At 36.8% G+C, this 69068-nt stretch overlaps 8 protein-coding genes across 12 annotated transcripts; 5 read left to right on the top strand and 3 right to left on the bottom strand.

Annotated features, from left to right (window-relative positions):
* Positions 1 to 602: 602 nt before the first annotated feature.
* LOC113710551 (uncharacterized) lies at positions 603 to 4669 on the top strand. Its single transcript, XM_027233614.2, has 3 exons — positions 603 to 1434; positions 2109 to 2228; positions 4366 to 4669. Exons 1-3 carry the CDS (start codon positions 877 to 879, stop codon positions 4381 to 4383), a joined length of 696 nt encoding a protein of 231 aa, XP_027089415.1. The 5' UTR covers positions 603 to 876; the 3' UTR covers positions 4384 to 4669.
* Positions 4670 to 6438: 1769 nt separating this feature from the next.
* On the top strand, positions 6439 to 9647 carry LOC113710389 (probable serine/threonine-protein kinase PBL21). The gene is made up of 6 exons (XM_027233361.2): positions 6439 to 6940; positions 7078 to 7187; positions 7293 to 8088; positions 8509 to 8748; positions 8893 to 9042; positions 9266 to 9647. The coding sequence occupies exons 1-6, from the start codon at positions 6695 to 6697 to the stop codon at positions 9422 to 9424; spliced, it is 1701 nt and encodes a 566-aa protein (XP_027089162.1). The 5' UTR covers positions 6439 to 6694; the 3' UTR covers positions 9425 to 9647.
* On the bottom strand, positions 9477 to 12596 carry LOC113710143 (GDSL esterase/lipase At5g55050-like). 2 transcript variants are annotated; one of them, XR_011821238.1, is made up of 6 exons: positions 12248 to 12596; positions 11988 to 12133; positions 11133 to 11354; positions 10755 to 11004; positions 9850 to 10209; positions 9477 to 9599 (listed from the first exon to the last, which is right to left on the bottom strand). XR_011821238.1 is itself a non-coding variant. In XM_027232980.2 (5 exons), exons 1-5 carry the CDS (start codon positions 12525 to 12527, stop codon positions 9989 to 9991), a joined length of 1119 nt encoding a protein of 372 aa, XP_027088781.1. In that variant the 5' UTR covers positions 12528 to 12596; the 3' UTR covers positions 9794 to 9988. The 2 variants fall into 2 exon arrangements, 1 of the variants encoding a protein (XP_027088781.1); XM_027232980.2 differs by lacking the exon at positions 9477 to 9599 and having other exon boundaries at positions 9794 to 10209.
* Positions 12597 to 17727: 5131 nt separating this feature from the next.
* On the top strand, positions 17728 to 23452 carry LOC113709621 (uncharacterized). Its single transcript, XM_027232416.2, has 3 exons — positions 17728 to 18619; positions 18904 to 19089; positions 22918 to 23452. The coding sequence occupies exons 1-3, from the start codon at positions 18089 to 18091 to the stop codon at positions 23209 to 23211; spliced, it is 1011 nt and encodes a 336-aa protein (XP_027088217.1). The 5' UTR covers positions 17728 to 18088; the 3' UTR covers positions 23212 to 23452.
* A 2387-nt stretch (positions 23453 to 25839) lies between these two features.
* LOC113709323 (lysine histidine transporter-like 8) lies at positions 25840 to 29577 on the bottom strand. Its single transcript, XM_027232070.2, has 5 exons — positions 29155 to 29577; positions 27838 to 27983; positions 27052 to 27497; positions 26740 to 26871; positions 25840 to 26566 (listed from the first exon to the last, which is right to left on the bottom strand). Exons 1-5 carry the CDS (start codon positions 29538 to 29540, stop codon positions 26078 to 26080), a joined length of 1599 nt encoding a protein of 532 aa, XP_027087871.1. The 5' UTR covers positions 29541 to 29577; the 3' UTR covers positions 25840 to 26077.
* An 8022-nt stretch (positions 29578 to 37599) lies between these two features.
* Positions 37600 to 42247, bottom strand: LOC113709388 (lysine histidine transporter-like 8). The gene is made up of 5 exons (XM_027232138.2): positions 41482 to 42247; positions 41227 to 41363; positions 40609 to 41030; positions 39615 to 39746; positions 37600 to 38354 (listed from the first exon to the last, which is right to left on the bottom strand). Exons 1-5 carry the CDS (start codon positions 42048 to 42050, stop codon positions 37866 to 37868), a joined length of 1749 nt encoding a protein of 582 aa, XP_027087939.1. The 5' UTR covers positions 42051 to 42247; the 3' UTR covers positions 37600 to 37865.
* A 12224-nt stretch (positions 42248 to 54471) lies between these two features.
* Positions 54472 to 62224, top strand: LOC113710470 (alanine--tRNA ligase, chloroplastic/mitochondrial-like). Of its 3 annotated transcripts, XM_027233498.2 has the most exons (13): positions 54478 to 54986; positions 55547 to 55648; positions 55761 to 55969; positions 56234 to 56412; positions 57488 to 57566; positions 57868 to 58002; positions 58166 to 58315; positions 58536 to 58646; positions 58733 to 59650; positions 59831 to 60103; positions 60740 to 60949; positions 61230 to 61387; positions 61755 to 62224. In XM_027233498.2, the coding sequence occupies exons 1-13, from the start codon at positions 54872 to 54874 to the stop codon at positions 62089 to 62091; spliced, it is 2976 nt and encodes a 991-aa protein (XP_027089299.1). In that variant the 5' UTR covers positions 54478 to 54871; the 3' UTR covers positions 62092 to 62224. The 3 variants fall into 3 exon arrangements, with proteins under 3 accessions (XP_027089301.1, XP_027089299.1, XP_071922031.1); XM_027233500.2 differs by lacking the exon at positions 61755 to 62224 and having other exon boundaries at positions 54472 to 54986; positions 61116 to 61319; XM_072065930.1 differs by lacking the exon at positions 54478 to 54986 and having other exon boundaries at positions 55761 to 55868.
* A 3144-nt stretch (positions 62225 to 65368) lies between these two features.
* On the top strand, positions 65369 to 68114 carry LOC113709386 (expansin-like A2). 2 transcript variants are annotated; one of them, XM_027232135.2, is made up of 6 exons: positions 65369 to 65745; positions 65895 to 66004; positions 66203 to 66384; positions 67280 to 67412; positions 67510 to 67801; positions 67903 to 68114. In XM_027232135.2, the coding sequence occupies exons 1-5, from the start codon at positions 65610 to 65612 to the stop codon at positions 67771 to 67773; spliced, it is 825 nt and encodes a 274-aa protein (XP_027087936.1). In that variant the 5' UTR covers positions 65369 to 65609; the 3' UTR covers positions 67774 to 67801; positions 67903 to 68114. The 2 variants fall into 2 exon arrangements, with proteins under 2 accessions (XP_027087936.1, XP_071922646.1); XM_072066545.1 differs by having other exon boundaries at positions 65388 to 65745; positions 67510 to 68114.
* Positions 68115 to 69068: the final 954 nt, after the last annotated feature.

Genomic DNA, 69068 nt, shown 5'->3' on the forward strand with positions numbered 1-69068 from the left:
AGGAGGAAGGCAGAAAAGAAAAAAAAACACCGCTAAATATAGTGACTTGTAAATATTGATAAAATTCAGACTCACAAGAATCACATACAAACATTGAACCTAGGCTAGTTCCCCTAAAAAGGACTTCACAATAAATTCCACAAGCATCAAAGTTGTAATGCACCAATAGAAATTGCAAAAATGACAATAAATATTCTTTCATTTCATAATTTTGAAGCTTATACCCAGTCAGTAAACACAATCAATTGAGCCTCATAGATGATTAATGATGCAAATGATATAGAGGGGGATGGGAATGATGAGAAAGGAGGCAGTGAAGAAAGTTTAACGATGTACATTTTTGAGCGGTCGAAAGTTATATGTAAGATGAGAGAGAGGCTATGTTGAAAAATAATTCGATTGTATTAAACAGAGGACAAAATTAAAAAGTGACGAGTTATTTTTTCAGATATGATTAAGGGTAGAAGGCAGATGGGAGAGGATGACGTAAAATTTGAGCATCCGTGGACCAAATATAAAGGATTAGTGAATAATTTTGTGGAAAGAATTGTTGCCACATTGTGCATTTTTAGGGGACGGGTTTGACTAAGCAGACGAAATGGAGGAATCAAGATAGTATTGTGGGTCCTGTTGTAATAAACTAAGTTTATGGGGGTCAAAAATGAGAAATGAATAAAATCTTAAAGGGCGGTTGCTGGTGATTTGCGAGAGTTCCAGAAGCATAAAGAGAACTCCGAACAAAAAGATAGATACGCTGCTGCTGCTGTGGAGGCTGGAGACTCAGTGACCAAAATTCGGTGTTCAAGTATCCCTTGAGCTCGAAAAAGAGAGGAAAAGAAAAAATTGGGACAGAGTTAAGGAAGATATTCAGGAAATATGCCGAAAAAAATGGGAGTTAATAGCAAAGCCGAAGCCGCTAGGGCTCGAAAGAGCGCCGTGGAGGCCGATCGCAAAGATCGCGAGGCTCATGAGAAGGAAGAGCAGTACTGGCGAGATGCCGAAGGCGCCAAGTCTCGCGCTGCCAAGAAGCGCGAGGAGGAGGCCGAGAAACGGGCCGAGGTTGCAGCTCGCAAAGCCGAGGCCCGCCGGTTGGCCGAGGAGGAGGAGAAGGATCTCGAGAAGGCTTTGAAGAAGCCAGATAAGAAGGCCAATCGCGTCTCCGTTCCCGTCCCCAAGGTCACCGAGGTCGAGCTACGGCGGCGGAGGGAGGAGGAGCAGGCTGCCATTGAGAAGAGAGCTGAGGAGGAGAAGCGGAAGAATAGCCGTACAGCGGCCGAGGAGGAGTACGAGAGGATGGTTCTTGTGGAGAACACCAATCGTGACGATTCCATCATTGAGGCGAGCACAATTGAGGAAGCCATTGCTCAGATGACCGTTGCCGATAATTTGCCAGTTGATAAGCATCCAGAAAGGAGGCTCAAGGCTTCATTTAAGGTTGGCTTTTCTTTCCCTTCCCCCCAAACCACCACCACCACCACCCCCCTCTCCCCCCCAACACAAAACAAAAACGAAAAAAAAATTATTATGATTTTAACCGTGGAAAATTGAAATACAGGCAATCCCTGGAAAGGAAAAAGTTTATTCTTTCTCGTTAAAAGTACTTGCTTTGCTGCTGTTTGAGTATTGACATGGTAGGATTGTGGAAATATATTGATCCATCGTGAGTATGTTGAGCAAGTGACCCGGAAGATGTGATTACGTAGCTGTAGGACATGAATGAAATTGGCACGCTTTTCAACTATAATGCAAATAGATGCTGTTTTGATGGTAAATTGCTTATCTTTAAGGAAGTGGCAGCCTACACTTCGTTTATCCACTAACTGTGTCTTAAACTTTTAATCCGTATCAAACTTCTGTATTTTTTCCAGCTTTTCGCTCAATTCTACTAGTATTAGTGAATATGTCTGCACAAAGGTGATATCAATGCTCATCATTTTATTCTTTCCTCAGTGGAGAGAAATTTGGTGTTTCTCAATTTCAGAGTTCTCTTTCCTTTATATTCACTTGACTTTGTACTTTGTAGGCCTAATATCTGAATTGGCCCAGTTTACCATTTTAAGCACTATGACATTACTCGTTCTTTTTGGTCCATTTCAATGAATTTGCAGGCTTTTGAAGAAGCTGAGCTTCCTAGGCTGAAGGAAGATAAACCAGGTCTTACACACACGCAGTACAAAGACATGATCTGGAAACTTTGGAAGAAATCTCCTGACAACCCTCTTAACCAGGTAGTTTTTGGGTATTCCTTTTTGTTGAATGTATCATGCGATTAATTTGGTTGGTGTTGTCCAGTCTTCTTCTGCTGATACAGAAGCATTTAGTTTCCTGATTTGTCTGTTTCATACTCATATTGAGTAAGGAAACCGAGAGTAAAATGTTCCAGGACATGGGATGTTTTGCTTTGGTGGGCCCTTTCTTTCTGCTTGTTTATGTGGGGTCAGTAGCTATTTTAATGTGGAGTTGCTTGGCAGTTCTTATGCCTAAGTTTAAATTTTCAAAAAATGGAAAATCAAATTAACAAATAACCAAAGCTGTAAATGGACTTACAAATTGAAACAATAGACTAATGGTGAATGACATTTGCAATATTATTGGTACCATTGCTAAGTATATTGGAACTCATAATGTACTGCTAACCAAGGAATATGTTTAAGATTTTCAATAGTTGGGTGATTTTTTCAGCTTTGACCTAAAAATGAAGCTCTGTGATATGAAAATTGATAAAGTGGGTTCTAAGTCATAGACTGCCCAAGTAGCTGAAGAAGGATATAGTTGATCAGAAATAAGTTGTTCTGTAGTGGGATTTGTTGCCAGAAAGGGTGATTAGATTCATAAACTCTGAAATGTGAGAAATTATTGGATTGAAAGATCAATGGGAGTTGAGATTTTGGGCTTTTTCTCCCCCTTAAATCTATGTGTTTGTGAGATGAAGCTACTGTTCATTGGTACTTTTTGAGTTGATGGTATTTACACAAACCTGTTCCTGGATATTGATGTCCAGTAAGTTTCGTTCTATTTTAGTTCTAGGTACAGTAGGGGTGATGGGCATAGACAAATGTGTAATGTTTTTGAGGATTTTGGGAAATATGCTTTATATGCTGGTCATTATTTGGTGCTCTAGTTATTCCAGAATTGGAATGGGTCACTTAATAGCAGAATTCACTAGGAGTAGATCATCCTTTTAGTGGTTTGCCATTTTTTCCCTCTATCCAGTATATGTTGTACTAAAGCCTTTGATGCAGCTCTTTGAAGAGATTGGTAGAAAATTTAGGTTTTCCAGGATCATTCAACCCCATACAAGTTGTTCTCAATGGCTTTGAGAAGTGCAAATTTTGTTGTAGATCATGATATTGTAGGCCCCTGAATCTATTTATGTTGAAGTTAAGGCATACATGCTATTCTTTAGGAAGTATGACCCTCTCAAGGAGGCTTCCATGTTAGATTGAGCTCATATTCTCATGTTGGGGGGGAAACTTCGAGCACTTTGAACTGGTCTGATGTGCTTATATTGAGTGTATCTTAGGGCATGTGTGTAATTGGGAAATAGGATGAAAGAGGGATTAGATATCAGGAATTGCAGTAATGATTAATTAATAGAACGACCTTGCAACAAGGACGAAGTTAATTTAAACTGCTTTGGCTTGTTAAGAGCTCACGAGGCCTGAAATTGTTTATTGAATCAATAACTGTACCATGTTCCATTTCCCTCTTAGGGTGCAATGCTTGGCAGAACATATCTGGATCTTCAACTTTATACCTGGAATGCTAGGCTTCGCTTTTACTTTGTGAACTCGTTTCCTACAACTCTAAAGTAAAGCTGTTTGGATTAGTTTTGGTTGACAATGTGGTTAAGATTTAGGTTGACTTCTCCCCTTTCTTCAATTGAAAAAGTTGACCTATTGGTTCCAATAGGTGGATGGCATTTGGAGGAAGTTTTATGTTTCTACATCTGCTTCTAGTTGTGATGCAATGCTTTAATGATTTTGCTAGGTTGGGCTTCAATTTGTTTTTGTAAGTTGGTGGTGTTTCTGGAAATTCCTTTTTCAGTTTCTTATTCAAAAGTTTGCGCATTTCTTCTAGAATTTTCTCAATTTCTTTAATTTGATCATAGTGGTAGTTATGTATTTATGATGCCTTTAGTTGGTTAGTAATGTAATTGTCCATAAACAACAAAATGGGATAAGGTACAAGTGGAATGATCTACTTAAATTAGGTAAAAGTAGGAAATGTCGTTTGTGGTGTTTGATGCTGAACTAAATCAACGTCTGAGGGTAATCACTTGCTGCTTTTCGATTTCTGGCTTTCGGTATGATTGATTTCTATTATTTGGCCCTATGTTAAGCCATCTTCTGCTTTGTCTTGCAGGTTGCTGACAAGCCTTGAGAATGCATTGCTGCTGAGAAGCAAGTTGATATCCTAAAAGTTGTCTTCTGCAAAGGGTTTTGCAGTGCATGTGCAAAATGGAGTATATAATTCCTGCAGAGTCTGTTTCTTTGCATTTCTGTAATACAATGTGCAGCTTCTTGTTCGTCTCGGTGCAATCTGATTTCAAGTAGTGGTGTTACTAATAGAACTTAGAAAGAGAAATGAGGATTGCTGTCGTAAATTAGTACAATAAGCATCCTGAAATCATTTTGGACATTAAGCAAAAAATCATTTTCCCTTGCTATTCTTTGTTATTATACCCCCTTTATTTGTCCTTGTTTTGTGAACAAGGATTACATCTTGAATTGACCTTTTTTGTTTTAGTCAGCTTTTGATAGAAAATTGGACAAATTTAATAGTACTAAAATTAAAGTCGCATTTAGTAAACTGTAGGCAAATTCAAGTAGTTCATCGTGTTTGGATTAGAGGGTGCGGACTTGGCAAGAAGTTGGGTTATCGTAAGAGCTTGTTTCACTTAGTTACAGTATAAAATCTAGCAAGTTGTTGAAATTAGCTCTATGATCAGCGAAGACGCCCATTCTGCTATCTGGTAATTCAAGCAGTTTTTCAATTTCTGGTTAATTGAAGTTGACGAGTCAAAAATACATATTTGTTGTGGAAATGGTTGGCTGTCGCTACCCCAGCCTTCATTTCTGCTTAACGAGCTTCCTTGAGAATGAAAGACCATAATGGATTAATGGATTAGATTGCGTAACAGGGGATATGGCATCATTTCTGGAGCGTGGGTACGTGAATCGGCAACTTGCTATGGGTCAAAGGAGGGGGTTTAAAAGGGGATAGCTGCCACCTTTAGATTTTACTCTAGGTGTAGAGGTTTGAACTTCTGACTTATTAGTTAGATTTGTACTTTATATTTTATTTAGTGGTTAACTCACTAAAAAAGAAGTGGTTAGTTGGCATCGTGTCACAAGTAGGTGTCACAAGTAGGCTGCTGGTGAGTCGAATCGCTTACAAGTAGCTTGTGAGAGACATGGTCAAATGTTTGGCTCGAATTCAGCCAAATCAAATTCGCACTCGAGGTCGAGTAGCCTGATGTATATATCAAGTCGAGTTCAAACCTCCATTTGTGCTATTCGAGTGCTTGTCAAGTAGCTTGATCACTAGTATATTATTTATATTATATTTTTATTTTAATTATAAAATGAATAATAAGGGTTTATGTTTTAGGTACTTTCCCATAAGTGTTGTTTATTCAATAAAATTCAGAAATGGTAAAAATGTAACATTGTATAAACTAAAAAGGAAATGAAGGTTTTAGATAATTTACCATAAAATTTTCAACATTTTATCGAGTTTTTGGAGTTTTATTTTAAGTCTTGGAGTTTGTTAAGACTCGAGTCTTAACGAGTTTTACATAATTTTCTACTCGCTCGAGTCGAATTCAAGCTCGAGCATGACATTATTCGAGCTTGATTACACTCGTTGACATCCCTAGTCATGAGTACAAAAATTGGTAATTGTCAATGTTTGGTTCATTCACAAATGATAAACAAAATAAGGCAGACAGAATGCTGTTTGACATAACTCACATGGTCGCTGAGAGGAGATATGTGGTATGTCATTACATCCATTTTTTTTTTTTTCACAACCATTTTATTCTACTCCTACACTAGCTTACTGTGGGGAAGGGGAGCCCAAAGAGGAGGTATGGTACATCGGAACATCGAGTGGCATCTATTTTTAATTCGTCCGGTTAAAACTATTGAAGCTAGCATGGGCAAAAGGCAAAGATTAATAATCCGGGCTTGTGGGGGCGGACGTCCGGCTTCCATCGTCGATGTTTTGTTATAAAGACAAGCTAACGCCGCCAAAGTAGTAGTTGTTATAAAGACAGCACTGTGGCAAATCATTTTGTAAGAGGGTATTGTAATAAAGTATCTCCATTCAACTGGATGTAAAATGACTGAAATCGTCTGCAGTAAATACCATTCCGTGATGCAATTGCACTCCAAGGTACTTTCCTCCGTTGTCGGTGTCTTCAAAGTCATGGGAGCGGATATTGTGTTTTGTACTCTAAAAGCACCTACCAACCATGAGTAAATGCTCAACATAATGAACTAGCTACCGAAATTTATGCCAAAGGGCCACATATAATCAAATCAGGCACCACAATATTGGAAAATACTACCGGATTCTCTAGACAATTCCCAAAGCGGGGTGGTGGATAAATGAATCTTTAGTTTCGTTATGGTGAAATTGCGTGTTTTCATTTTGTAAAAGGATATTGGCTTTACATTGAGAGGCTTTAATGATGGTTGGAAGCCCAATGATCAATGGACGTATCTTTTCGCTGCTAAAGGCCAGGATTGGCAAGAAGAGAACCATTATCGTTGGTCTGAAATCTGATAACTACAGCAGAGAAATGCTTCGCCGCTTACTCAGTTCGGTAGTGGTGCCAGGGGACAGTGTGCTGGCTGTTCATGTGCAAGAGTCGCATGATGGCTTTGATCCAAACACTTTCCTCATCCATGAAGATCTCTGCAAGTACAAACAGGTTAGTATATTCTTTAACACTGACTGCTTTCTGTTAACAATGGCAACATCCTTTGATCTCTCATTGTCATTGCCCAATGACCTGTGAACCACCGAAGTGGTTTGACAAATTAAACTCCCATGTAATGACCTCTCTAGGTGGATTTCCAAGTAAAGCTTTGTAACGGAAGCTTATATATAGTCGAATTGAGTCATCAGGTACGCGAACACTTTGCCACAATTCTGGCAGTCGGGTGCAGCAGTCAATGGTATGGCGATCCTCTCTCTAATGAGTTTATGTTGTAGCTTGCATTGCTACATTAATACCCCCCCCCCCTCTCTCTCTCTCTCTCTCATTAGTCATTTGTCGGCAGGCCCAAAGATTCAACTGTTAACAAATGCTTAAAGGCATTGCCTCCAAGTTGCTCCCTTCTGGTTATGGATAATGGAGGTAAAATCTTATTGCAGAGGCAAGGAACTTCTCAACAGGGTTCTGTAACTAGAGTACTCCAGTCTTCTGTGTCATCCCTTTCCGAATTTGGTAGCCGTGACCATTCAGAGACTAGATTTCATCTTCAGAAATCACGGACAATGTCATGCCCCTCAACTTCATTACCTGTACAACCTACTGGAAGCAAGAAACTGCTCAGCATTAGGAAAAACCTGAGCTTTCCAGATGTAACACAGAAATTGTTTGAGAGGTTAGCTACTTTGGAGGTGAAGGGAAACAGCAGACGCTTTACACTGGAAGAACTAAGGCGTGCAACTAACAAATTTAGTCCTGAGGTGTTGATTGGAGAGGGAGGACATAGTAAGGTTTATCGAGCCGAACTTGATGATGGTCAGGCTGCAGCAGTGAAAGTACTTAACATCTCGCAACACTCTGATGAGGATCTCTTCCGGGAGGTGGAAATGCTGAGCAGTTTAAAACATGAAAACATAGTTCGGGTTCTAGGATTTTGTTATTGCAAAGATATGCAGGCTGTTGTCTACAATTTACTCAAAGGAAGTCTAAGGCAAAGACTAAAACAGCTGAGGTGGTCTGAGAGGATGCAACTTGCCATTGGTGTGGCGAGGGCACTGGACAACCTCCATTCCTCCTCCCCTCCTGTCATACACAGAGATGTAAAGTCCTCTAACATACTTCTCTCTGAGAATTGCCAACCACAGGTAAGTTCTTTTAGCTACCTTCCCAATGTTAATTTCCTTTCAAGATTTCAACAAATTAGTGATTGGGAAACCAAATTATGCGGCTAAGATTCTGTAGTTCCACCTGCAAAAAGTGGGAAAGTAATTGGTAAGTGATGACAAACGAGAATTTTGCTTTCAGTAATGCCGATACAAGACCTTGCCCATAAATTGCTCAGATGTGCTTGTTTGCAGTAAACATTTACATCCGAGTACTGCTTGCTTTTCTCTAACCCTTCAAATATCGATTTTTAGTTATATCTTTCAGACTTAGGCTAATTATTCAGATTTCACCTTATATTGATATTTCTTTTATGGTGCATTTAAGCGTTCAAGCGATAGCCTTTGAATGATATCTATCAAATATTGAGGTAAATGTGATATATTAACATTTTGGAGCAGCTATCAGATTTTGGAGCAGCAACAGTACTCCACCAAAACAAGCAAACGTCGTCAGTGTTCTCGAAGCCAATTCATGTGGTTGGAACTTTTGGTTACCTGGCCCCAGAGTACATGATGTATGGCAAAGTTGACGAGAAGATAGACGTGTATTCTTATGGTGTTGTGCTGTTGGAATTAATCACAGGGAAAGAGGCTATTCAGGCGAAATCTATGTCTAATCAAGAGAGCTTGGTTTTATGGGTAATGTTGAAATTAATGACCCTTACTTCAATCTACACAATTGACAAAAAAACAGGATTGATTCATATATATATATATATATATATATATATATATATACATATATTGCCGATACTGATACTGACAATGCCAATGCGATTGTAGGCAAGGTCTCTTCTTAGTAGCGGTCTGTGTGAACGCTTGATTGATCCTAATCTAAACCAAGATTATTGCCAGGATGAAATGAAAATGATGATGATTGCCGCCCGTCTATGCCTTCTGCATTCATCATCTAGAAGGCCAACTATGAAGACGGTAATTTTTGTGCTGACAATTCATCATCATTCGTGGAAATAATATAAACTTACGACCGTCCTGAGTCCACTTGTGATCTCAGTGTTGCCTTTCCAAATTTAGATAAACCTTAAAGAAGCGTGACTTGAACCAAGAAGTTTGAAGCAACTATCTGGAGATGATATGATAGGAGATTATTAAGAATCTTAATGGCTAAATTAGTACGTCCTTTTGTTTTTAACAGGTTTTGCATCTGCTTGAGGAACCAGATCATTGGCTCGCAATGCAGACCAAAAGAGAGGAGCTCCTAATTATAAACGGTGATTCCAGAGAAGAAATAGAATTTTGCAGCAGACGTAAAGAATCAGTTTTCAGTGAAACTTTGTTAATGGACGATGGATAGCTATTAGCTAGCCGTTTCCCATCCGCAGATACACTTTCACTACAAGATGCATCAAAATCCAGCTCGCGTGCCTTAAGTTTATGTACAGAACTAGGTGGTAAGTACTACTAGTATATGTATCCGTGGTGCTTATTGGTTTTGTAACATCCCACTCTGCAGGAAACAGAACCATCACCTGTAAAGAGCGAATGGTAAAACAATCTATATGTTTCTTGGATTCCAATTACAAGACTTTGCGACTCGCTTTGTATCTTGTTAACAAGCGCGCCGGGAATAGTGGATGATATGGTAACAATTTAACACGAGGCAAACCGAGAAATCAGAAATGAACGGAGAGAAATCTCTTCTACAAGGAAAACACGAAAGTCATGGGAACAAAAAAGGCAAAAATTAGCATCAAGTTTATTAGTTTTGCAGAAGCATACCAATTACGAAGCACTACAGATGCAAAATCACAAATCCTTCAGAAGAGCTTATAATCTCCTGTCAGGTCACATGATGGCGAAGTTTGTGAATAAGGGCAGGGCAATGGTGAATGAGGATTGTTCCATGCTATAATCATCTTCACAGTTGAACCAGCTGAGCGAAGTTAATAGGCGATACGTAGAGAGGTGGACCAGCATAGAGCGTATTAGCTGCCAGGTTAGCAGCAGCTTGAGTCGGGTGGAATTGATCCCAGAACAAGTACTCCTTACGCTTTGAGCAAAGATTTGCAGTTGCATTACAAGCCTGTTCTGCGTTCAACTTGCCAAATCCGCAGCACGCAGTGTCCACCCTCGTGAAATCTGAGGGAACATTTATTTAATTTTATTTTGGAGTTTAATGAAAGCAAACGAAAGAATTGAATCCCCCTCCCCCGCAACCCCCCCCCCCCCCCCCAAAACCCACCATAGGGAAAAAAAAAGCCGTCCATGATTTTACCATGGTTCAAAGTTGTGGTCGCGACCCGGACTGTTCCACATCAGTCTCGACATATCGGTCGCGATCTCGGCGAGACGCAAATTTTTGAAATATTTAATATTTTAAAAATTGTAAAAAATATATGATAAATAAAAATAATTAAAGAATTAGCAAAAGTAATAAAAATTCGAATTGACTCGAGGAGATTCGGCCATTTATATCCGTCTCGATCGAGTTTTCGGTGATTCATTATTTCGGAGTCATCTCGTCCCGGTCGGATCGAGAAGCCCCGTTTCGATGAGAAATTATATCCGTCTAGGAGTTTCTCAACCGAGTCTTTGAACCCTGGATTCTACTTAAGGGGTATAGATGAGGAATTATTGTAGTATTTGTAGTAGAAGTATCTGGAGATGAAGATTATTTGGCTTACGGAAGGGCTGTGGATTGTCGATGACATTGATGGTCATTAAGTAAGCATTTCCAAGTGAGTATTTCATGTCCTCAAGCTCAGAGCCAATGCCGTACAATAGGGTCTCAAGTGCTGAATAAAAAGCTCTTGCCAATCCATTCAAGGCCTCGGAGCATTTTCCTTCAGCATCCAGAAGTCTAATGGTTGGGCAGCAACCGATTGGCGGCACACTTATGATGCCAAATTTCCGTGCTCCAAGGCTGTATAAAGTCTGATGATCACGTCAAAAACAACAAGAGTACTCCATCAATTCCTGAATTCTGAGCAAAGAACTTTAGTTTTGATCATTGAATAAAAAATCTTGTCCTAGCTACAAGACTGACTGAAAGCAAATCTTACTTTGATAGAGTTCTCGTATTCTTTCATGAGGAGGTAAATAAACTCTTGTGGAGTCGTGCTGCTATTGGAAACAACATAGTCAAAGAGGTCATTGCTTCCAATACTGATGCAAAACAAAGATTTTTGTAGCATTGCTTCCGTTGCCCCTGAACCCCTAACAGCAGAAAGATTACCTTGGAGCGTGGCAAATTGCTTAATCTGCTCTGATAATGGCACAACTCCCTGCGATTGGTAACATACCATTTTATGTCAGTGAGGATTCCAACGATTATCCAAATATCAGTACAAGTCTGTAAAATGCAACCAGAAGTGCACCACTCTAAAAATGCATTTAGTACAACTTCAAAAGAGATGGTGATCAACGTGAGGATATAGAACCGGGTGTAGCTTTTTGTAGGTTAGTCAATGAGTTCCACTAGTGTCAAAAAAAAATTACAAAAAGGAAAGAAAAATTGAAAATAAAATCATGGTTAGCTATCTCGGGCGACGAGTCCGATACGATTCGACCGAATCATAATCGAAACGGAGGGGACCAGTACGACACCGATTCCCGGATCGTGGATAATTCCATATCCATGGCGACATGTTTTAACTTGATCGATATTAGTTGATTCAAATCTGTGATGCATGGAATCGACCAAAACATCTGAATAAATTCGGAGTTGATTTGGATATTTTTTCAGACTACATCTTTTATGATATTTTCTATTTTTACTAATTTTTTCAGATTTTTAAAAAAAATTTATGTGCTATAATGTGAATATCATCCAATATACCACGACGGATGTAGAACAACCGCGACCTGCAACGATGGTGAACCATGAATAAAATGGAGGTGAAAAGTGGCTGGCTTACCAATGCTGAACCAGTGAGGTCAAGCAGGCCAGAACCCGCAGAAGCAAAGTTTGCGCCTCTGAAGGCGTGGTTTCTGAGATAAGAAAGCAAAGGGCTACCAAGACTGAGAAAGGGTCGTGGGCTGCTGTTATATCCCATTAACCTGGCTGGCCAATCATAAAATTCAAACAAAGGTCAGAATGTTGCACGCACATAACATAACAGATGCACGAATCGTCGTAGGAACATATCATATGATGGCAACAACAATAATGGATCACCTAGAAAATCAGCACCATTCAAGCCATTGCTAAACCTCCCAGTTGGCCTCGAGCGAGGGAAGTCAATGCCGTAATGAGGAAAGTCGGCTCTGGCCCTGCTTTCTTGCAAGTAAGAATTAGTACCAACGTCTACGGTGGAGTCACCCAGTATGAAAATCGCCGGAGGCTTTGCTGCACTGCCTAATGCAGCCTGCAACATCACCAATCCTACCAGCAAGGCAAGTGTTGCCTGGAGATAATATGAAAGAACAACGATATTGCATGATGATCTATTCTTCATTTTCTTTTCTTTCTTTTTTTTTGGTATTACCTTCCTCTAATGAATTCGATTGCTGTCAATTCCAGAAAGATCGATATAGATGCCAATTTATATAAACTGAGTTTTCTCCAAGTCACTAGCAAGAGTCGGGAAACTGATCTCAATTTACACAAGAAGACAACATCTTACTGACAAGTAAACACAGCTGGGCTATGAATGGCACTTGGCGGATTAACCTGGAGCTTGTACGTATTTTATCTGAAATGAAACGTGCGTCGTGTAGGTGGTTTCAATGGGGGGCTCCAATTCCATAGTCCATACTGGCATTGTTGTGAACCAAAATGAAAGTAAAAATGTCGACAATCATCCTGCCTTGCGGAAATGGTGCATTAATTTCTAGCCTGATGGCCGTAATATTTAGTTATTTACTATGTTTCTGTTTCCAAAAGCTGGCTCAAGATTTTCCGTGATCCCAGTCACTGCTAGATTACAATTTTCATTGGTGTTTCATTCAAAGGGTAAACGCATTGAGGCAAACGAAGGACGTTTTAGAGACTATAGTCTATACTATGTTATGAATTTTCTGGAGTAGACTTAGGCAGTGTTTGATCACATCAACCATCTGTCTTGGTCTAGTTCCCAGCCCGAATGCAAAATGGCCTTTCTTCCTTTTGCGATGGAAACTATGGAAGCCTTTGGACAGAGCAAATATTACCACCATAAAGTAAAGAAATCATGGCGCATCACAAAAGTTGAAAAACCTGATTTCTTTGTCATTTCAATTGTCAGCATCTCATGGAACCAAAACGATGCTGCCTAAAATTGCTTGACACTGACATTATTGCTGGGGAGTGATATTAACAATATCCAGCCAAGCGATTAGCCTTTTGCTGTCTGAGGTTCTATTTTCTTTTGGCCACACCGCCGGACCTTTTTTTTTTGGCACTCTGCTGGACTTAAATAAATTACGTAGAAGGAGCTCTAATGTTTAGTTATTCAAATTCGCAAGATTCATATAGTCGGTAATTTTCATTTATGGGATCATATATAATATGGATATGGCCAATTTAATTTGGCTTCTTCTTCTTCTTCTTTTTTGAATTTTTCCTCGGCGAATATATTGTTGTGTTTTTTTTTTATAAAAGAAAATTTCATTACCCGATTGTTGAAAATCGTCTAACATGATTTGATTTACATCATTGCCTTAATGGCAGGTTAAACATGCACTAGAAATTATAGATTTGCAATTTAACAGATATAATAGATTTAAAAAATTGTCAATAAACCTAAAAAATACAAAAAATTTCTCACTTATGTTCTAATAGATAAATCACTACAATTCCCTTCTGTGCATGTTGTAATCGTCAGATTTGCTAATCAACACAATTTGATTTACATCGCTGCCTTAACGGCAGGTTAAACATGTACTAAAAATTATAAATATGCAATTTAATAGATATAATAGATCTGAAAAATACAAGAAATGTCTTACTTATCCTCTAATAGATAAATCACTACAATTCCCTTTTGTGCATATTGTAATTGCCAAATCTGCTAATTAATTGTTGTGTCAACTATTGTTTGATGATGATGATGGTTAGATTATGGCCTAGTTCTCAATTGATTTGGATTTTATAAAATTTGATTATAGAGAATAATTAGAATCATCAAAAACTACTTTTTGAGTGATTGTAGATTTTAACTTTTTTAGTTATTAAAAAATTTATAATTAGAATACAAAAAAATAGAGAACAGTTGCTTATCCAAATCAGAATTTATAATCAATTAAAATAATCAATCAAGAACAAGCCCCATGTGATTCCCGTCTAACTAATATTTCCATGGCTTTGTTCTTTTTGGATCTTCCATCAACATCTAAGGATATACTAGTTTCATTTTGGTGGTTAATGCAATAAATGTGGGGGTAGGACTGAATATATGGATAAACATACTTTGGGCCTTGGCATATTTAAGGCCCGTTACTGCTCCAGTGAAAAGTCCATGGGCTACTTTCTCTTTTTTTTTTTTTTTCTTTTGTCGATCGATACTTGTCTATCTTAAATCTATTCCTACATTTACTTTAACCTATACTAAGAAGGAGGGTATGTGGATTTCAGCCACTTAAAGTGACAAGCGGTGGGAGGCAAGAGTTGAACGTTTAACCTCTCATTCTACAAGTCTTAAACGCTATGGTGGTGGGCTGTTTGGACAACTTTGTCATTGGATTATAATTTCCACGAACGACCACTAAAGTGAAAAAGAAAATCATTCAAAACGTCTCTCAAATTTTACAAAATGACTTTTTTCGCCTCTCACTTTAAAAAAGTGTAATTTTACGTATTTTACAAATTTATAGTGATCAAATTTGGTCCCTATCTGGGGCCTTGTTTGGCAGACAAGTTTTTTTGCCAAATTTGTCTGCTACAAGTTTTTTAAAAAACTTTAACTACAGTAACTTCAAAAAACTTCTCAAAGTTTTTAAACTGTACACTTCAAAATATTAAAAAAAACGCACACTTCAAAAAATTTTTAAAAAACTTCTACAGTAAGTTACAGTAAAGTTTTAGATAAACACCGAAAAAACTTACTTGCCAAATGGTGCCTAGGTTTCCCACTAATTTTTGGTCGGAATCCACCATATACGTTACACGTGATCATTTTTTAGGGGCAAAATTATCAAATCATATTTCACTGAATCTGATTTATAGTTCTTTACATTTCACAAAATGAAATTTTTATGTTCCCCATATTTCATAAAATAAAATTTTTCATCCATCGCATTTCATAAAATGAATTTTTTCATCCCTCATATTTTATAAAATGAATTTTTTTATTCCTCATTAATCATGTGTATGAATAGATTTTTTTAAAAAAAAAAAATTCATGCGTATGTCTATTTTATTTCACATGAATAGTACAGGTAGCGTGTAATATATCTCTATTTGATTTGACCTACAACTACAATTAGATTGTTCATATGAAATCAGATAGAGATATATTACATACTATTCATACTATTTAGGTAAAATCAAATAGACATACACATTAATTTTCAAAAGCAAGAAAAAAATATTCGTACATATGATTAATGGGAAATGAAAAAATTCATTTTATAAAATGTGAGAGACAAAAAATTTATTTTGTGAATGCGAGGGATGAAAAAATTCATTTTATAAAATGTGAGGGACTATAAATCAGATTATGTGAATTGTGATTTGACAATTTTGTTTTTCAAAATTGATCACGTACAAGACATGTAGTGGATTCCGACTAAAAAAACTAGTCAGAAATCTAAATAAGGACCATTGAACAAATCAGAATAATATAGTCAAAATAATATATTTTGCTGACAAAATATAGTTTTTTTATTCTGATGTGACAAAATATAGTTGTTTTTAAATGCCAAGAGTATATATTTAAACTTTATTGAAGTTTTCGCAATTTACAAAGATAATATTTTTCTTTATTGTAAAGTGTTTTGAGTTAATTTATAAATCATTTACATATTTTTTTATTTTTTTTGTCTAAATTGATGGCTTGGCAACTAAAAAGATACAACATCTTAAAATTTATATATAAACTTGCTTTTATCTTTTTTAAGTTAGTCCAAAAAGGTATACTCATGATTATAAATTATTGCAATTTATTTTTAAGAGTATTGTAATCATTCATAATTTTAAGTAATTTAACTTTTTGTCCGAACCAATGACACAAAATTTGTTAAAGAGCTTTTTTTTATCCTATTATCAAACATTAAATTTTCATTGAAGAACTATATCGATCAATTTATAAAATTTAAGCAATAAATTTGGTGTATCATGACAATTAAGAAATCACAAGAAAAGGGCAAATTTGAAATGAAATTGTATTCTCTCTCCCAAAATGAGATTTTTAATATTATATTCTGAAATGAATTTTAAATATTACAAAAAGTTTAAAACTGGGGAACCAAGTGAGATTTTTTTTTTAAAGTTTGAGGATGCTAAATGAAACAATTAGAAACCTCAAGGGAGGTTTTTGAAATTATCCCATAAAAATTTCTAACTTTGACCATTTGATATTGGAAAGCAAGCTAATTGTACGTCTGGGGCAGTAGAATGTTAGAAAGGTTTCTAGTTGTGCCCGGCAGCCCAACAATTTTAAAAAAAAATTATTTTTCCCTTGTTTGCTGGGCTGATTAAGTCCGACAGGCATAGTTTTATATCGGTCCCTGTCAGGTCAATATTCTTGCGATATTTTTTTTTTCAGCAATAAATAAAGAAATTAGCCGAGCCACAATGATTGTCAGTATAATCGTTCTAAAACTATAATCCGGAATGCCTTTCTTCGTTTTATTTTTTATTTTGTCCTATTGGCCGGGTCCTTTCCGTTTGTTTTTATCTGGCCTTATTGGCCAAATCCATCATGTTCGTGCCTAGATTTGGTAATACAGAATCAAGGGGTTGTCTCTCTTTGTGAATAGGTCAGATTTGGCTAACAAAACACTATTGTGTTTGGTCAGGAGATTATTTGTCCAAATATATTTACTTATATCACTATTACAATTTTCAATATATCTTTTTATCTTTTCAATTATCTTTTTATTTCACATACATCACATCACAAAAAATACTACAGTAAAAATATCTCAAATAATTTATAATCATTTTTAAAATTTTTCCAAATTTTTTTTGAGAATAGGATTCCAATAAAATATTGGAATGAACATTACAAAAGGAAAGGCTTCTCCGCTTAAATTACCCATAGCAAGCAGTGAAATGAAATGGACAACTTGGAAAGTATTTTTTTTTTTTTGTCGACACAAGGATGTCCGGGTCAATCCTTACGGGGCCCGACTAATCCCCTACGGTCCGGGAAAGGAGGCCCCACTCTACTCCGGACACGGTAACTCCAGGCAGACTCGAATTTTGATTGCCCAAGGCCGGACAACGCCCCTAAAGAAGAAAGCGTGACCGACTGAGCTGCCTGGGGGTTTGGAAAGTACTTACTAACACAAGAGGTAAGATGGTGGTTTAATTTTCGTTGATCCCAATAGGCTTTTAGAATAGGTTAGAATAGAAATGAGAGCAGCAGTAAAATATACAAGTGACGATTGTAAAAAAAAAAAAAAAAAAAAAAGAGAGGTAAGAATCAAGAACAGAGTAGAGTGTAGACTATAGACAGCATGAACTTGACGCCCCGGCGCAACTTAGCGGAGGTAAACCTCGAAAATCGCCCAAAAAAAAAATAGAGAAAAACACACAAACCACCAAAGCACCAAGTTGCAACAGCATCACGAATCCCGACAACAGCATTTCATTACCGCATCCTGTTTTTGAGACAACCCTTTTCCGGCCAAAGGAAAAAATGATAATGGAGGAAGGGGAAATTTCTCTCCCCACTCAATCATCTCATTACAGCTTTATAAGCCCTGACCATTGACCAGAGATATCAGAAACCACCACCTCTGCCTCCGCATATGTATGTACACTACTCCTCCTCCTCCTCCTCATGGTTTTTTAGTAAGCCGAATAAGGGCCTAAGCATCTGCATATATACTCCACTTAGTACTAAAGAAAAAACAGAGAGCGATAACTGATAAAATGTCAAAAACGGGGGCGGCAATGCATGTGAAATCGGACTCGGAGGTGACGAGTATAGATCAGGCCTCAACGCCTCCCCGGTCGCCGAGGAGGCCGCTTTACTACGTGCAGAGCCCATCTCATTCCCACCACCACAATGACGTGGACAAAATGTCTTACGGCTCCAGCCCCTTTGCTTCCCCGGCTCACCCCCACTGCCACTACAACTACCATTACCCCCATTATCACTGCTCTCCCATCCACCACTCCCGCGAGTCCTCTACTTCCAGATTCTCTGCCAAATTTCCTGCTTTGGGCTGGAGGAGGATTCAGACCAGCTGCCGCCTCGACGACGACGACGACCACCGCCAAGCCGAGAAGGAGGACGATGACGACCAACACCACCCTGATGACGATGAGTGGGACGGTAGCAAGGCCCACCTCAAATTCTACGTTCTCTGCTTTCTCCTTTGCTTCCTGGTTTTGTTCACCATCTTCTCATTGATTCTTTGGGCTGCAAGTGCTTCTTACCACCCCAAAACCGTCGTCAAGGTGGTGGATCACATCACCCCCACCCCCTTAACATTTATTCATTGCTCTCATTATCTTCCCTCGTCCCTCTCTCCCATGTCAACAAAGCTGTATGGCTCTCAACAAAGTTGCATGCTAAAGAGTTCCGGATTGTGAATTTCATATATTTTTTTTGTTTTTCCTAATTTATGGCCTTGCTATTTCTTTATCAAAAAGAAAAAAAAAAGGGGTATTGGGTTTGTGATTATTAATTAGTAGTGATGATTAGAGAATTTTTACGGTGGTGGTTTGTAATTGCTGTGCAGAACATTGTGTTTGAGAATTTCAACGTACAAGCAGGGATGGATAGGACCGGGGTACCAACGGATATGTTGACTTTGAATTCAACAGTGAAAATATTCTTCAGAAATCCAGCGACTTTCTTCGGCGTACACGTCACTGCCACACCTCTTCAACTTTACTATTACGACCTCAAGGTTGCTTCTGGTCTGGTAAGTAAAGTGGTAAAGCCCCATCCTCCCCTCCCCCTTCTCCCATTGATTTTCTTTCTTTCTACATCAACTGCCTGTGATTTTCTTTTCTTCAAGAGTTCAGCTTCCTTTAATTTAATTAAGTAATTGGGCTAGTTTTCTCAGTTTTTTTTTAATTTGTTGGGTGGAATTAATTAGTCCTTCTTAGTTGGGCTTAGGGTTGGTGGGTCATTAATGTGCCAAGACTCAGTTCAGTAGTACACACACACACATTACACTGCTGTTTCTCCCACATCTATTTTTTGGTTGGAGGGGAAGGAAGGAGCCCAACTGAGCTTGAGCTTGTATGGAAATTGAGAGTGTAATGAAATATTTTTTGTTTTGAACAAAGGATTAAGGAGGGGAGTAGTCCACAAGACTTCCTTTCTTGTAAGGGATAATTTCAGAAACCTCGGGAGGGGGAGGTTTCTGACAATTTCACTCACCTCCCTTCAGGTTTGAATAATTACACTAACCTCCTTTCATGTAATAAAATGACTATAATATCCTTCACTTATAAATAATTTCTATAAACAAAAAAAATTCTACAATTACAACTAGTCTTTTATTTTAAAATAACTGCTGCTGCACAAACTAAACTTTTGTTCTATCTCTCCGAATCTTTCTCTTACCTTCTTTCTTCCACATCTCTTTTTTCGCAAATAAACACCCACGCTTTTTTTTGTTTTCTTTTTTTCATAAGTATTATTAAATTGAAATTACAAAATGACAAGTTGTCGAATCATATTTGTTGTCAAACTAAATGAAGGTAAAAAAGATGGTGGTAATATAGAATACATACAAGAAAATAAAAATGATAGCTCAAAAGGAAATGTGAATTAAATACGGTTACGATATTATACTAATTGTGTAAAAAAGAATTCTGAGATATAAAAATTATAATCAGATTTGCCTAGAGACATGGGATGTGGTCTCTAGTGTTGTTTTTGGTTGCTCCGTGTTGATATTCTTGGTAAATTATAGTATTTTAGTAACAACAAGGTTGAATAGTGACATTGGTCAATTTAAACATTGAATTTAGGTAAAAAAAAAAAAGAGGCTAAATACTACGTTGAATGCAGACTTTAATTATCACAGTTGATTTGCATGGGAAGCTTTGGAGCGGCAATAGTAGGATGTCAAAATTGTAAGAATATGGGAATTAAGGTAAAATAGTTTATTAAGTTCATTAAAGTGGTGGTTATGTCGTTTACAATAGTTGCAATGTGAAAGAAATTTATTAATTTGTTTTTTCCCCTTCTAAGTAACAAAAAAGGAATATTTTAGGATTTTTGAGGAGAAAGTTAGCATATCGGGTCTATATTGTAATTAAAATGCTAATCATAAGGAAGGTAGGTATAATTTTTTATACTAGGAGGGAGCTTCCTGCAATAGTCAGAAACCTCAATTATCCCTTCATGTGATTGTAGTGTAATGCATTAGGTGGGGTCCTGGCTGGTTTTTGTTTGAACTCTGATGCACTAGAAACGATGGCTGTCATCATATCATCTTCTTGGTCACCGTGATTTTTGTTGTGGGCAGAGAAAAGGCTGCACATGACAGAGCCAGCGAGCTCCGGACAAGGTTTTGGGTCCTGGAGTTCATACTTCATAGGAACTAGCTGGACCCCAATTGGCTTCATCAAACTCTTACGATTCTCATTTGTTTTTGGTTGTGGATTAAAATCTGGTTCAAGCTCGGTTTCAATTCTAAGATATGCATTATTTATTTCGAGTTGGAGCTTAAGTTTGGCTTGTTGCATTAGCCGGACTCTAACTCCTACTCGAATATCTTTACTTTACAAATTAAAAGTATGCAAACTCTGATAACTTTTTAAAATTCATTTAATGAACCAATGAATTTTGAATCCTGTATTATACGATTTTAAAAATAGGTATTAAATGAATTTTGAAGCATCTCGAATTGTATTGTGGGATATTTGTTGTTCTTTGTTTTGGATGGGGGATGCTTCCATTGGCTGTCAAGTTGCTTGTTATTTGCTCCATTTGATTTGAAGCTGTTGGATACAGGTTGTTACGCATCCTACCACCATACAATTTTCTCCAAAAGAATTTTTTTTTTAATTATACCATATTAAAAGATAAAGTTGGATTTAGTGATTTTTTTTCTCTTTCTAAATTACCCTCATTAAAAAAATCGGAGTTGAATCTGACTTAAATAAATTTCCCTTTAAAAATGAAACTGCCTTAGGTTCCCTCTAGGATTGCAAACGAACCGAACCGCTCGCGAGTGGCTCGAGTCGAGTTCGAGCTGACTCGAGTCGAAATCGAACTCGAGGTCAAAATATTAAGCTCGTTAACTCGCGAATATATTTTGTTTTAAGTATATATTTTTTTTATTTTTTATTTTAAGTATATATATATTTTTTATTTTTTTAATTTTAATAGTAAAATTATATATATATCCTTAATATTTTATTATTTATTAAGAAAAAAATATTATTTTATTTATTTTTTAAAAAATAAAATAATTATTTTTTATTTTTTTCGACCTTGAGCTCGAGCTCGAAATTGTCAGCTCGTCGAGTTCTTGGTTCGATTAGGTCAAAGATCGACTCGGCTCAACTCGTTTGCAATCCTAGTTCCATCCACCTTATTTGCTTGATTGCATGAGACTACCATATTTACCGAAGACGCAACCCCAATTTTGTAACGAAGTTTTTTCCCCATCTTTAGGTACTTTGACTCATTTGTTGGTGATTTTTGAAGTTTTGTTTTTTGGGTGTGTTTGTGTTGGGGATAGAGAAAAAGGAGGAAGCCTAAACTCTGAGATACAAGAAGGTGACCAGTGTAGTAATAGCATTACATGCTGAAAAGTAAATAATTAGATAACTATTTGTGTGATCAGGAAGAGTATGATGTTCAAATGCAAATAGAACAAACTATATCTTCTTGCTTCTTTGGATGACCTGTTATATGGCCTTAGGCAGAGTATGGAGGTAAACTTGGAACACCAATGTATCTTCTTTTTTTCGGAAGTTATGATAATCATAGTTACGCTCGAAGAGAAGTTGATTCTAGTTCAACGAAACTTGGAACCTTCATTTCAACTTTCGACTATAGGTAAATATGTTCATGATCACTGCATACGCTCCTCTTGCCTTGAATGAGTTTCATTACTTGCTCTTCAGGGTGCCAAGGGAAGAAAACAAGCTTCTTTATTTCCCATTGTAAGGGAATAGTCCATGTTATGCCAGTAAATGTATAGGAAATTCTCCCGGTCTGTTTTGATCGTTGCCTACATAGTAATACTCCATACCCACTAATTTCTGATGCCCTACATTCCATGGTTCTCGTGTATCAGATGTACAAGTTTTATAATCTTCTATTGAGAGATAAATTTCAGTCATGGCGTTTGCTTTTCTGCCAAAATGAAGTTTCTTCCTCTAAATTTCTGTTGTCAAATGCACCTGTTCCGATCAAATGCTTTTTGTTTGCTCGTTGCTGACTATACTGCTTGAAAAAGCACCTAAATAGGTGCAACCAACTAATACAACATCAAACCTCCAAGGAGCTGGTTCTTAAAGAATTTCATCATGGTAATTCTTGTAAACTGTAAAAGAGAAAGAGGATGCAAATGCAAGAGTTCTATCTGATGATTCCTTTTGTTATTCTCTGTTAATTTGTCTTGTTGCTTCTACTTCCTCTTGCTCTTTGCTTCACCTCTGCTACTGCCATTCCCGTTGACTTCATCTTTCCATTTACTACCAGTTTTTCCATACCAAAAGAAAGCTTTTACTACTTTTAACATTGGGCTTTTTTTTTTCGTTGGCTATTAATGATTGAGCAGATGAAGAAGTTTTATCAGTCAAGAAAGAGCCAACAAATAGTAATGGTTGTCGTTCAAGGTTACCAAGTTCCTCTTTATGGTGGAGTGTCAGTTTTGAGCGGAGCCAAGGGTCACCTTGAGAGTGCATCAGTGCCCCTTAACCTGACTTTCAAAATGAGGTCAAGGGCTTATGTTTTGGGAAGGCTGGTGAAGCCAAAGTTTTACACAAGCATCATATGTGCTGTAACTCTGAGAGGCAATCATCTTGGAAAGCCTGTTAATCTTACAAATTCCGATAAGTGTGTTTACAAATAGGTGATGGGCTCATGTTTTTCAATTATTTCTTTTGGGGATTGATTGACAAATTAGTGGAGCATAGATCTGCTTTTCTTAGTTTTCGCTGGAATGTATATGCATTGACTCTACTGACGAAGGATACCTTTGTATCAGAGGAATTGGTGACCTTACTTCAGTCTTGTAGTACATGTTCTGACATTAAGTTTAAATGTATTCTTTTGGTGCCGTTGTTAATGCAAGTTGCTAGTATACTTAGCGATGTCTCCTGCTTGAGGTCAGCTATTTTAGGATTTACTAAAGCATTCTTGTGATTAAATCTTTTCGTTCTCAAATAATACTTCTTTATGAGATTTACCAAGATGTGGTAGAAACTTGAATCGACTGATGCTGGTCTGAACTGTATCTTATTGCTAATCTGTCGTATTTCAGATATTATCATTTTCCTGGCACAGAATGGGAATCGTTACTACCGTGCATCTCATGAGCCATCTTGATGTCATAGTCATTTTGCCATTCTGTCTAAATGACCAAACATTGACATACCATGAAATCTACCACCCAAATAACACAATAGCATCCTACAACAAAGATAAACTATGAAGCACAAAAGAAGACGACGAAGTGAAACCTATTTAGATTGATATTGAAATCATATTTCATAGATTATGGCAGAGTTCGTTGCCGGACCCTCCTTAGTTCTCTTTCTCTTTCGGCTCAACATCCGTCTTGTGGTGTCCAGGCAGCCTTTCCTTTATTTTTTCCAAAATACCTTTCTTTTCTTTCATCTCACCTCCTGGAGTATGTTCTTTGTTAGCAGGAGTTGCAGTTACCTCTTCAGTCTTCTTGTGCTGGGGGGAAAGTTTTTCTTTGATCTTCTCCAGAAATCCTTTGTTCTCTTCTGAGTTGGTTGTTTCTCCATTTTCTTCCTCTGTATAGCCTTCCTCCATGGCGGCAATAAATGTATCCTTCGGATTGGTGCAATCCTCTTCCGTCGTGCGTGATATTTTTTCTTTGATCTTGTCTTTTAGGCCCTTCTTCTTCCTCTTTTTCGTTTCACCATCTTCTTCCACTTCCTCATCAGAAGACTGAGAATGAACACCAGATTTTTAGTGATATACAAGCAAACAGAAGACTAGGATTGACACAACGGACTGTTAAAAACTTGATTAATGACTCTATTCACATTGGTGTAATACCAGACAGTCAAATATTCATCAGTAGTTGAATTGCTTATCTCAACCACTGGCAACATGTTACTTGAGATTTCAGGAAAGAAAATGAACGCATAGTTAGCTTCATTGAGGTCTGTTTCCTTGCGCTTGTCTACCATCTCAAGATGGACCACAGGTACCTCCTCATGGGCTTTCTCTCCCTTCTTTCCCATGAAATCAGTTAATTTGCAGTCGTCTGTTTCTGAGAGAGGCATTGTGGTATTGCTGTAGCCACGGTGTTGGGGGCCCTGTTGTTCCTCCATAATCAAGATGAAGAATTTGGAACCGTTTTAGGAATTTGGTTATGCCATGGTAAAGATTGGCACTATATAGTAGAGGTAAAGGCAACACAACACAGCAATTTTAAGTTGTTAAAGCTGTTCTCGGAGGCAGCAGAATAGAAAAAACAAGGTTTAAAACATAATTAATGTGTTACTCCATGACATCCATTTGTGTGTTTTGCATTAAAACATATGTAAGTTTGTTTTCAGTGGGCTTCTGTTCCGGAAAGAAGGCTACTAGTTTTGTATGAAACGAGTTTCCTTGGATAATGTCAACGGTGAGTACGGATAACCTTGGACGACTGTGCAAGAATAGGGACAGAGTATTGAAGAAAGGCCCATTGTCTGTGGGGAGTTTAGCAAACCAAGAATGGTCAGTTCGGACAGACAGCCGATGGCTTGCACAAATTGAGGAGCTTTGTGTTTGAGAGCTTTGGCTGGGGTTCTGATGCCATGACTTGGACGATGTGAAGTAGCATTTCAAGTGGTTACTTTATAGAAATGGCATTTACTAATGCCCTCCTGGGACTAGAAGCAGCTCAATAATTTAGGGCAAGTGGTAAAGTATCATTTTGCGGAGATTTTAGTGTGACATCAAGCTGAGAATCAGGTGGTGACACTGAGTTCCAAATCATGCAACATTCGCGTTATTATCCTGTTTTTTTTACTGGACTCTTGAAATGGTAGAGGTTGGATGGATGCCCTTTCACTTGGGATACTATTGTTTATACTTGTAAAAATATCCTGGCTGAACCTACACCAACGGGCATAATGCATGATGTGAAGTAGAACTATGCCAATGCCAAATGGAAATGATGTCAAGTAGAACTGTGCCAGTCATGCAAGATGGAAACGATGCAACGTGTACGAGGTGTTATATGCCAAATTTTGAATAACAAATAGTAATTGGGAAAATCCCACCCGCAGCGAAAAGAATCCAAGGGCGGTGTCATAGCACCCCTTGATCTAGTCAGGTTCGTATATCTGCTTGCCCCTAACTCAAGCCTCTTTAGGCTCCCTCTCATCTATAGACTATAATAGATTAGGTTATACAATTGTTATCGTTGCCGGAAAAAAAATGGTAATTGGGAAAATGGGGCTTAGATGTGGCAGTCTTTCTTTAAGCTGTGATTTCTGATGAGCCTTTCCGTAAATTAGTAGAGCCAATTCCTTGGCAAAGTTTTCGAGGTTAAAGATATTATCGACACCCCGTAGTTGATAGCCGGCAACCTTTTGAAGCAATGACAAAAGTATACTTGTATCTTGATTCTAGTACATATAAGCATCATTCACATACATAGTCATGCACTGAAACCAGCACTCGATTTTAGGATGTTTTCAGCGGTTGTTTGGTTGCTAAATAACTCCATTGAGAAGAGGTAATTGATGGTGTCAATGGGGCTTAAAGAAATTGGCATCCAAACCATCGACCACTAAACTCCACAATGCAGCAGCTGCTAACAAAAAACTCATTACAAGGCCTAAAGAACCAAGGCCAAAATTTAGACACCACATTGAACTCAAGACTTTGGGTTTCTTAATGGCAAGCCACATGAAACAGGGATAAGCCAGAGTCAAGGGGAGCGTGATTGCACCAATGAAAGGCCCCAGACTTCCGAGGAAGGGAAAGGCCATGGCTATGAAATATGTCAATCCTCCGAAGAAGACTCTTATGGCTGAGCGAACCCATCTGGGGCATGCCTGGTTTCTCTTGCTAACGTATATGCGCTCCAAGTTGTCGAAAACTGGCATTCCATAGATTTGGAATGCGCTGAATAAGTGCACTAGCATTATCACGTATATCGTGGCCATCACAGATTTTGACGTCCTCTGGTGTTTCAATGATGTAGACAGTGCATTTAGGATCCCCTTTGCTGGCATCTGCCATTGTGTTTAGACCAGGTCACCCAAGTTTAGTACTCGTGAATATAATAAAGTTTTCTTCTTTTTTTTTTTTCCCTCGTATCGTCGAATAATAATTGGGTCTAAGAATCTAAAATGGGAGATCAATGAAGTGAAGAATTTAAATAATACTACTGAGTAGTAGAAGTTACCATATTCCCATAAGCCCAATATCCTCCTATTGCCAGGGGAAAAAGTAACACTGCAATTAGTAAATACGATGCAGTCACTCCTCTCCACATCCCATGACGAGATGGATGTTGTGGATCCGTGGGTATGGTTCCCTGTCGTTGCATCATAAGCATCAGAAACTGCCTCTTTGTGAATTAAAGTCCATCAGACTTTTGGTTGAATTATATACAGCAGGAGCAGTATGAACTTAAAATGTAATCAAATAGGAGAGCGCAACATTCTTGCACTCGCATAACATGTAAAAGTGGGGAGCCTAATGCATCAGTCTTTACCTGTATTTCAAGGATTAGATTGTGACCTTTGAAAGTGAGAGCAATAATCCCAAGAGCATTGATGATACCGCGAATTCGAGGCATTTCTGATGCAGCTGCTTTAGATGGTTCATACGAAACACCTCCGGGCCTACCTTCTCTGATGGAAAGAGTCCATAGCATGGAAAAATATGTCGCAAGTGCCATTGATCCGATCAGCGAGACCGGAGCTAAGGAGTGCAAGCTGGGGAAGAATTGGGACACCAAAATGGCCAAGCATACGAATACAAAAAAGAACCATGCTGCCCCAGTTAATACTGTATCTGAGCTGCATTTCGGGTCATCTCCGCATATGAGTTTATACAAAAGCTCCATGATCCCTCCCCCTGTGATTATGATCACCACGCAAGTACCACCCGAGAGATACATGGTTGGAAATATCGCAAGCAGCTTCCCCAGTTTTGGACCTGATCAAGAGATGAGGAACTCTTGTTTATGTCAGTGTTTTCGGTTTGATTCGGTGCCATGCTCCCCTGGGGACTACTATCCTCTGCTTGTTTTACAATTGTTTGAGGCATAGAAATATCAATCAATTGGGTAAATTTTGTGATGTTTATATGGCGTGTGGTCATTTCTAACATCTTTCTTCAATTCAAGATCTTATCGTACTATATCTAATTTACAGGATTTCCTTTACACAGGTCCCTGCACTCGAGGACATATTTAAGGAGCAGGCATGCATGGCTCGCTTGGCTGGAATGGGAAATTAATTGGATTAATCAATGTTTTGGGTCTTTGAAGACTAACCAAATGCTATAATTGACAGGACGACGTATCTGCTGCAGCGAGTTCCGGCGGCTCCTGCCGGACCTGGTTCGTGAAGATGGACCAGAAGCCATGTGGTGTAGAGCTGCCATGCGAAGACTAGTGTCAAACACAGCGTTCCCCACGCCCTGCACCCAATCCAGACACAAACAAAATTCGTAATCATAAATGCAACACTAGTTTTCTGTACGTAAATTGTAATTACTGATATTCATAAGAGGAGGTGTCAAAATGGATCGATGATCGGGTTATAATTGAGTCAACTCATTTATATATAATAATTAAATATATGGGTACCCATTCATTTATATCCATTTATATCTATTTAATAAATAAGTATAAGTATATTCAATTGCCCATTTATAAGTCACTTAAAGTTCTATTTAAATTTTTATTTTTTGTATGTTGTTTAACAAGAAATGACGTTATTTTATTGTTATTAGATTGGTAAAAAAAAATTCAAATTTATTGGCTTAACACTCACTAAAAGTTGAGTTCTAATATATAATTATTTTTAAATGATGATAATAAGTGAGTCAGAATCAACCCATTAGTCACTAATGGATTTAATTGGATACTCATTTAGATCCATTCAAAATTAATAAACCGGTTTGAACGGATTATTGATAGGCGAGTCTGAGTGAGTCAATATAATTGAGTTGTGATTGACACCTCTATTAATAATTAACGCCGCTACCAATCGAGGACAAAATGAATATCAGTTGATAATCTCATCAGTCCACCCTTTCAGTGGGCTTCACCGTCTCAAGCAAGGGATTTTATTCTTTTTCTGAATGAAGCTAAAACGTGTAATCGTTATCTAGGAAGGGGCAATTAAGACTGTTAGTTTTGTGAAACATTACTCCTTCCTAGTCGGATGGAATAATGGCTTTGATTAGCCTTGAGAAAATTTTGAAGAGTACTAATAGTTAAATGTATCTAAGATATCATAACTAAAAAATATATTGAAAAAAGACCCCCACACCCCCCCCCCCCAACAAAAAAAACCCCAAACCCAACACAAAAAAAAAAAAAATAGAGAGAGAGAGAGAGAGTTTGTTGATCCGTTTGGATTGCATTTTAAAGAAAAAATTTTAATTGTAGCAGTACTTTTTTTAGATATGAAGTATACAAAATAAAAAGGTGATTGTGAAACGTGTTTGTTTGAGATGGATTGTATAAAATTTTTGTAAATAATGTGTAAAGAATAGGAATCCAATGGCTTCTGGTAGAGAGTAGTATTTACTGTATTGGTTGGAGAGAGGTAGAAATGAAATCAAAAGCTACGTACGTACGTACCATCCGAGCGGCACAAATGCAACGGGAAGTAGTAGGGCTTGAATACCGATTCCAGAACATAGCAAATGAAAAGCAGCCGTGAAGGCGTTTCCACGTCTGGATTGAGTAATGGGTAGCCAATCATCAGGGTGGTCTTTGTGGCTACCGAATTTGTCAGGAATGTCAATTGTGAGAATAGCAGCAGTAGTATTGGTTGGAAGGCAGAAATCTTCATCTGATGTTTCCCTACTTGAATGTTGTTGCAGCAGCAGGAGCCCGAGCGGGGTGGACCTAGAGCTGAATGGAACTGGGGATTGTTGTTGAGGAGCTTCATCGTGGACTACTGGCACTATTCGGGCTGATGAGGATGCCCTCTGCGGACCACCTACTTCCATTACTTCTCCCATATGTATGCTGGCAATCTTCAGCAGCACCTGCAGTGCCTTGCCCTCTCCTTTCTACACACACACACACACATATAGATATATATATATATATAGGCAGAATATGCATCTTGTCCACAGTCTCATGACCAGAGTAAATCCACAACTCCCACGCACGTACGTTAAAAAATGTGTTTGTTGTACTAGGTGATCCAAAGGTACTAGAAAAATGTACCTGACAGCAAAATAAGTCGCAGACAATTTTGTTTGGGTTGGTATAAATCATGATTAATATTATATATATTGTCACTATCAGTGTTTATATTAATATGATTATTAGATATATAATACAGGTGCAAAATTTAGATTTAAAATTCAAAATCTATTTACGTGTCATCCATCCAATCGTAATAATGTATACATCGAAGTCCCGTTTGGGCTTTGTTTGTTTTTCCCTTATATTCCTTCCTCTGGGGACGGATATGACTTCAGCACGCTGACGTAGTTGTGCATACGCAAACAGGCGTGGAATCGTATATAAGCAGGAATGTTGGAAGATCAACATTCTTTTATTGGAAGAAAAAGGGAAATAAAAAAAGATTGGAGGAGAAGACCGAGTTCCACGAATTTTAAAACCCCGATAGAAATTGATCCCCACTACGAATAGAAAGCAAAAAAAAAAAAAAAAAAAAAAAAAAAATCAGGATCACATTTCTTGAAAGTGCATGTTAAATCAGCACCTCAGAATCGAAGTCCTTTTTTTTCTCGTGGTTTCTTCTTTTGGGGGCCTTTTTATGGGTCTGTGGTAGGGATGTAATCGAATCAAGTTAAATTCGAGTATTGCTATACTCGAACTTGACTCGACTCAAATATACCTAGGCTCGAGCTTGATCGAGTACAAAAAATCGATACTCGAAGTTTGACTCGAGTAACTCGCTTTAAACTCGATAAGGCTCGATCTTTAGTCAAGCCTTATCAAGTCGAGCCTAATCAAGTTTTTTGACACACTTTCGTCTTTTCTTCTCTTTTTTAGACATTTTTTCTTTTTAGGTCTTTTTATAAATATATTATTACTTTTTTGCCATTATGAAATTTTATTATAAAGAAAAGTTTATTGTAAATTCCGTAAAACTTATACCCATAATGGTCATTTTATAATTATAATACATATATATTATTTAAATTATAAATATATTATTTAAGTACTCCCGGCTCGACGAGTAGCTCGACAAGCGTCGAACCTCAAAATATTGGCTCGAAACTCGACTCGAATGACAATCGAGTAGCTCGAGACTCGGCTCGAACTCGGTCAACTCGAGTTCAAGCCAAGCCGTTGACCGAGTTACTCGCGAGCTACTCGATTATGACTCGACTCGCGTACATCCCCAGTCTGTGGTTCTGAAACGTGAAAAGAAATTCAATGACTTATTTGTGTGCGCGGAAGGTCCCTGTTTGTTTGTTTTTTTTCTTCTCCTACTTAATGCGGAAAGCACTTTCTCTTCGATGTTGAAGAAAGTTCTACCATACATGTGGAAACAAAATACTCCATATTATAACGAGAATAGCATTCCTCAAATTCTGAAAATAAATATATATTTAATTAAAAGGCACCACATAAGAATCATGCATGATGGCTTGAATATAATTTTTTTTATTCTCCATTATTGGGCAGGTAAAGACTTAAAAGAGTGGAATCAAATTTGACGGCCGCGAAGAAGGAAGGAAAGGGTCTTCACTCTTAAACTCATAAATTAGAAACCTATGTATTTCAACCACTAAAGTCAGTATACTGGTTAGAGAGAACTCTTACCGTCTGAAGTTATTAAAAAAATAAAAAATTATGCATTTTCACGGGTTGATATAGTTTATAACGATATGAAAACATTTAATACTTATCTAGTATGGAGTGTTTAAAATTTTTAGCAAATTGAAGATATATAGAACTACCAAAGAGGATCAAAAGGAAGGAGGAGAAAAATAGAAGGAATTCATAATATTGCATCATATCTAATTTAAAGAAAGAGAGACAAGGTTGAGAAATATGAATTTGGTAAAAACTTGGTTTGGAGACAATCGGGTCTGTAACAGTGGATTCTCTTCCTTCAAGCAGGAAAAGTACAACGCAGAAAAGAAGTAATCAGGAAAGCCAGTCAGCTTGGTCAATGCCTTTGAATCAGGGAATATATAAGATAATGGGTTGCATAGGCCTACCTGTGCATTGGCACACTTTATAAAAGGAAGGAATAACTTTAGAAGCCTCAAGGTTTATGACGATTACAGTCACCTCCTTTTAAGATTTGAAAAATTACAAAAACCTTCTCTAGAAAGTATGTTTTGATAATAAATAATGATATAAGTATAAAAAATCCAATGAATATTCTACATTTCCCCTATTTGATTTACAAAACAAATTAAATGACAAAAGAAATCAAATATCAACATTACTTGCTAAGTAAAAAATTTTAAGATAATTCTTTGTAGAAAAATTTAGGTCATATTTCAAGGCATCATTTTGTAATGTTTGGACTTCCTTTTTTTCTTCTTTTCTTGCTAAGTAAGTTGTGAAGGAACTGTTTTTAAGAAATGTATCCCTACTACTCAGCTATTTATAAAACTAAGTAAGAAATCCATTTAAATGACCTAAGAATTGAATATAATGTATTAGACGAGATGAGGTTAGAGGTTTTGGATAAAGAAATATTTGCAAAATGCGGTTTTCTTTTCTTTTTTCTTTTACACCCATTTTCACTTAGGATTTGTAGAGTTGTTAAAATTATTATAGTCTTTTTATAACACTAAGAGACATAAGTGTAATTTTTCAAAACTCAAGAGGGGTGGTTGCAATTGTAAGAATCCTCAGGAAGGTTTATGAAATTATCTTTTTATATTATGATAACTTTTATATATACTGTCAGTGTATAATTTTCGTTATACTAATAGATTTATATTATACCACATAATATGAATTTAAATTTAAAATTCAAATCATACATGTGGCATGTCCATAACTGTTAGTGTAAAAATATCATTACACTGTCACTGCATAAAAAGTTAATCTTTTATATTATATAAAAAATATTATAAAAAGAATTATAATAACTGGCAAGCAAGATAAAGCATGACTATTCCAGTTACATAATCTCAAGCCCTGGTTGATAATCCAATTTTGCATTTAAATTTAATGGATTCAGATCTTAACATATTCAAATCGTTTAATAATAAAAAATAGAATATATGAATTAATTAAGTGGCACTGAATTTTTTAGGTAAAACTTGCTTTCAAAATTAAGTGATAAACTATTCACTTATCACTGAATATGAGATACACTCTAATGTATTAGATTTAATACTTAACAATTCAATGATTTAATGAATTCAAACTTCAGTTTTCAGATTTCAATTATCTGAAACGCACCCTAACTTCTTCTGCATAAAATGATTTTTTAACCATAGTATCAATTAGAAAATATCCATAAATAGAAACAAAGCTTTCTTGAAATTATATTTTTCTTTGCTGTCTAAACGGTAACCCGCAGAGCTAATCATGGAATGATTGATGAAACAATTGCCACATTTGAAACATCACTTTAAAAAAAAAAAGGGTCAATGTAAGCTAAAGCCTATGAAGTATGAACAACATCATAGGCACATTCAATTTTGTCAACCATAAACACTTTGAAATGCTTGCTAGTGAAGCCCAAGTACCATTTAATCTTCAGCACGCAATTGGGAATCCCCAGCGAACATGGTTGGAAGGTCTCCACGCTGCGGAAATTTTTGACAACCAGCCAAAATTAGAAGAGAATTAAATTTCAGGGAGCAACTGAAAAAATGAATCTAAATAGTTCAAGAGTTCACCTGAAAGTGATAAACTTGCATCTTCAAGCAACTACAAATCCACGTGATGGAAAGTTCTACAGTACATGCGGAAACTAAATATTACAAGAATAGCATTGTTCAAATTCTGAAATTGACATTTAATTAAAAGGCACCGCATAGGAATCATGGACGATGGCCTTTTTTTTTTGGTTGGTAAGGACTCAAAAGAGTGGAGTCAAATTTAATAGGGGCCGAGGAGGGAAGGAGAGAGTCTTTTAAATCTTTAACTCGTAAATTAGACTTAGATTTAATTAGAGGGAGGGGGGGGGGGGGGGGGTTGGGAACTTCTTGTAGTATGGGGAAAGGAATCAAAGAAACGCGTCAAAGAGTGGACATTCAAAAATCACCTCAGCCTGCCAATAAAATTGTTGGCTGATTTTATTTGACTCCCTCAACTTCATCATGATGGCCAATGTGCCCACATGACCACCTATCGCAGTCGCACATAGAAATAGCTGCTCCCCACAATTGTTCTTTTCATTTTTAAAATAAATAGTGTTTATACTACTTGTCAGAAATTGCAACCTGCAAAAGAGAATTTACGATGAGTTTAGGTGAGTATTTATTTGTCGCGACATCCAAGTTTAGGTGGGTTGACTTAGTTATTAAATCTGGCTCGAAACTCAACTCGGAGAAGTGACCGGATCACCGAATCACCGGTTCAACTATGAGTTGAGCGGCTTCAATCACGAGTTGCACAATAGTTCTATTGTATGATATAATAATATATTTTAAATTATAAAAATAGTAAAATTTTTAAGTTTGTGGTTCAATAGGTTATTTTTTCTCGATTCATCGATCGAACCGCGGGATCATTGACTGGTCAATGGATTTGTTGCTTAGCTGGTTTAATTAGCAACTCAATCTTGTCCTATGGCCGGTTCATCGAGTTGATCGGTTCGATCGCCGGGCGAGTCGGATTTAATAACTATGGGAGTTGGATTGGGTGGTAAAGTTGGAGGGATTATAAGTAAGAAATTTTGTATTCAAAGTCCTCTCACTTACAAAAGTTAAAATTTAATAATAATAATAAAAAAGACATACAAGTTTGAGGTTTTAGTTTTGCCTAGTGTTTTTAAGCTGCCATTTGAGGTTGTGGTGGCTTCTTAAAATGCACTTCAATTAGTAGAATTTTTTTATCAGAGTGCTTATTAAACGCTTAATCATATTATTTGGATACATATTTGTATAATTACTTTTTTATTTGAAAATGTGCAATTTTTAAATCATAAGGGATATTTATTCTAAATGCACCAATTTTAAACTTATGTCAAAAGTGCTTTAACGATTAAAAACTCTGTTCCGAAATTTAAAGAATGATGCTCATCAAATACAAATAAGCTAAAAGTGTTTGTTTTTATCCTTCAAAAGTACTTTTGTAACAAAAGTACCATGACCCCAAGTGAGGCCTAGGTGGGTCTCCCAAGTCCATGAAAAACACACATACCGCGCAATACCCTTTGGTTTCCTCCTCCCTTATTCCCGTTGGTGTGCCAATGCCATCATGATCAATATTCCTGAATAATTGTCAAACACATGAAACTTGACAAACATGCCTGTTTTTGCCTACTAGGTGCGCAACACGGCATTCTTTGCTTTGGAAAGAGTTATATATTGTCAATGAAGCACGAACCTTGAGCATTCTTGCTCTCTTTTTCAAGCCAGCACCTAGAATTTCGCTTGCACAGTGGATCCACCCAAGAAACTAAATCATTCTTTGACTCATTTCCAACCTAGCTAGCTTGGATTCTCACCCAAAACACACATCCAATCATGCCTAAGAATTATTTATTAATATGGATGAACAAGCCCAGTTGGATTTAAATTTGATTTCTTTCGAGTATTGCATTCCAAATGTGGCATGGCACGACGTGGAACAGCACTACGGAGAGTTGCAAGGGAAACGGTAAATGTTGGCGGCAGTCGACTGATAAATTCTATGCCTTCAGCACTAATACAGCCTTTTGACGCTGGTGGTATAATTGAATCAGAACTTTCTAGGAGTCATTTTCAGTCTGGCTATGATCGTATGGAGCATGCAATAACGATCGGAACCTGATGTATATAAGGCTTCGGCTAAGGGACATCCAACATGTTTCGGGGTCGCCAATGTGCGGCATGTTCGGAAAGTGCGAGTGGGTGGGAAGTTGGATCCATGTCTGCTGTCCCTATAGATGCAGAAAGGAAATTACTTTTGTGAGTGTGAGCATAGACCTGTCAATTGGACTTTAATGATCCGGGTTTTCATAAGCTCGAATTCAATTCATTTAATTTGTAACATTTTCGGGTTTTGGGTTATGAATTTTGGATTAATAAATGTGAAACTTATACTTAACTCACATAATTTTCGGATTGTGAGTCTTATTTGGGTTTAACCCAAAATCATTTATTACTCCTTAATTTTCTTAATATAATTACTATAACTACAACATTAAGTTGTAAAATTAGTTTAACATTTACAAACTACAACATTAAAACTAAACATGAACAAATAATAGTTTTTGAAAAGTGTATAAACCAAAAATTTTTCAACAATATTTATATCTAATTCGTTCAATATATATGAAAAATAGTAATAAAATATGCGGTCATAAACCAATACATTTTCAAAAGTTGGAACTTCTTTATAACCTTGTGATTTGAATGCAAACATGCTCGATGATTTGTGTTTCTAGACCAAAAAGAAATCAACCAATATTATGTCAACACAAAAACTTACTCAACCAATAAGAAAAGTTAAATATTCAGTTATATATTACTAATATTGATTCTCAAGAAAACTAGTAGAAAAGTTTTCAAATGTATTTTTGTGTTTTATAATTTGTATATATTTAGTATTTAGCAATAATATATTTGGATATATAATTACACATAATATCAAAATATAAATATTATATATACATAGGTAACTAAAGGGTCGGACCTATATCAGGTTTGATCCTAATGAGACTCAAACTCGGCTTGTATTTAATTTGGACCTAATTTTTAGGATCAAACTCAGACAGACTCATTAAAAGGTCGGACTCATCGGATTTTTTCTCGAGTCGAGTTCGGGCTGACCCATCTCCATTGACAGTCCTATATGAGCATTCATATGGTAAAAAAAATTATAAAAATGGCAGACGCTCTGATTTTAAAAGTTAAAAATCACTCTCAGCCATTTTTTTTATCATTATCCTATATTCTTTTGGGTATTTTTAGCCCTGGCATATTACATTCCCGATTATTTTCAAATAATATAAATAACATTTGAATTAATCTTCTAATATACACCGACAGTGTATGCACTTTCACTATTGGATGCATGACACAGAATTTGAATTTGAATTTGAAATCCAAATTTTACGTATATGATATGCATCCAACCGTCATAAAATATACACTGTGAGTACATATAAGCTTTACTCATAAAATGTCATGAATGTTAGAGACATATTATTAATTGTGTCCGTCACCCAAGCTACTACTCAATCAGGGACGTCATCTTGTAATCGTCACACAAGCAAACAATAAAGCAAAAATGTGGGAGACATTATGGCACACAATGCTCTGCCACTAATGGCTTTGCTTTATATTTATATATATATATATATATATATATATATATATCTATATATGTATATGTATGTATATATATAATTGGGTGACGGGGGATGGGTAGGGCGTTGGGGGGTTTTAGAAAAACGACATACTACACGCTATTAAATATCAGCAACCAAAGACTAATGGCTTTGGTGGATCAGAAGAAAAAGCAAGCCAAGTGCCATCAGCCCATCCGGCTATGGCGTGTACAATCCCCTCCCACTGATGACTTTGCTGCGCATTCATTTTAAGTGCTACCCATCAAATCTCAAAACCTTACGCCCACCTTCGGATATTTAACCAACTCTCTCCAACCCCACATCCACAATAATTTTCCCCGTTTCTTCTTCTTCACATTTATTTGTACATTGTAGCAAAATTGTCATAAGAATGATGAACTGGGGATGAAAAAAGGCATTGCTAAGTTTGGTAATTTCTTGCCTCGGCTACAATTTGATGTATGTAAGGTCGAAGAAATTCGGGTGCAAGCGACCTGAAAATTAAATTACGCAACATTCGGACTCTGACGGCCCAATCCATTCCTCTTATTGTACCCAAAACAGGTGCAGCAAATAAAGTTGCAAAGGAGATCTTCTACAATACTATTAATATGATCAGAAAATTACCCAGAATTTAATTTCTTGATTGATAAGAATGAAAACAAAGTAGGAACACGTTAAATACAATCCAAAAATTTATTCGCTTCACTAAAATAATACTACTATTAGCAAATAAAATTGAATGTTGTCTATATGTTTAAGGCTATTACGTGTTTGTTTGCACCTGGTTCCATTCTACTCCCCACCCCAAAAAAAACACAAAACAAATACCAAAACCCAAAAAAGGGTTTTTCCCAGAAGTCCCCCTGTATTATTATACTGTACATAGTTACTGGGGCTTAAAGAAGCTGAGTTTAATGCCGGTGTCAATGATAACATAAACACCAGCAGCGCTGAGAACTGCACTGAGACCCATCCCTGAAAGGCCCAGAGTCCAATTCAGCCACCAGATGGGACCATACTTTTTTGGTTTCTTGAACTTGAGCCACATGAAACAGGGATGAGCTAAAGTGACGGGCAGGGAAATTGCTCCAATGAGGCCGGCCATGCTGCTGAGGAAGGGAATGGCCACCGCCACAAAGAAGACGCCATAACCAAACATAGCCCTGATAATAACCCTCAGCCACCAAGGACATGGTTTCTTGAAGCGCTGGGTGTACTGGGATTCCATGTCATCGAACATTGGCATCCCATAGATTTGGAAGGAGCTCAGGGCGTTGACTATCACAAAGAAACTCATCAGCCCTAGGACGGATCTTGCAACGTCTCGACTGTGGAATGCATATATTGCTGCCAACATTCCTCCGTTTGCAGGAATCTGTCAAACACAACCCAAAAATATTAAGTACCCCAACCAAAAAAAATAAAAATTTAAAATCTATATATATATATATATATATATATATATATTACATAAGGCATTTTTAATTAGGATGGTCATATCATAATACTTCCAACTCCCTATTCTTCTTTTACCGTTCAACTTAGTAATCCAAACTAAAAAGACAAATTATATATATATATATATATATATATATATATAAGATTAAAAAATTAAAAAATTAAGATTGGTACTATTCTTGAAACTTAAATTTAAAACAAAGTCCTACTAGCCTTCAAAGTGGGAATTTTTTTATTTAAAATCTTTATTTTTAATAAAAACAATACCAATCCTACCAAATATAAAAAAATAGATAACAACATAGTTTAAGAGAAAGATATAGAACATTTGACCGTAAACTATATCTATTCAATTTGTATGTGTCAGATCTAAATTCAACCCTAATTAGATTTGAATAAGAGTGTAAAATCCAACCGCTAAGAATAACCTAGGTTATTATTGATTATTTTGTGTATTTTTATTGTTTTCTTCATATGTAAATATGTAACACTATTATGTCATTTTTATATTCTAAATCTCTTTTTTTTTTTCAACTTTTCATTTGCATTTCTAGATATTTTGTTTGGATTGCGGTTTATTTGCCAAAATATATTTGCTTACATCATCATTACAATTTCCAACACACCTTTCTATCTTCCCAATTACCTTTTTATCTCACATACATCACATCACAAAAAATGCTACAGTAAAAATATCTCTAACAATTCACAATCCAAACAAACTTTGACCATTGCGGTCAATTCTTGGTTTTATATAGTTTTCATATTACGGGTAGTGAAGTTAAATACATTCTAATAATATTAAACCAAATTGCAGGTTATTTTTTTCTTTGCTTCAAATTTTACTTTTCAATTTAGATGATGAATACGGAATCAATTGTAAACTTTTTCTTAGATTGACACCACTTAATCCAAATTCATTTTATGAATAACTGAATCCGGCGCTTTTTTTTTTGAAACGCAAAAGTAAGTTATTTTTAAAGCGTAAAACTAAATTGCAAGTTATGAAATTTCTTATTTTGCTTCATATTTTAAGTCTTCAATTTGGAGGTTGAAATATAAATTTATGCATATTACGGGTCAAGATGCTAGTAATACTATTAAATCCCTCTTAGTGATATGCATATAAAGTAATAACGCAGAAAATGCCTAATTAAAATTAAGTTTGCCTCCATACCACGCGACCGTATGCCCAATAGCCAGCAATAGCAAGAGGGAACAAGCACATCGCCACAATTACATATGCAACTTTGACGCCCCTCCACATCGGCACCCGAGAAGGATGTTTCTCGCTGGAAGGCATGGTAGCCTGCATCACCAACCAAACAAATCCTTTTTCTTAGCAGCAGTATTATACTATTCTTGCAATTATTAAAAGGGTACACCTGCAATTAATGTAAGATTTAAAAAAGATTTTTTTATTATTAATTTTTAGCAGCTGATGACATGGCATCATTTAAAAGTCAAATACCGACAGCCAAAAGTCAAATACATCCTACTTAGATAGCCAAAGACTTCTGCACCTATACATGCATTGGGATCATTGAGCCATCAACGACAATTGGCTAAGTCAAAAAACAAATAACTAAAAAAATTAATTTTTAACGAATGTCTAATCGTCACTCGTTAACATAACTAATATTTACTAAATTTAAAATGTATATGTATTAATAATTATTATTTTACCTACTCACTTTTATTTATTTATTTATTCTAACTAATTTTATATTTTAAAAACTATGACACCAAAAAAATACTTTGTGACCACCTATTAGACATACCATAAAAAATCAACATTGTACGCGTCTTCCATTTCGTCATTCTAGGTTTGGAGTCAACCGATGCAGTTGTTTAATGACCCCAAGAAGTACTAGACGGTGCTTCATACTTGTCGCCAGAAGACTCAAATATCAAATCAATCCCATCTCTTTATACTACTATTAACTAAAAGTCCAATCAATCATCAAGTATTCTACGCAAAGACGAATGACTTCTTGCAACAGCAAGACCCCAAAAAAAAAAAAAAAATTTCCACATGATTTTGGATGTTATTTGCAAAATAAAAAACAAATAAAGACACGGAAATGAAAGGGTGGCATGTTTGGAAAATTCATTTGTTTTTATTTAATGATTAGTGGATTAATATGAATTTGGTAGTGATCAACGCTCACCTGAATCTCTAATACGAGATTATGGCCTCTGAAGGCAAAAGCAATGATACCCAGTGCGTTGAGGAGCTCAAAAACCCTAGCAACGTCTGAGTTGGCTTTGACCGGAGCGTAGGATACATTAGGGAGCCTACCCTTACTGACAGACACCACCCACATGAGTGTACAGTATCCAACGGCGGTGATGGCCCCTATAAGGGATACTCCGGCGATAGAGTTCAAGTTGGGCAGCTGAGACAGGACGACTGCCCCGCTTGTGAACACCAAGTACCATTCCACGGTCGTCAGCGGCTGGTCCGCGCATCCACACAGCGTCTGGTACAGCATCTTACATGTCGAGCCACCAACGACGATCAGGGCCACGCAGGTTCCTCCCGATAAGTACAGGATCGGGAATGTCGCCAGCAACTTCGACAGTTTGTTCCCTGAATTTTATCAAATTTCATGGTGATTAAGATCGTTCAGCCCTCTAGGTCTAGGGCTCTATACATCCCCCCTCCAACACCTTTCTGGATGCAGAAATTGATTTCTACGACTTTATCTAATACGTTAAGTTTAATTCAAAACATATATCTGATGTAGCTGTTGGTTCTAGATGTTTATATTAATTTAAGAACTCACCAAAAGTTGCGCTAGCAAGCTGCATGTATCTGCTGTAGCGGATACCAGTTTCATAATTTTCGTGGAGTTGCACCAGCAGATATAAAGTGTAAAGCTGCCATATGAACGCCAACGTTAAGCAAATGACACCCCATGCCCTGCAAATTAATTAACAGGCAGAGTAATTAATTAACTAGCTAGCAAGTTATGAGTTAAAGTGAGTTGGACTCGATTAATTTGAAATGGTATGCATGCGTGAATCATCATCGTCCTCACCATCCAAGAACTGTGAAGGCAACGGGGAGAACAAGGGCTTGAATTCCAATCCCAGAACATAAAGTGTGAAAGGCAGCATAGTAGGCATTCCCGTTTCTGGACTCGGTGATGGGGAGCCAAGCATCATGGGGGTCGAGCTTTGTAAGTCTTAAAGCCTTCCTGAGGGGGCTTCCGAGAGGAGTAATAAATCGACTGGCGGGTCGAGATCTGTTAGGGGTTTTGGTTGCTCCCGCTGGATGGTCTGCAGAAGTGAGAAAAGGTGATCGAGACAGAGAAGGGGAGTGGAATTGGGAGGGAGGAGCCGATACTATAAGGGGTGACGGAGCTGTGGACTGCGGGGGTCGAGATGTGTTAGGGGTTTTAGTTGCTCCGGCTGGATGGTCTGCAGAAGTGAGAAGAGGTGACCGAGACAGAGAAGGGGAGTGGAATTGGGAGGGAGGAGCCGATACTACGAGGGGTGACGGAGCTATGGAAGGCGGGGCTCGGGGGGTTATTGGAGCGGAGGTCGCTTGGTCAACCTCAGCCTCAGCCACCACGTTGCCTCCTTGTCCTAGGTTTTCTCGGCTCATGGTTCCAAGCTAGCTTAATTAGCCACCTCTCTACAGTGCAGAATTTCAGTTAATTTATCTGTGGCTCTTGATCTTCCTCCTCCGACTGCCCACGCTAGTAATCAGCCTCAGGTAACGCGTCTACTTATATAAGATAGATGTTGAATGATCATGACTATATCTTTCCTTGTGCATGGTAGGTTTGTAAATAAATTTAAAAAAAAAAAATTTTGGAAGAAAAAAGGGAGGCGTTCGTTATCCAGCGTATGCATGTTGACCAGAACAGGAGGGGATGGATCATGGATGCTACTTGCGACGACATGCGCTGAATTGCTGACTGCAAGAGACATTGGTGTAGCAATTAAGTACTCCATGGAGAAATTAATGCACCAGTTTGACAAAGTTTTGGCAGCTCATCTTTGATTCATTTTTTTTTCCAACACAGAGAGTATCTCAACTTTTGTCAAATTAATTTTTCTGTACTTGTGCATCCCACCTCTCAAGAATAGATAAGCCTTAAAAAGGTGATTCAAACACACGATCTCAAAATCTAATTAGACTACCCCGAAACCATTCGAGCCAATCCAAGGTGTTTGTGCTCATCTTTGCTTCATTGCTTGTGCTTTTCAAGTTCTCATAGCTCATACTTTGAATGTTACTTTCATGGGGCTAAACCGTCAAAGCGTAGCATACCTTGTAAGACTAAAAAAAAAAAGGGCAAGTCTACTACATTGAATATATGATAGTAGCAGTACTGCATTTTCTCAGGGCATCTTTATTATCCTTTTTATAAAGTGGCTTGACTTGACTTGGTCTTGAAACTTCGTATTCGCATCAGAGGCGACATACTTGGAACTTGGAAGTTGGTACTACTGTGTCGATCGTCTCAGCCGTCATCCTGCGTTTTCGCCACCGGTTAATTGCTCAATAGTCCTTGAAATTTTTTAGCAACTTTCTCTTGGTCCCTTGACTTTGTAGATTTCTTTGTTTTTTTTTTGCCAATCGTCACTTTATCTATAGTATCATACACTATCCTAATCTGAGGGGGAGATCCAACTCTGTCTAGGGAGGTCAGTGGAGACTGAACTACCATCGGATCAGATGGATGCACTATGCATCCGTCTGAATTTTTTAAGAAACCACCTTATCTACGTACCTTGCCTCCCATCCCACCAAGTCTTAAATGACTTAGTGGTGGCCACCAGCCTTTTCCTTGACTTTATAGATTTCATCTGTTGAATTGTTATACAATCTAAGGTCCCATTTGGCAAATGAGTTTTTTTGGTGTTTGTCTAAAATTTTACTGTAATTTACCGTAGAAATTATAGAAAAAATTTTTAAAGTGTGTAAATTTTTGGATATTTTGAAGTGTATAGTTTAAAATTTTTGAGAAGTTTTTTGATATTGCTGTAACTAAAGTTATTAAAAAACTTGTAGCAGACAAACTTGATAAAAAACTTGTTTGACAAACAAGGCCTAAGTTTGGGTGGTGCAAAATCTGAGGTCTATAAAGTTAACTACACGTGCTGCCTTCAATTAACTCCGTTAGGATATTGATGACGGCCGGAAAAGAATGTAGCTTAATTTTTTAGGTGATGATGTTCATCTACTGTGATCATGTGCTTATTATGAATCTTCGTTGTAATTGCAAGAGAAAGGGACTTTCCGCAATTGTCAAAGTAATCGCCATAATGCTAATTAATTAATGTCTTGTGTCTCTCTATTTAAAAGTCAATCTAGTCCGCTTTCTCTATATGTCAGTACCGTGTCATGTAAAACAATTGTTAAACAAAGTGATTCCACATTAGTTAGTTAAAATCACCAAAGTACTGTGAAAATCTTGTGTCACTCTGCTCAAACTCAATTGAATTTGAGAGAGAAACCCAAACTCTTTAGCATAAATAAATAAAATAAAGATCAATGGACAAAATAGTTTCATGTTGGAAACCCAAGATGAACACTTCATTAAGTTGTGAAAAAATAGCCAATTTCATCCCTATACTTTTATGCTTGTACCGATTTAGTCCTCGTATTTTATTCTTAGCAAATTAGATACCTTAACTCAAAATGCGAATCTAATTAAGACCCTCTGTGGCAGCACCGCCAGCAAAAGTCCAGTGGACAATCATATTGCCCATGTTTCAAATGACGTAATCACCATTCCCAAAGTCTTTTTTTTTGGGGACAAAGTCTAATCAGTGATCTCAACATGAATTATGTATGCCAACTGGGGTAAATTAAAAGAAGACTAATCCATATCCTTAGAGGAAAAAGAGGGGAAGAAAAACTTTGACCTATCTCTTGTACAAACAAACTTGGGCCTCATTTGACAAATGAATTTTTTTTGTCGAGTTGGTCTTCTACCAGTTTTTAAATAACTTTAACTACAGTAATTTTAAAAAATTTCTCAAAATTTTTTAACTACGCACTTCAAAATATCCAAAACACGCAAAAAAAAAAATATTTCCCTACTTCTTTTCTTCTAAGTACATATCAATAAACGTTACGTTTTTGCTTTAAAAAAAATGAAAATTTATCCTAATGCACTGGTTTCCTCGGTGCTCTACTTTGACCTTTCGCAATAGACGGGATAGATCCAATGAAAATGACAACAATTAATTTTCATCCGTTTTCAATCAACTTAAGGAAAAATGGCTAATTTTGTCCCCATACTTTTATACTTGTTCCGTTCTAATCCCCATATTTTATTCTTAGCCAATTAGATAATTTAACTTAAAATGCAAGTCCAATTGCAAAAGTTCAGCAGACGTCAAATTGACCAAACGGACAGGAGTACTTTCGAAACATCACTTATGGGGCTGTAATAAAGCCAAGTAAAATCACCTTTTACATGAGATAAAACTCTGGAAAAATACCAAAACTGAAAACGACTTATGTAGAAGAAAGTTAGGGTTTTAATTTGAGAGATATTTGGCCAAAATTCAAGCGATTGATGATGGAGAAGGAAGAGGAGGCCGATGGGATTGTAGCCCCAAATTAAAGTCTGATTCAAGTATACACAAATGAATATTTTCTAATGATAGTATGTTTCATTGGATTTTTACTAACTGTATGATTCATTGTTTAACAGTCCATATCCAAGCTGATGAGGTGACTGAAACAATTCATGTGCAATCCTCTGCTCCAGAATTAGGTTCAAGAAAAATCCATAGAAATGTTTGCTATTTTTTTTTTTTTCTGTCATGTTTCGAGCCAAACCAAAAAACTTGCCCCTACACGCAAGCTCAACTCTGGAGGTCCAGGATGGCTAGCTGCTGTTGTGTCTCAGGGAAAAGGCAAAAGAAGAAAAGAAACTATACGTTTTTGGCATTAAAAATTCTATTTAGTCTTCAACTATTAGCTATTGCTCTTTGCTGGTTATCACTTCAAATGTATTTGCAAGCGCATAGGTTGTTCGATGAACCGGATAACTTCATGGACGGTAATTAAGAAAGTTGAAGACAATCACTTAGCTACTGCTAAATGTGTAAAAATTTATTTTGGAGCTGCAACAGTTATGACGCCAATCATATTTTTGGCTGTTGTAGTTAGTTTTGGATGACTTGGTATTATGAAGCTGAATCTCCATGTCATTTTTAGTACATGTAACAGTTTACTAGCTGAATCTCCATGTAATTTTTTTGGCTGTTATAGTTAGTTTCGGATGGCTGCTATCCTTTATTACTTAGTTTTGGATCACCTAGTTTTGGATAATATGGCATGGATAGACACCTTACTGGTTGTCTTCTAAATAGATTCTATGTAACTATGACTATGTTATTCAAATGCAAATATACCATGTGTTCGGATTGAGATGTTTTGAAATAAAATAATTTACTTTACAAATTTCAATCACCTTTTTATTTTCTCAATCACCTATTTATCTCGCATACATCACATCACAAAAAATGCTGCAGTGATTATCTCAAATAAATTATCCAAATAAACTCCTATCCAAACAATATTATTTGTTTTTGTAGCTTGAGTCGAATAAGCTTGAAGGGAGTGGATTGGACACGTTTGAGTTGTAAATGAATCGAATTAAATTGAAATTTTAAACTATCAACCTATATTCAAATTTTTAAACTTAAGCTCAATTTTGAGTTCAAATCCAAAATGAGCTAAAAATTTAAGTTTGAGTTTGATTCGATTTATATTTAATAGGTTCAAATTCGACCCCAAGTTCAAAAATTTATTTAATTTTAATATTAAATAAGCACAATACATATATACTGTCTACATAATAAAATAATAAATGTAAATTCTACATAAAATATAAATAAGGGATAATTTTAGAAACCTGCCTCGAATTTTTGACAATTTCAAATAAATACCCTGTAATATTAGAAATTACACTGACCTCCCCTTTCATGTACACATTACCAAATGCACCATCAGGAGTAGAGGTGGCAATATGGATAAATGGTTCATAATTGGTTTTGACTTAATGGATGGTGGATGAAATTTATCCAATCCATTTAGATCCATTTATTAAATGGATCTAAATGGATTGATCTAAATGGATTAAATAAAAACCAATTATCCATTTATAATCCATTTAAATATTTTGGTTACTTTTTTTTTATTACCATTTCTTATAATATGAAAATACTTTTTTATGTACTTATAAATTTTAGGTGTTGAAAATGACAAAAATCAATAAATGACAAAAATAATTGGAACTAACCATGAAGATTGTTGTACAAATAGCCATATGGTAATTAATGAGGGATTAATGGGGAGTAAATCACATCATAATCTAAGGAGGGAGGTTCAACTGGGCCTACGGAGGACTAAACCACACCCGTATGAATTTTTTGAAAAAATCATATATTGTGACAATTAATAGGAGGTAATATTTAAACTCTTGATCTCCCACCCATCATGGCTTAATCCTTAAGTTGGCTCCTTAAGTTGGCTTAAAACCAGAATGCAACACAAGCATTTGGTCATACTGGAAAGGTAAAGGCTGTCTTTCTGTATTTGTCACTTCTGAGCACAGACTTAAGCAGGCAAGGCACTAGTTGCTTTCTTTATTTTCTGTCCAAAATTAAACTTTTTCACTGCGGTAAGAGAGTTAAAAGGTCGGAACTTGTATATCATTGAATTAGCAGAAATTGAGACACCACGTTTATGATTTGATGGCGGCTGCTAGTTGCCATCATCATCAACGTGTTCATAAGGCCGGTGGAATAAACGCGGAGGAGGCCGACACTAAAGAACAGAGGAATGAGATAGAGTTGAAAAACATGCAACAAGTTTCTTTTATTTGATTTTTAAGTAAATGGATATATATGGTTTTTGTGGATAATCCATATAAATCCATTTAACTTAATGGTTTTACTTTGGTCATCCATTTAAAACCAACATTATAAATGGATAATCCAAATCCATTTGATTATGGATTATATGGATGGATAAATGGATTTCAATCCAAATTGCCACCTTTAATCAGGAGCCCTCGGATGACCAAATTGGCCTAAAAAACTTGTGCTAACAAATATTGAAAATATGAGAAAAAGAAATTGCTTTAAAATATAAATTTTTTCTTTTACTTGGCACCAAATAGTTGGAGGTATATATACTTAAAGGGCCAAGTAGCACTTGTAATATCATTATCTTAGAAAAACCAAAATAGCTTTAAAAAATCAGGGTATTAGAGGCTCAGCCATTCATGATACTTCATTTGGTGATGGATTTGTGCAAAAAGGTGACTAATATACCACAATTTAGGCTCCATCAAAATAACTAGAGGTAAAAAATCAAACCTTGTTTTGGTTTATTAAACCTACTTACAAGTTTTCTATGTATTAATTGTTTTTTTATCATGTTAATGTTAATGGCACCTAATACTTGTCATGGATATAATTTAAACTTCTTAGAAGATTATATGCTATACTTGTGAATGTGTCTTTGTGTTACTTGATGATGGTCGCATATGACTTTGTTCATAGAATATCTTCAATTAAAGTTGGCATGATTTTTTTTTTTTTTGGCATTTTCACCACCCTTATATTTTGGCATGAAAGATCAGTTGCACAACCAACCGCTCTTTTTAGACTTAACGGTCAAAAGTGTAGCTTATTATATGTTTTTTCTTGCTATCCCGAGAGGATCAAACTAATGGCAATCTTTTTCTTTTGTTTTTTTTGTCATTTTCCTCATCAAGAGTGTTTATTGTTTTCTTCTAGAGACAAGGAGGGTAAATTTGGAAGAAAATTATGTGCTAGTATTTTTGCTTCACTTTTGAGGTTATTTTTTTATGATAGGGGTTGATTTTATTATTAAATATGTCAATCAATGTAAGGTCAATGTAATTTTTAATATTAAAGGGTATTTATATGAAATTATCAGAAGCCTCGAGAGAGATTTCTAAAATTATCCCTATAAATAAATATTTTTAATAAAAAATATTAAAATTTATTCGAACCTTAATGAGCAAAATATGTTTAAGTTCAAACTTGATTCGATACTTTAATTCATGCTCGAAGTCGAACTCAAACTCGTTGAAAACCGAACTCACATCAAATGCTTAATAAATGGGATAATTTCAGGAACCTCTCTTAAGGTTTCTTATAGTTACATTTAAATACCCTATAATATTGAAAATCACACAATCCTCCCTTTTCAAATAGATGTGACCAAATGTTGCCCTCGATAGCTTCCAAATGACCAAATTGCCCTAAAAAGGTTATGCATTTTCTGCTATTGAAAAAAAAAATGAGAAAACGAAATTGAATCAAATATAAATGTTTTTATATTTCTTTATGTCAATTAGCTGGTGGTGTAACAACTTGAGGACACAAGATGTCATACGGTGCCATTATTTTGAGAAAACCCAAACTAGCTCTACTAAGAGATAACTCAAGAAACCAAATATATCCTTAAATTGGTGATCCTTTATCCAATGTGAAAAATCAAACAAGCTATCGTCTTCTGCTACTTACTTCTTCTTCTTTATTACCATTATACCACTTGAAATAGTTACAATTGGTGCAATAGAAATATAATCTATTTGAATTTCTTTCACTTTTTGAAATTCTAATTACTACATTGCATCTGCGGTCACAAATTTTGTTTTTGATCCTCAATGATGCTCCTCCATGATTTGAGCTCTTGTGATAACTTGAGAAAACAAACTTGTTCTTCAACTTCTGTGCTAGTCAATGTGTGAATCTGTAATACTTGGTGAAGGTCATAACTAACTTCACCAAACAATGCCTTCTCTGGAAAATAGAATGCATATTTTTCACATATGCTCTCGTTAATATGTTGCCAGGACTACAATTGATGGTGCAACGGCTCTTTTTGGTTTTAATAGTCAAAAGCTGACTTCCTACATGTATTCTTTGCTACCCTGAGAGGCTCATTGGAAAGCCAATATTTTTCCTTTTTTTTATTTTGTTAATTTCATAAAAAAAAAATGGTACATGTTTTCTACTACATACAATGAGGGCAAATTTGGTAGAAAATCATGTGTCAGTACTTGTTCTCAATTTTTAAGGAGGCTTTTCATGACAAGGGCTGAAATTGTTATAAAAAATTGTCATTCAAGGAGAGGGTAGCATAATTTTTAATAGGGATAATTTCAGATACCTCCCCTGAGCTTTCTAACAGTCTCACTCTCCTCCCCTGTGTTTTCAAAAATATCACAAACCTCCCATGTCTGAATTTTAGGTCCCATTTCTTACATCATCATGGCCAAAAAGACTTAAATACCCTCACAAGTTAGCTAATATTTCGTGATTATCAGGACAAATTTGGTGAAGTTAGTTATAAACACAGTTAATGTAATTAATGATAAATTAGAAGCCTTTAACCAATATAGAAACATGCAAGTAACTAACATCTAACATAATGTACATGTTTGTAAACTGATTGTACCTCATAGATCACCCCGTGTAAGGTGTTTATAGGCAAATTAGTATTTAGTCATATTGATAAAATCACTAATGCAAGATAATCGGGGCATTTATGGTATATAGTTGTTTCTCTCTCCAACTCCCCATTTTTTATTGTTTGTATTTTTGAATTGGGTCTACTTTGAGACTGCCTATTTAGTTTTAGGGGAAGTTTGTGGTATTTTTGAAATCACAGGAGAGGAGAGTGAGACTATCAAAAACCTTAGGAGAGGTATCTGAAATTATCCCTTTTTAATATTAGAGGGTATTTAAGTGTAATTATCAAAAATCTTGAGAGTGGTTTTGAAATTATCCATTAATAAATGCAGTCCGAATTATTCCTTCACACACGTACACATCAACAAGCAAAAAAGACTTTCAGAAATGGGCAAACAAGTGAGAATGCACCAAATCCCAAACGGGACTTCCATGCATGGAACCACTACCCGTTGACCTGGAAATGGTCCCTCGTAGCTCTGGGCTCCTCCATTATAAGTATACTTGCATATGTACTTAATACGACAGTAATACGGATATGTAATGATCGACATCTGGATTCCAGTATGATTTTTCCCTCTCCAATATCAATAATCTACATAGGTTTTTACAGCATTTGAAATCTTTTAGTCCTACTCCTAGGTCTTAGCTACTCTTCTATACGTACTTCGCAGTCAAGACGGAATTTTTTTTGAAAACTTTTAGCAAGCAAATAGCTATATATATATATATATATATATATATATATATATATATATATAGAAAATGTTGAGAATTCTCAAAATCTTAAAGAAAGAAAACATGAATTTCTAAAACTGGGGGATGACGGTCCCTTCACGCCCTAGTTCCGTTGTTCGCATTTAGGTTCTTTTGTTCCTAGGTCAAACCCATCTGGCTTTTGGTTTTGGAACTCCGGGATTGTGTATGCTAGCTGCAACGGAGCATTCGTCAAATGCGACTTGTAAATGGCAGCTAGTGCAGGTCGTTTACTATCTACTCACTTCTGCTGAATATTTCAACGGCCAATTATTACTCTTGTTTGGATTGTGATCGTTTTTCATAAACATATTTATTATTTATTATATATATATTAAATCGTTACAATATATTTTTTTATAAATATTTTTAAAAATAGCAATTCAAACAGAATAGAAAATTTATTGGTATTCGTTTTCTTTTTTCAAGTTTCAGAAAGCACGGAATACATTTCCAGCTTCACTAGCTAGAAACTACTACTACGGAGAAAGTTGTCTCTCCTTGATTTCACAAATTTTTCCAACTTTTGAATGTCCGAAGTTAAATTAACTTTTATCACAGCTTTGGACGACTTTCTATCCATGTAGTGACCATCCACCTCAGGCCAAAGTGGGAAAAGTCAACCATTATGAAATCCACTTGCCGGAGCTGCACAAGTTGGATCTTGGACCTAAAACTTTTCCTCCAGTTGAGGGAACCCCATCTTCTACAAATCTTTTTCACTTTCATACCATGTTGATGTTTTCGCTAGTGTTGATTAAGTACCCTTTGAAAAATGCTGTCCTAGAAATGCGACGGCCAATTACTTGTACCCATTTCTTTTTTGACCATGATCTTGATTTTTTTTTTTTGGTAGAAACCATGATCTTGATTAGGTTTCAGAATTCCGTCGTCTCTCTGAAAAATAGGTTGGGGAAAATTACCTTTGATGGTCTATGCTTGCTCTCTCGTGAGGATTGTTCAATGTCAGTTGTTGTGTACACTCACCTCAGATTATTCGACTCGACTAGACTCATCGTCGAGGTGATTCAACCTAATATGTTTTCGATCGAGATGACCACCTCGGCTATCTTGTTATTCATCATCATCTTCGTACTCTCGAGGTGAGTCCACTTCGATCAGTTGGATATGTCTGATTACTCGACGTCCGATATCTACAGGCAAAAATTGACTCATGCCAGACAGGCTGATATGATTACCGCCGCTGTCATGTCCAAACCTACCTTTGACACCGCCGCCCTAGGTTGACTACTTGCAAGTAGCGAGAAGTAGATTTCATCATTTCTCTTGTCAATCTCTTTACTAGAAATACTCCCCTCCCTTTGAGTGAAAAGAGAGGATTTTGACTTAATTTCTCCCAACTAATGTTGCTTTTACTCTGATCCCTTACATAACTAAATTTAGCATCGGAGCTAGATCGAAGGACACAATCCCAGTTGTGTCTCTATCTTGACAGGTATATTTGTGCTGTAGACTCGGTTCATCAGTCCGGAAATCACCTTATCAATTGTGAAGTACAAATCACATATATTACAAAAGGGGGACATTAGACTACTTGAAACTTGGGAGTGCAGCCCTTATATATTCATTCTTAGACCATGCATGACGACATAAAAGAAGAATGCCACAATAAAACCGTTGTAGCCCCCAGTGGATAGCTCGGCTGGTTTCGGTCGCCTGTCTTTACAGCAAGGTTCCAGGTTCGACACTCACTTGCTACCATTGTTGGGCATCTTTGGAGCGAGCTCTGCCTAACTTGGAAGAGATTAGTCCGGGTGATTCCAGGATACCCTCCAGACCATTAAAAAAAAAACAATAAAACCGTTGTAGCTTGAGATTTTGATGTATGAAACTCTTAAAAGGCGCGCTTTGATCTAGAGTAAGGACATAATTCAGGAATCTGCCCAAGGTCTATTCCACATCCAATACAGATCTAGGCTAGCTAGTCCACGGATACAAATGGCAGCCTGAATTTATGGTTTAATTGCCACCAGATGAATTGGTTTCTAATTACTACTACATGTTTTGAGGATGAAAGAGCCAAGTGTAGCTCCCAACAGGACAATTGTCACTGGAAAAGATCAAAGAATAAATATGACATTCAGAGCTATATATGCCTGCATAATCTGATGATTCCAAAGCCGATTAGCAATTGGTCATCTCTCCTTTCTTGGCACAAGGATGATGACGAGCAATAACCAGTAGTAGTAATTGATAGGAGCCAATCTTTTTGAAGATCTCCAGCTATGCTGCCTCCACCTTTGATATTGTGCTACAACTCTCTTAAAAGTTTCGTCTTCGCTGTCTCTGGTTGGAAATGAAATTCTCCTCCGGTGAATTGCTGATAACTTCTGCCATTTCCTGGCCATCTTGACAAGTTTCTTGGAACTGATCATGCTGCTAACACGGACGTTCGAGGCTTTATAACATGAAATTTAGAACTTGAAAGGACCAGTTCTGTCAATTTCAACAGGAATCCGCTGTGGAAATAAGATGTCAACTTCCAGATCATCAATTGCTCTTATCAATTCAAGCAGGAAGCATGAACACAACATGTGCATACGAAGCATTTTTCTCCCCCTATTGTTCATAAATGGTCGAAGCTCAATTCAAATTTTTTAGACTTAAGCTCAAATTTGAGTTCCAATCCTTAATGAGCTAAAAATTTAAGCTTGAGTTTGATTCGGTTTAATATTTAATAGGCTCAAGTTCGACCATATATATATTTTTGTTAATGAAGTTTGATTAAAAACAACCCCCCTCCAAAAAAAAAAAAAAAAACTCCAAATAGGAGTGGGTATATATGAGATGAGTGTTTGTCCAACACCTTGTAGGTGAGCCATTCTTTAAGTCCCGCATATTAGTGGATATTCAGAAATAGAGTATTCGTTGGGAGAAGGTCGGACAATTGAAAGCTCCATTTCTTTTATTATTTAGTTTTTTGGTATAAAAAAAATGATTAATCTTTTCTATATTGATAGAGTATACACTGTCAGTGTTGGATGGATTACAACTACACAAAATTTGAATTTGAAATTCAATTTTTGCACATGTGTCATGGATCCAACGGTGATAGTGTATGCACTGTCAGTGTATATAAGATTTACTCTAAAAACAACGGTGTACTAATTTGATTTTGTATTCCACATGTTCATCTGACAATCAACGCGTAATCAACCAAAAAAAAAAGTCCCAGGCCTACAAATACACATTCATAAAAAAATAAAACAAAAAAAAAAAGAGAAACTACAATCATCCAGAAACCAATACAATTACATTAAAATCCATTAATTAATTTCCTTGTAATTCAATAAAAGGTTCGAATCATTCCTCAACTTCAATGTTCTTAATCAAATGCTTTTGAGCTAAATATGAAATTTTAAAATTAGGACTTTTTTTTTGCATAAGTGGGAGATCTTGAATTTGAACCTAAGACCCCTTACTTACAATTTCTCTTACATTATCATCTAATCCAACCCTCCCTTCTTGATGTATAAATAATTCAATAAGATAAAAATTTTGCACGAGGAAAATAAAGTGCAATAAGCATTACCCTTTTTTATTAATTCTAGATCAATTAAATTATATTCTAAAAAACAAAGTCATAACCTTTATAAATGAAACTTATAAACCAATTGCACTCTCTCAAATTGGAAAAACGAAATTACTTATTTATTTTTAAAAAATCATATTTTGTGTCTATATATAAAAATTAAAAAAAAATGCAGGTAGGTCAATTATCCATGGGTTCTCAAACCTTTGACTCTAATACTCCCCACGTATAGCTACCCTCACCCCTACCCTCTCCGCCAACCAAAAGAAGAGAAAAGAAGAAGAAGAAGAAGAAGAGACAAAATCTAAGCTTTATTGATGGAAGTTATTTAAAAAAAAAAAAAAACTGCTGACTGAAGGAGTAGCGGAATATCCTAATGCTCCTTTAGGATAAGTAAAAATTGGAGGTAGTAGCCAAAGGAATCAGGGACCTCCTGAGGGCTGGGAAAATGGAGAGGAGATTGATCGTAACTATGTGGACATGATATCCCATCATTCCCAGGAGGTAAGAAGAACTTCTGAGTTGTACCTCTGCCCTCCATTCCCCCATAATAGAGAAGAGACGAGAGTAGAGTAGAGGCCATATGCGACGGACATAACTACCCACCAAATTTGAAGGTAAAAGTGGCAAGTAAGATGGGGAGTTTGAAGGTGCCCTGCAGCTTTGGCGGGAAAGCAGCTCTCCTAGTCCCTTTTCCCGCTTCAAGATTCCGTGTCCCCCAATCCCATTGCTATCCTCCCTCTTCCACTGGTAAGTCTAGTCCCTCCTCTATCTAAGTTTATTACTTTTATGCTGTTTATCCATCTCTTAATCTTGATGGTGATCAATTTAGGTTTGTTTGGTATTTTGTTTCGGATAACCCCCAAATAGTAGTGTACTTAGACGGTAACTGGAACTTGTACAACAAAAGTAATCTATACCCAAAATGGAGTTCCGAGAAATAGGGCCTCGGTGACTGTCATCTTAGTATTTTACTGGGGATCGCTTCATGTTGTTATAGCTTTAAGTGGAATCATCCAACCTTGACACACCTCAGGTACTCGATAGAAAATTGTTCTTTATATTTGTTTCAGCTTGTCCTACTCATCTTTAGAGATTAATATGAGTAGCTTCATTATTTAGTGGTCAAAGTTATCAAATTTCATTAGTTTTGCATCTGGAATTTCATTAGTTTATACTTCAGATTATGGGGCTTGGATTCTTTTCTGTTATAAAAGTTCGTTTAAATTGCGTAGGAGTATACCATTTCATTTTCTTATTGGTTTAGCACCTTTAAAAGTATAATAATTTATCATTAACATCAACAACAGGTTGGAGGAGTTTTCCTGGCTTTGTTTTACAGTCACTGGAGCTTGTTTATCCTAATAGCTCCTGTTCTGTGCATTCTGGGCGAGTACACTTAACAGCAAGAGGTACGCAATATCTTTTCCTGTTTTCATCTTGATTCTTGTGTCATGAAACCATGGTTTCTTTTCAGATGCTCCATTTCTAGAGGTATAATACGTTTTAGGATCTTGATTTCAGCTTCAGTGCAACCCGCGACTAAGAAACTTGTTGGAGATCAAGTTAAGGATCTCCCCAATAGTGGTGACTCCATTCGCCAGCGATTTCTTGAATTTTATGCTGCCAGAGGTCATAAGATTCTTCCTAGTGCTTCTCTTGTGCCAGATGATCCAACTGTCTTACTAACAATTGCTGGAATGCTTCAGTTCAAGCCCATATTTCTTGGAAAGGTGTTTTCAAGTTTTTTTTTTCCTTGGAAAAAATCAAACATGTTGAATTACTGAAGCTGCAAACACTAAATCCCTTCACACTAAGGGAAACTTGTTCCTTTTTCCCCCTGCGGGAGAACATTACACCTAGCATTAATGCATTTTAAACTATGATAATTAGTCTAGCTCTTTCATGTACCATTTTGTGGTTATTTTCTCTATATAGAGTTACATGTAATGCAACTCTTGATGCTACTCTAACTATGGTAGTGCATTATTGCTCAGGTGCCCAGAGAAGTTCCTCGAGCTACAACTTCCCAAAGATGCATACGTACAAATGACATTGAGAATGTAGGCCAAACATCTCGTCATCATACTTTTTTTGAGATGCTTGGGAATTTCAGTTTTGGGGATTACTTCAAGAAGGAAGCAATTAAATGGGCCTGGGAGCTCTCCACAATTGAGTAAGTATTGCAATTTTTCATTTCCATGTTTTAGTCAATAAATCATTAATGACAGGATCTTTAAAATTACTTTTGCAATTTATCTCATGTTAGTTGCATGATTATGGGTTACACAATCAATTAAGTGACATCCACAACTTATAATTTTTTTTTCCTGTACATATATACATATGTATATATGCATCTTTTTTTTTATGGATGATGAACTTTCAGTTTTCTTGCCATCATGTGCTAATCAACCCTTATGTAGCAAGTCTTCACTGGATCTGTTTTGAATCATTTTGCTTTCTGCCTTTTGTTTGCACTCTTTTTTTTTTTTTTTTGCTTGGGAAGGAGGGAGCAGGACCTTTTTGTCTTGTTGGATCATTCAAAGGATACTAAGTAGGCATGTTTTGTTAACTTAGTAATTTCCTACCATAGTTGATCAACTAAATTTTGTTTTGTTATTCTTTTGGAGAGACCTCTATCTGCTTTTACATTATTAGATTTTCTTACCACAATCTATCAACTAAGTTTTGTTTTTATTGATGAGTGCAAACAACTTTGTCAACTCTTTTTATTGCTTTTACCTGTAAGGGTCCGTAAATTAAGTATTGGACTTGCTGAAGTATTTGTAGGTTCCAAATTGCAGCTCATCCAGACAATTTTAATATTATGAAAATGTATTTTTTTATGGATGCTTGTTATATTCTGCGTCATTAGATTACATTATCAGCCTACAGATGCAGCTCTGTATCCAGATTAAAATTCCTTGATCACGGTTTGGTTTTTATTAAAACAGTAATTCCCTCCGTGAAATTTAATAGCTCACCTAGTGATGCTTGGTATTTCTCTGAGCTTGGCATACCAAATCATTCCCCTATGTTGTACTGTTTCATGTGGGTATCTTTCCTACTATTGAAATATCTTTTTCTGTATTCCACATTGTATTTCCTGCAACTCCCGTAATATTCGTCAGGAATTGCTGCTGCAAGTTGGACTTGAAAAGTAATTTAGATCTCTGATATGAAAAGCTAGATTAGTCTACAACAGTTCACAACCATTTCAAATTATTTTTCTTTTGGCTTATTTATAGGTTTGGATTGCCAGCTGACAGGTTATGGATTAGCGTTTATGAAGATGATGATGAGGCTTTTGCAATCTGGCAAGATGAAGTATGCCAGGAACATTATATTTTTTCGACGTTGATTTATGTTCATTCCAAGGATCTGTGTCTTGCATCTTATCTGCATGTTATTCTTTGTAGATATTTTGCTTCACTAGTTTTTTAATCATCAAAGAATATTTTCCTTATTCCTGGAAGAACCTATTCTTGTCAAATTAGATAGATTTTAACCATTGCGGCTGCATGTCTAACTGTGCCACAAAATACTAAACACATACTGACTATTTGATTTGAGTGGAGGCAGAGTTGGCAGTGCTATTGACTTAATTTTATATACTTTCTTGGTTCAGGTCGGTGTTCCTGCAAAGCGTATAAAAAGACTTGGGGAAGATGACAATTTTTGGAGCAGTGGAGTAACTGGTCCATGTGGCCCGTGCTCGGAAATTTATTATGATTTTCATCCTGAGAGGGGAGAGTCAAATGTCGTAAGTTTTGATCAAGTTAAACTTTCAAATGCTGCCTTTTCTTTTTTCCTGTAGTTATTCTCTTGATTCTTGAACATTATTTATAAAGTACAAATCAGAATTTATATTTCTACTTACATTTTTCTCTTTGTTATTTTCACTGTTCTGCTCTGATGATATTCAGGATCTCGGGGATGATACCAGATTTATAGAGTTTTATAATCTTGTTTTCATGCAATACAACAAGAAGGATGATGGTTCACTTGAGTCCTTAAAGCAGAGGAATATAGATACGGGGCTAGGCTTAGAGCGCGTGGCTCGAATTCTTCAGAAGGTAGTTGCTTAGCCAAACATTGATGTCCTAAGGAATGACAACTTAGTTGATGTCAAAGAGACGATATTTATTACTGGTTGTGTCAGCATTACTGTCAGTCAGCATTGAGAGGTTGTTCAAGTTTGGCTGTTCCGATCAACTGAATTTCCATTTGTAACTTGTAAAATGGATCAACTGTTTCAATAGCAAATTATTCATGTTGTAAACTTTGAATCTGCAGGTTCCGAACAATTATGAAACTGACTTAATCTTTCCAATTATAGAGAAGGCGTCTGAATTGGCAAATGTCTCATATGCTGTTGCAGATGATTGTACCCAAAGATATCTCAAAGTATGTGAAAGAAGAATTTATTCATAAATTATACCATGCTTTTATCTTTGTTCTTGTTGTTATTCTGCCGTTTCTACTGTTTTCAGACTATTGGAGATCATATGCGTGCAATTGTTTATCTTATATCAGATGGGGTCATCCCATCCAATATTGGTAGAGGCTATGTAGTACGGAGGCTTATCAGAAGAGCTGTTCGAATGGGCAGGTTACTCGGAATTAAGGGAGATGGTCTGGGGGACATAGAAGGTGCATTTTTACCAGTTCTTGCAGAAAGAGTGATTCAATTAAGTACGCATATTGATTCAGATGTCAAGAATAGAGCTGCCCGCATTTTTGAGGAATTGAAGAGGGAGGAGCTACGTTTTGTACAGACACTTGAGAGAGGAGAAAAGCTTCTGGAGCAAATGTTAGCTGAGGCATTGCTAGATTCGGAGAAAAGTGGGACTGCTCCTTGTCTATCTGGCAAGGATGCATTTTTATTGTATGACACATACGGGTTTCCTGTGGAAATAACAAAGGAAGTCGCTGATGGACGTGGTGTAGGTATTGATATGAATGGTTTTGATGCTGAGATGGAGAACCAAAAACGCCAATCTCAGGCAGCACACAATGTCATCAAACTAGGGGTTGAGAATAGTGCTGATTTGACAGAAAAGGTTCCAGACACGGAATTTGTTGGGTATGACACCCTTTGCGCAAATGCAGTGATTGAGGGTCTATTGGTAAATGGCAATCCTGTCATTCAAGTTTCCGAAGGAAATGAAGTAGAAGTTCTACTGAATAGGTCCCCATTTTATGCTGAATCTGGAGGTCAAATTGGAGATCATGGTATTTTATATGTCTCCAACGCTGGAAACCATCAGAAAGCTGCTGTTGAGATAAACGATGTTCAGAAATCTCAAGGGAACATATTCTTTCACAAAGGCACTGTCACACAAGGTGTTATAGAGGTTGGCTTCGAAGTTGAAGCTGCAGTGGATGCAAAGCTGAGGCAAAGGGCTAAGGTACTGCTTATATTGCTGCAAGCTAGCATCCATTTTAAATTGGTGTGGGACTGTAGAAGCCAATGTTGCAGTTGGCAGATTTTGCAGTTTATTGTAGATTGTATTATGGATGTTAAGCTGGTTTCAGAATTTTCTTGTCTTTCCAGCCTCACACAATTTTGACATTTTTTGGTTCTCTAGGTTCATCATACCGCTACTCATTTGCTCCAAGCAGCACTAAAACAAGTACTAGGTGAGGAAACATCACAAGCTGGTTCCCTGGTGGCTTTTGACCGCCTTAGGTTCGATTTCAATTTCCACCGACCTGTTATGGATGATGAGCTCATGGAAATTGAAGGCCTTATAAATAGATGGATTTCGGATTCAACACTTCTTGAAACAAAAGTTATGCCTTTGACGAATGCTAAAAGAGCAGGAGCTATTGCCATGTTTGGAGAAAAATATGCAGATCAGGTATAACTTCCTTAGCTACAACTTTCAATACGTATATTGAATGGTCTGCATTGCATATCCAGGTAGAATTACGAGAAAATACAAATCTGGTTTGGAGTCTGGAGAAAACCTATGGATCTGGATTTAGTTAACCATTTTCTAAATGCCATACTTACAGGTGAAACTTTTGCTACTGGCTGCTCCCATGGAAGTTTAATACATGAAGAAAAATTATCTGCTATGCTTTTTCCTATTGAATCTTTAAGACAAGAGGATTCCTGGAAGATCAGCAAAACATGCTTACATTTAGACAATTTAAATCAACAATTAACCTACTATTTGTTATAATTTGTAATGCATTTGAAATTACTTGTATTGTACAAATCCCAGATTCTTTTATCTTGGTAAAGCAGCCAAAAAAGAAATCAAACCTGTTTGGAGTTAAAAACTGGTTTCTGCCAATAGGAAATATAGGTTGTAACGGATGTTCAATGACCTAGTGCTTTGATTGACAAAACTGCAATCTATGAGTAAAAGAAATAGGTTTGATATATGCTACTTCTGAGGAGTAACATCCTTCTAATGCCAACGGGGAAAAGTAGATTTAGCCTCGAGGTTTGCTGTTTTTGAACCTTTAAGTACCTTCATGACCCACAGGTACGCGTTGTAGAGGTCCCAGGGGTCTCTATGGAACTCTGTGGGGGCACCCACGTCAACAACACCTCTGAGCTGCGTGGGTTTAGGATAATATCTGAACAGGGGATTGCAAGTGGAATCAGGCGAATAGAAGCTGTTGCTGGGGATGCATTTATTGAGCATATCCTCGCCAGAGATAATTATATGAAGCAGCTTTGCTCGACTCTCAAAGTATGCTTTACTTTCACTCAATTCACTGCTTAAAAAGTTTTGAAGTTGTATCTTGTTGCCATGCAGATATTTGCGAGAAGTTCTTTTCATCTTTTGACTGAAATTTGACTTTTTATCCAGCGTGAGAGTAACAAAGTACTTTGAGGTTTTGTCTTCTTAGTTTCAGATGAACAAATCCTCTCATTCTGTTTTTTGACTGGATCTTTCTAAACGAGGAAGAAGTTGAATATCATTACTAGCTGTTTTCATCTGTTGGAACTAAAACTCAGTATTGGTGAAGGTAAAAGCTGAAGACGTCACAACTAGAGTGGAGGCACTTTTGGAAGAATTACGAGCCGCAAGAAATGAAGTTTCTGCTGCAAATGCTAAAGCAGCAATCTTCAAAGCCTCAACAATTACGTGCAAAGCATTGTCTGTTGGAACTTCAAGAGAAATCAGGTAAAAGTATTACTCATTCTGCATATACATGCTGACAAATTAAGTGTAGCTGGGTTAATCAAGTGAAGTTACTGAAAACATCATATGGAGAAATATTTTAGCTTTTGAACTTAAAAACGAGAATTCAAAGAACACCGGGGCTCTTCAAGTGTTACGAGCTTCGGATTCCAAAGGGGTTTCGGTCACATCTGACTAATCACATGGAGCAATTTGATAGCAAAATTTTATGGGCACTTCAACGTGGAATTCCTGTTTTATTTGTCTTCACTATAGTGTCTGAAATGGAACTGATTGAAGAATCCAGATGAAGCGTGACACCAAAAGAGGTGGCTGATTCTGATGTTTGTTGTGATATGTGGTCACCCAGGGTGCTAGTTGAGTCGATGGATGATGTTGATGGGGATGCGCTGAGGAGTGCTGCCGACTATCTATTGGATGCATTGCAGGATCCAGCAGCCGTGTTCTTGGGGTCCCGCCCGGGCGAAGAAAAAGTGAGTCTCATCGCTGCTTTTAGTCCAGGAGTTGTTGAACTGGGATTGCAAGCAGGAAAATTCATAGGGCCTGTAGCTAAGATGTGCGGAGGAGGAGGGGGAGGGCGGCCTAATTTTGCTCAGGCGGGTGGAAGGAAGCCTGAGAACCTGTTAGGTGCCTTGGAAAAAGCTCGACAAGATCTGATAGCGATTATATCCGAGAAGGCAGGTTAAGAACTTCAGAGAGATAAATCCGGGGAATAAGCTATACAGGCACTAGTTTGCGCAACGGATTTTCTGCCTCACTCTATGCTTCACTTTTTATTATATTACTATTTTTCTTTCATAAATATTATATTTTTATTTCTTTTTTGTTTCCTTAAAATTCAATTACTGTTAATTGAGTACAAAATATATATAACTCTCAAAAAAGTAATATATAATAAAAAATTAAAAAATACAGTAGAAGATTCGTAAAAAAATCTCCTTTTTTTATGCATTTTGAATTTTGAGTTTATTAAATTTTGTGTTATTCAGTTAATAGGTATTGGATTTTAAAGATACAAAAAGAATTAAAATATGATGTTTATAAAGGAGAAATAATAATATAATAAAAAATAAGAGAGAGCGTGACAAAAAAAAGTGAGACAGTTGATCTTTTGTTGCTAGCTCGTAGATGGATGCCAGTTGCTGAGTAGTGTGTATATCAAATTACACAATGTGGAAGCAATTATTGACTAAAGTGTTATGCTTTGTAATAATGGTCGAGAAAGAAATTTGAGATCTTCAAGTAAGGATGGCAAAGGGGGCGGGGATCCCTCCCTCGCCCATGCTCCACTCCTTGCCTCAATTCCCCCACCACCTGCCCTGCCTCACCCTACCCCACTTTTTTTCACGAGTGATAATTAGATTTTTTTTTTCTAGAAGTCTTTATTCAATAGATCAAAGTTAAATTTAAAAAATAAAATAAAATAAAATAAGATACGAAGCTGAAAACAGTGAAAATAGGAAAATGAAACAAAAAAAGTGTCGAAATAAAAGATCAAGAAAATTAAGAAATTTAATTAGATTGTATAGATAATATTTGGAAATACTCATAGAACGCGTAACATAATTTTGCTAAATATCAATTAAAAATTTGAATAAAAATGGGATAAAAGTTATATTTAGTTGTCAAATATTTTAAATTTATTATTATTAAATTATATAATATATTACATTTATTTATATTAATAAATTGAAACAGTGGACAGGACGGGACGAGGTATCATCCCCCACCCCCGGCTCATTTAAAACAACGGGAGAAAAATTTTCCCTGTCTCCGCTCCCGTCCCGCCCCATCCCCCACCTCATTACTTCTCCTGTGGGCAAGCACTCGCCCTCGTTGCCGTCCCTAAACTTAAGAGTTGTTTATTACTGAGTTTTAACTCTTTTTTTTTTTTAAAAATACTACAACCACATATGCATTACTACTTTGTAGTAAGTAGCAATTGGTTCGGTCAAGATTGGTACAACAATTGTGAAATGTGAATTCACATCACAGTGACCTGAGAAAGACGGTGGACGCGTACTGCCCATTTGCATTACTGCTCTGCTAGAAACAGGGGAAGACAAAAAGGTCCTCTCTCTAACTGAGTAGCTGTTATGTCGGTGGTCTTGGAATTAGATTGGGTCTTCGAATTAGATTGGGCCGGCCGATTTGGATTTGTGTTTTTGTCAAAAATATTTTTAAAAATAGTTTAGTTTGTTAGTAAATCTCTGGAGACGGGTACTTGTGCATAGGATGAGTGAAGCAATCATAACAACTTTCACCCAAGATGTCGTGGGTTTGTCGTAATTGTATGATGTGTGCCCTATCTTCTCAACAAGGAAACACGTCAGCTTTTCTTATTTAGCGGAAGAAAAGTCCTTTTTTTAAGCGTAAAGATTTGTCCCTATCTATCCCATTCAATGGGCAATTCCAAATTTTTTTTAAAAAAAAAAGAAAAAAGAGAAGAATAAGTACTAATCATTGCCATTGGTCCATGCCAAACTCCAATTACTAATATGTGGATGACAGCTAAACTCAGAATTCTGCTTTTTAAATCCGCGTTAGTGTCCTGCTTAGCTTAGCTTCCAGTTCATTAACAAAAAACACCCGCACTTGACTCATCGTCTCTCGTCTTTTCTTTTCTTTTTTTTTTTTTTTCTGTCGATACGATAGCTTCCTACGTTATAGGGAGAATGAGGACCTGAAGAGATCCTGGGATAACTCGAAGGGGACTGAACCATCACCGGACTGGACTGATCCACCTGAATTTTTTAAATAAGGTCACATTTAATTGTGACAAATTAGTGGGAGGAAAAGTTTTAAACCTTACCAAACCTTGCCTCACACCCCATCAAGGTTTAATGCATTAATGATGTCCACTAGTCCAAAGGCTGGTGATTATCTCTCGTCTTTTCATTTTTGTTCTTTTTAACAAAAAAAAAAATAACAAAGAAAAGACCCATTCCTAGATTTACCCATGGTTGTCACTGGCCATTTGGTCCGGTGGTCATCACCATTAAAGGTGATGTTGGAGGTCAGGGGTTCAATCCCTGCCTCCCACAAATTTGCCACAATTTGTGGCGGTCTTAATTGACCTTCATCGATGGAGTCTGTACTCACATCGAACCCCCTCCCCTTCCCCTTAAACTAGGCTAGATTAGGTTATAGGACATCTATAGTTTCGACAAAAAAAAAAAAAAAGATTTACCCATGGTTATCAGGGTTGATCAGAGTACAGCGTCTGGAAATTTGTTGCTTGATTAAATTGTCCACAACATTTACGGTGTGTTTGGATTGTAATTTTTTAAACATTTTTCGTGAACATATTTTTCAATCACTTTTTTTCGTCGCATATATCAAATTGTTACAGTAATTTTTTTACAAAAATGCAATCCAAACAAACTTTCAAAGCAACTGTTAAACGCACCAGCTGTTACCAGCTGTTACCAGCACGGGATGATACGTGTGTGTATATATATATATAGAGAGAGAGAGATTGGGGGGGGGGTGGGAGGGAGAGAGTCGGTGGGCGCAGTGAATAGCACCCAAAGTGGTGAGGAGAAGTTCGGAGTCCACGCTGACCGACCGACTTGAGGAACACAAGGATAGGCTATTTGTCAAACGAGAGAGGGAAGGGTCCCCAGCCCTGTGCCCAGTGCCCACCCCACCCCAATCCAACGGCAGCGTTGGTTCCATATTCTCTGTCTCAGCCGCGTGTGCCCCATTGATATTTGATGCTGAGGTGAATGGAATCCCCTCTCTCTCTCTCTCTTACTTTCAAGAACTACAGTAGTGTTAGTGAAAGAGCCAATTGCTATCCACTTTATCGTCACTGTAAAATATACTATTACTGGTATCGTATCGTATGCCACCCCAGCAGAAGAAGAAGAGGAGGAAGAAGAATGATGAAATAAATAAATAAAACACCCCACCCAAATTCAAAGGTATGCTATAAATATCCCATCATCACTCCTCAGTGTTGTACTCTCCAAGACCAAGAGACGAGTACAGTTACAGTACACCCCTCTTGATTCCTCTCTTCTACTCTTCTGTTTCTCTCCTCTTTGATCCCCTTTCTTTCTGTATTACTACATAATTACACGATCTCATCTGGTTGGTTGACAGAACTCGCTCGCTAGGTTCCATATATAATACACTAGTAGTACAACAAAAAAAATTAGGCAGATAGTAGGTGAGGCATTAGACAATTACATCTCCCAGAATGCCTGCAGTCGTCGACCTTGCTTGTTTATTATGTCTGTTGCTTCTCATATCCTCCTCCTCTACGGCCACAGCTTGTGATCGCTGCGTCCACCGCACCAAAGCTGCTTTCTTCAACAAAGCATCTGCACTTCAATGTACGTGTCACTCGCTCGCTCGCTCACTCATCAACACACATTTTGTTTAATTTCTTAAATGATCAACATCTCCTATACATGTAAACTTTTTCTCCGTTTCTTTCCTCGTTTGTCGCTGAGATAATGCTGCTATCATCAAATTAATGCAGCTGGTGCTTGTGGGTATGGCTCAATGGCCACAAGTTTCAACGCTGGCCATCTTGCGGCTGCTGTTCCTGCCATTTACAAAGATGGAGCAGGTTGCGGTGCATGTTTTCAGGTACACACTTATTTTTCGCACTCCACTCAAATTCCTTTTCTTTCTTTCTTTTTTTTGGGTTAATTTCCTTTTTCAGTAGCAGTATTGTTCAACTGTTTTCCATCAAGGTTGCCATGATCTTGAACAATGATCAAGCTATAATAACACTGCTAACTTATTTATACCTGCATACTTATCAATGAAAGATTGCGATTGCAGATAAGATGCAAGAACACACAGCTCTGTACCAAGCAAGGGGCCAAGGTGATCGTCACCGATCTTAATAAAAACAATAATGAGACGGATTTTGTGCTTAGCAGCAGAGCTTTCAGGGCCATGGCTGTGCAGGGCAAGGATCAAGACATTTTGAAGCTTGGCATCCTTGACGTCGAATACAAGAGGTCACCACTCACCACCAATCCTATGTTACTAGTACTTGTGATATTATATTGTTAGTATAATACTGCTGCTGCTACAACACAGCTCAATCCGTGCAAGGCACTTTTTTATTAAAAATTTTTCAGAGGGACCAGAAGATACCATTTTTGTAGTACCTAACAATACCAACTGCAACAACATTTTCCACTATGTAGATAGCTCTTTTAGAACTCTAGGTCTTTTTTTTATTTTTTATTTTTTTTGGTTTTTTTTGGGGGGGGGGGGGGGTTTGGTGGTTTGTGTGTGCTGTTGTGGGTGGTGGTTTAGGAACTCCATCATTAGTTCCTAATAGGATAAACTAATTAATTGTGTTGTGGGGCCGGACTAATTCGACCGTTTTGTCTTTGTGTTAGTAAAGTTCAAATTAAGATTATTGCTAACACTTTGGATAAAGTATCATTTAAAATTGTGATATGACGTATGTGAAATAAAAAAAATGATTAAAAATATTAAAAAATATGTTTATAATATAAGCGAAATGTTTCATTTATCCAAACACACTTAATACTAACACAGCTTAGATGTAATGTGGGCCTAAAGCAGCCCATTAGCATTCGCGTCAGGTCGGGGCCCTTTTGTCCGGGAAATATGCAGCTAGCTTAGCTGTAGAGGTCGTAACATGACCGTTACGCTTAATTACTACTACAAAGGCAAATACAATGATCTGATTACATTTGTTGATGTTCAGACTTTGAGATCCACTTGGAAAGCCATACCTACCACATACATATGTATATATGCTGTTTGTCTTCTTAAATTTTGGTTGGTTGGCTGGTTGGAGTGTCCATAAACATAAACATAGTAGAGTGCTAACTAGCAAATGAAGTGCACATGAATGATTGGTTTTGGTTGGAGCAGGGTTCCTTGTGATTACGGAAGGAATCTGGGCATTCGCGTGGAAGAATCAAGCCAGAAGCGTAATAATTATCTAGCCATTAAGTTCTTGTACCAAGGTGGCCAGACGGAGATCGTGGGTGTTGATGTGGCTCAGGTAAACACTCCAACCCTGCATTTGATCAGTTGTTGCATCTCTTTGTCAGGAGGAAATTAGATTCTGATTGGTATTTTGGTTGATGAATTTGACACAGGTTGATTCACCAAACTGGACTTTCATGAGCCGAAACTACGGCGCTGTCTGGGATAGCAGCAGAGTTCCAGGCGGGGCGTTGCAGCTCCGGGTGGTGGTGACGGCTGGCTACGATGGCAAGTTTGTGTGGGCTAAAAATGCGTTACCTGCGGATTGGAAGAATGGGATGGTCTACGATTCCGGTGTCCAGATCACTGATGTTGCTCAAGAGGGTTGTTCTCCTTGTGATGATGGAAGCTGGCCAGCCACCGCCCGTTTAATATAATCTCTTCCCTACCGCTCGTTAAACTTCAGTAATTACCCACTGATGTTACTTACTTACTGAATAAACATTAAAGCTTGGTTTAGATTTCCTGCACTTACTTTTACTCACTACTGCAATTATTATTGTTAGTGTATCCTTTCCACAACTCTGGGACAAGCTGAAAGTGGAGGGAGGAGTGTATTTTTTCGTTGCCAAATAAGAAGCAGAGCGTAAAAGAGGAGGGTCGGCATTCGCATTTCCCATCATAGCTAGGAAAAATTTTGTGCCCCTGTATATTCTGCACTTTGTATTGTGACTTGTAACACATAAAGACGATTATACATTAAAACGTCATTTCTTCAGTTCTTCCAGTACTCCTTTAATCCTTTATGGACTATTGTGCTTTTGTAATTTATTTCCAAGGCAATTATCATGTTTAGTGTGTTGAGATTTAACAGGAGGAGTGAAATGTACTGCTGTAACAAGCCCTGAGAGGATAAAAAAAAAAAATTTGTACACTTTCCCAAACAATGGGGGGATGGTGCATTTGGAAATGTACGAGGTTCAAAGACGCTTGCGTCTTAAACGAGACCATAAAATAGTCATTTTGCATTCGGGTTTCAACAACCAACAATTGGCATTCCCTTTCTTTAATATGAAATAAACTAGGGGATGAAAGCCTGCGCAACGCGCGAGTGATGGGTGCCTCTATTTAAAATTTTTTATATAATTTTTTTAAAAAATACAATAAAATTGAGAAAGCAGAAAGTATTACAGATATAAGTTATTAAAAAAAATATGTATATAAAGTAAGTATCATATCAGTTGAAGGAGAATTACGCATAAACAAATGCTTTCATACCCTACACGAAAATAAAGTTAATTTTTAAATACACATAGTATTTCTTCTACATATGTTAATTAAGAGCATAGAAGGAAATGTCAAAAAAGGCTAACTGAATAACATAATAAGAAAACATCCAAAGTTGAAGTGTTTAATAATTAGCTTTGTTCTTAGTTAGTTTTATCTCATCTACGTCAATTTTGACAAACCTGACACTCGAAAAGAAAGAGTCAACCTTGTAAATATATTGGATAAAAAATAAAAAAAATCCCATGTAATAAACCTATTATACAAATAAACCCCCTATGGTTTCAAAATATACAATTCGATACCTCATGCTTTGAACTAAATTGTAAACCTGACGGAAATCGGTAAAATTAACGGGCACTGATGAAATGACCAAAATGTCTGGCTACTGCAGCTGCTGACTGTTGTTTCGCCATTTTATTAGCTTAAAAGAAAGCTATCACAC

The sequence above is a fragment of the Coffea arabica genome, chromosome 9e, assembly GCF_036785885.1.
Source record: "Coffea arabica cultivar ET-39 chromosome 9e, Coffea Arabica ET-39 HiFi, whole genome shotgun sequence".
Lineage (NCBI taxonomy): Eukaryota > Viridiplantae > Streptophyta > Magnoliopsida > Gentianales > Rubiaceae > Coffea > Coffea arabica.

What these genes read in the sequence shown, in the direction of transcription:
- LOC113710470 (XM_027233498.2), top strand. Translation starts at nt 54,872, where the DNA reads ATGGGGAGTTTGAAGGTGCCCTGCAGCTTTGGCGGGAAAGCAGCTCTC. An exon ending in AGCTGAGGCAAAGGGCTAAG is followed by an intron (nt 59,651 to 59,830) that starts GTACTGCTTATA and finishes TTGGTTCTCTAG; the next exon opens with GTTCATCATACCGCTACTCA. An exon ending in GGAACTTCAAGAGAAATCAG is followed by an intron (nt 61,388 to 61,754) that starts GTAAAAGTATTA and finishes GTGGTCACCCAG; the next exon opens with GGTGCTAGTTGAGTCGATGG.
- LOC113709323 (XM_027232070.2), bottom strand. Translation starts at nt 29,540, where the DNA reads ATGGGAGAAGTAATGGAAGTAGGTGGTCCGCAGAGGGCATCCTCATCA. An exon ending in ATCTAATCCTTGAAATACAG is followed by an intron (nt 26,872 to 27,051) that starts GTAAAGACTGAT and finishes ATGCAACGACAG; the next exon opens with GGAACCATACCCACGGATCC. An exon ending in ATTGGGCTTATGGGAATATG is followed by an intron (nt 26,567 to 26,739) that starts GTAACTTCTACT and finishes ACACAATGGCAG; the next exon opens with ATGCCAGCAAAGGGGATCCT.
- LOC113710551 (XM_027233614.2), top strand. Translation starts at nt 877, where the DNA reads ATGCCGAAAAAAATGGGAGTTAATAGCAAAGCCGAAGCCGCTAGGGCT. An exon ending in GGCTCAAGGCTTCATTTAAG is followed by an intron (nt 1,435 to 2,108) that starts GTTGGCTTTTCT and finishes ATGAATTTGCAG; the next exon opens with GCTTTTGAAGAAGCTGAGCT.
- LOC113709386 (XM_027232135.2), top strand. Translation starts at nt 65,610, where the DNA reads ATGCCTGCAGTCGTCGACCTTGCTTGTTTATTATGTCTGTTGCTTCTC. An exon ending in GTTGCGGTGCATGTTTTCAG is followed by an intron (nt 66,005 to 66,202) that starts GTACACACTTAT and finishes TTGCGATTGCAG; the next exon opens with ATAAGATGCAAGAACACACA. An exon ending in CTTGACGTCGAATACAAGAG is followed by an intron (nt 66,385 to 67,279) that starts GTCACCACTCAC and finishes TGGTTGGAGCAG; the next exon opens with GGTTCCTTGTGATTACGGAA.
- LOC113710143 (XM_027232980.2), bottom strand. Translation starts at nt 12,527, where the DNA reads ATGAAGAATAGATCATCATGCAATATCGTTGTTCTTTCATATTATCTC. An exon ending in GAATGGTGCTGATTTTCTAG is followed by an intron (nt 12,134 to 12,247) that starts GTGATCCATTAT and finishes ATGATTGGCCAG; the next exon opens with CCAGGTTAATGGGATATAAC. An exon ending in AATACGAGAACTCTATCAAA is followed by an intron (nt 11,005 to 11,132) that starts GTAAGATTTGCT and finishes CGTGATCATCAG; the next exon opens with ACTTTATACAGCCTTGGAGC.
- LOC113709621 (XM_027232416.2), top strand. Translation starts at nt 18,089, where the DNA reads ATGTCAAAAACGGGGGCGGCAATGCATGTGAAATCGGACTCGGAGGTG. An exon ending in ACCCCAAAACCGTCGTCAAG is followed by an intron (nt 18,620 to 18,903) that starts GTGGTGGATCAC and finishes ATTGCTGTGCAG; the next exon opens with AACATTGTGTTTGAGAATTT. An exon ending in TCAAGGTTGCTTCTGGTCTG is followed by an intron (nt 19,090 to 22,917) that starts GTAAGTAAAGTG and finishes ATGATTGAGCAG; the next exon opens with ATGAAGAAGTTTTATCAGTC.
- LOC113709388 (XM_027232138.2), bottom strand. Translation starts at nt 42,050, where the DNA reads ATGAGCCGAGAAAACCTAGGACAAGGAGGCAACGTGGTGGCTGAGGCT. An exon ending in ATCTCGTATTAGAGATTCAG is followed by an intron (nt 39,747 to 40,608) that starts GTGAGCGTTGAT and finishes TTGGTGATGCAG; the next exon opens with GCTACCATGCCTTCCAGCGA. An exon ending in ATTGGGCATACGGTCGCGTG is followed by an intron (nt 38,355 to 39,614) that starts GTATGGAGGCAA and finishes TGTGTTTGACAG; the next exon opens with ATTCCTGCAAACGGAGGAAT.
- LOC113710389 (XM_027233361.2), top strand. Translation starts at nt 6,695, where the DNA reads ATGATGGTTGGAAGCCCAATGATCAATGGACGTATCTTTTCGCTGCTA. An exon ending in GTCGGGTGCAGCAGTCAATG is followed by an intron (nt 7,188 to 7,292) that starts GTATGGCGATCC and finishes ATTTGTCGGCAG; the next exon opens with GCCCAAAGATTCAACTGTTA. An exon ending in GAAGGCCAACTATGAAGACG is followed by an intron (nt 9,043 to 9,265) that starts GTAATTTTTGTG and finishes TGTTTTTAACAG; the next exon opens with GTTTTGCATCTGCTTGAGGA.